Source organism: Carica papaya, chromosome 3, assembly GCF_054855325.1.
Source record: "Carica papaya isolate Zhongbai chromosome 3, ASM5485532v1, whole genome shotgun sequence".
NCBI lineage: Eukaryota > Viridiplantae > Streptophyta > Magnoliopsida > Brassicales > Caricaceae > Carica > Carica papaya.
In genome coordinates this window covers 20,139,048-20,211,136 of record NC_142311.1, presented here as the reverse complement: position 1 = coordinate 20,211,136, position 72,089 = coordinate 20,139,048, and the positions used below count along the sequence as shown (strand labels likewise).

The following is a 72,089-nucleotide window of genomic DNA, read 5'->3' as shown; positions in this document are numbered from 1 at the left end:
TAGTGCGTTTCAGTTTCCTGGAAAAAGTTCAGGGAATTTAGGGACAGCCCATAGGCGCACTGTAGAGCCAATTTCAGACCCCGAAATAAGCAAAGATCTCTCACCCTATCTCCTATCACGACATTAAAGTTTAATAAATGATTAAACAGTATTTTATGACTTTATAGATATGTATAATTGATTGAGGTTGCCAATGGAGCCCGAATCTAATATATTGTTAGTAAGTTGTTAATGATATATTTTTCAGTATTAAATGCAGTATGATATTTGATGTATTTATTTTATGGTTTCGTATGCATGAATCATAGTTTCTTTTATTATGGTTTGAATTATGGTGAACCCGATGTTGTATTGTTGTTTGCTGTTATTATTGGTTTATGTGTTTGTGTATGATTGAAAAATTGAGACCAAGGAAAATGGAAGAAAAAAAAAAGGTTATGTGAAGTGATAAATGGATAATGTGGACAGCCTAACTAGATATCCTGGGAGATGGTGAACGGATCGGATCCGTAGGGAACCCTACCAGGAAAGTGGTCTCTCATATCAGACGGGGTATGGAGACCTTATATGTTTTGGTGCCCATACCGGACGGGGTATGGGGACGGCCTTAGAATCAGCTTATTAATGTTAATGGTTCACGTGTAACGGGGACCCCCTATGGATCCCCATGCATACTAGTAGGCTGGTAAAAAATTAAATTTGTTGCCTAATTATTGAAGTGCAAAAGTATGACATGTGCTATGCTACTAAGTGTATATGATTTTATGATGGTTATAATGTTATTGTCTTCATATGTTATTTTCACAAATCTCACCGAGGTAAGTGGACAGTAAAGGTTTTTATTATTAATAAATGAGTTTGTTATAAATTATGTTCCATTAGTTGTTTTTGTTTTCTACCAACCTTTACTTTTGTGGCAGTGAGATAGTGTGATGTCTTTACTGGGCTAGTGTACCTCATTCCTTACTTAACCATTTCAGATCAGGAAGACGTGGTTCCTGAGCCCGTTCCACAGGAAGACGGCGAGTTAGACATCTAGAGACTTTATAGTTCTATTTATAGTTTTTATTTCGAGTATTTCTTTTAATCAGCTTATTCTTTCATATGCTGGATACGTTTTTGGTTATTGTTAATCAAAATTTTTATTACACTTCCGCATTTAAGATTTTTTTCATACATACATTTTCATTTAAATTTCCGGGGCTGTTACAATAGTTATGTAATGACTCCAAAAATTCAAAAGAAAATATATAATAATTTAAGTACGGAAGCGAAATAAAATGTTAAGGTTTACATCCCTTACACAATAACCTAAAAGTACTAAATAAACATCATGGAATGAATTCTTTGAAAGAAACACGATAACTGAGAAAAGTAAAGAGAAATATAAAGTATCTAGCATCTACTCGTAGTCTTCTTGCAGATCTGGCTCGGGAACCAGGTTATCTTGATATGAAATGGTTAAATAAGGAATGAGGTACACTAGCCCAGTAAGGACATCACACTATATCACCGGCACAGAAACAAAAGTTGGTAAAAAATCAGAAACAAAAGTTGGTAAAAAATCAAAACAATCAATTAAGCATTAGATTTAAATTAATACATTTATTTAAAATAAACCACTTACCCTTTTACTTACCATTGGAGAATTTATACATAAAAATTATAAAAATAATAATATCATACAAATCATAACCTCATGTACGACTAGCAACATAGAACATATAATAAATTCACATTTATCAATAATAAACTAAATCACAACCGTGTCTCGTTTCACCAGCCTACTAGTATCCATGGGGATCCATAGGGATGTACCCCTTACACATGAACCATTTCCCTCAATAGTCTTAATTATATAGCCGACTTCATACTCCATCTAGTATGAGCACCAAGACATTAAACCTCAATACCTCGTCCTGTATGAAGGTGAAGCAGGTCGTCCCCATACTCCGTTCGGTATGAGCGCCAAATTACCAAGTTTTCATACCCCATCCGGTATGAGACAACGTTCACGGTAGGGTTCCCTATGAATCCGGTCCATCCACCATCTCGTAGGATATCTAATGAGGCTGTCATCTTATCTGTTTATTTGATCACACCCCTTTCTTGTTTTCCCTTAGTCTCCGTTACGAAATCAAACATAATCACATAAACAAATGAACATGCATCCGGTAATGCGATCATATCTTAAATTCTAAAATCAAATAGTGGTCAAGTAAGGCCGTAATACATGCATTTAAACCATAAAATAGATAAACTAGATAACATCATACTTTTAGACTGTAAAATAAATCAACAGAAATTAATAGAGAACAATGTCTGGTTTGGTCTCCATTAGCAATCCGTAATTAATTATGCACATATGTTTAATTTATAGAAAAGACCGTATTATTATTTATTCAAACTTCAAATCTATTATAAGAAATAGGGTGAGGGGTCCTTACTTGATTTGACGCCGAAAAGCTAAATGGCTTACTACGCCTACGGGCGGTCCCTGAGTTTTCTGAATTTTTCTTCAGGAACTGAAACGCGCTCACGGTACCTACAAATGTCCTAAATAACCCAAAAATTAGACCCAGGGCCTACTTAGCCAATTTCAAAAATCCAGCATGGCGGTTCCGCCATGCTCCAGCGACGGCGCCGCTGCAAGGGGCGGCGATCCGCCTCAAGTTAGCTATTTTCGGTCGAATTTAGCCAAACTTGCATCGATTCCTATGAGAAAACACATTTAAGGCCCTCGGTTGGCTGAAAAAAAAGTAAAAAACCGAAACTCACCGGCAGCGGGGCTCTTTAGTGCGGCGACTCCTCTTGCTCACATTGCGGTTGGGCGTTTTGCTCCGGTCAACCTGTAGAGAAGGAAACGGTGATTACAACAGTGAAAAAATTACGCGAAACAGGAATCGAGAAGGGTCTCATCGGAGGCGGTTTGTGAAATTTCTCGCGGCAGCGCCGCCGAGCTTCAGCGGCGCTTTTCAGCCAATTGACCGGTTCTTTCACTCTGATTTGGCTATGGGTGGGTTTAAAATTGAATTTCGTACAAGAGGAAAAAATTTTACCTCATTTGGCAGTCAAAAATTGCTCTGATGCGGTAGCGAGTGGCGGCGGTCGGCTCCCCGGTGGTTGGGTTGTCTTATCTGGCGAGGGGCTTTGGCGGCTAGGGTTAGGGTTTGGGTGCGGATGGGGTTATTTATACCCATCCGCTTTTGATCTGGGTTGTCTATCACTTTTGATCTGGGCTGTCTATCACTTTTGATCTGGACCGTCCGATCGCGATTAAATAGGGAGTGAATCTGGGCCATTCATCGCGATTCAATCTGGACCATCTGTGTGCGATTCAATCTGGACCGTCCGTGCGCAATTCAATCTGGGCCGTCCGTGCGCGTTTTCAATCTGGATCGTCCGTGCGCGCGGGAACGGATCTCAACCGTTCTATCGCGCGCACGCGGATCGCCCACATGGCTCCCCCCCGCGTGGTCTCCCGTCTCAGCGCCTCTGCCACCTGGCGCGTTCTAGTTGGTCGGGGCTGTTGACGTGGCGTAACTTTTTTAAATTATGTTTTGACCTCCAGTTTTTTATTTTTCTTTCAAAAAAACTTCCAAAACTCAAATTTTTACCCATTTTTTTCAAAATTATTTTCAATTAAATCATCAACTAATTTTTTTCACCATTTTTATTATTGTTATTATTATTTTTTCATTAAATTAAATTAAAATAAAATAAACTAAATTAAATTTAATTAATAAATAATTATATATATATAAAAAATCAAAAAATTAAATGTTAGGTGTTACAAGTTATTAATAAGATGGCTTGATGTAGTATGGCTTACATTAAACTTTATATTATATATATATTATATACATTCTGTAAAATATTATACTAATAATTATCTGGTATGCTTATGAATTATACAGATATACTGAAAGAATATTGGGAAAGGTAGAGCAAAGGAGTTAGCAGCCGTTAAAGATAACGTCGTTCAAACAACCCAGAGAAAATGGCGGGACAAACGGAATAACTGGAACCAATAACTATTTTTCAAACTCTTTCTTCTCCCGTCTGTCTTCCTCTGTCAATCTCTTTGTCCCCTGTCTTAGGGTTTCCCTTTCTCTCTCCCTAAACCAGGAAAAAAAAAAAATCTTCCCATGGGATACAAGAAAAAATAACTAAAAAGAAAAACAAAAGAGAAAAAAAAACTGAATCTATTGAGAAACCCATCCCATGGGAAGCTGCGTGTCGTCACAAGTAAAATCTTTCAACATATGGAAGAAACCCCATGGCCGCAGCAGCAGCAGTTGCAGCAGCGGGAGGGCCGCCTCCTCCTGCCATTCGGAGAAACAAGGAAACGCCTGTACTGCAGTGGCGGCTGTGGGGTCAGCTCGGCGGTGCGTGAAGGTCCTCCGGGAATCCGTGGGGCACAACATTTGGGAGAAATACAAAATGGGGAAGGAGCTGGGACGAGGGGAGTTCGGGATCACGCACCAATGCGTTGAGCTGAAGACGGGGGAGATTTTCGCCTGTAAGAAGATTTCAAAGGGGAAGTTGAGGACGGAGGTGGATGTGGATGATGTGAGGAGGGAGGTAGACATCATGAGACATATCCCTAAACATCCTAACATCGTCTCCTTCAAGGAGGCTTTCGAGGACCAAGAGGCGGTTTACCTTGTGATGGAGTTGTGTGAGGGTGGCGAACTTTTCGATCGAATAGTTTCTCGTGGACATTACACCGAGCGGGCGGCTGCTAAGGTTGCCGCCACCATTCTACAGATCGTCAAGGTATATTATATATATATTTGATATATGTAGTACACCATGAGAAATGGATTAGAGTTTTAATCTATTGCTGCATGGATGTATTACTTTTCATACATTTTGTGATACATGGTGAGAAATTGTTGGGGAAATTAATTTCAAAGCCTCGTATAATCACAACAAAATAAAAGAAAGAACTAAAAAAACATAAGTCTAATGTGGTTCAGTAGTATATTTATATTTATGAATAATTTTGATAAAAAAACTTTTCCAAATGATTAAAAGATACATCAACAATAAAATTATAAACCCTTATATAAAGAAATTACAATAATTTTCTTCCCACAAAACATTTCATGACATATAAAAATATTTTTCATGACACATACAAAATATTTTTCATAATAAATATAAATTTTTAAAAAAATATATAAAATTCTTATAGAATATAGATGCTACATCCCCAGAATCAAGACATATCAACATAAATAAATAGAGTTTTAATGATATTGGTTTATAAATTAAATTTTGCAGGTGTGCCATGAGCATGGAGTTATACACAGGGATCTAAAACCGGAGAATTTCCTCTTCTCAGATAAAAGCGAAAGCGGGCAACTAAAGGCCATTGATTTTGGACTGTCGATCTTTTTCAAACCAGGTATATTGAATAATGATATAAGAAATTAAGTTAATGGGTAGAAGGAATTAATTAAAAAAAATAATAATGGGTATATAACAGGGCAGCGTTTCAGTGACATTGTTGGGAGTCCGTATTACATGGCTCCAGAGGTTCTGAGACGTAACTATGGGCCAGAGGTTGATATATGGAGTGCGGGTGTTATTCTTTACATCTTGCTTTGTGGAGTTCCTCCTTTCTGGGCTGGTAATCTTATTATCAAACAAAGAATTTTTAATTATTAGTTTGTGTTCAATTAGAAATCTTTTGTGTTAATTGGCATTAAATTTCATGCAGATACGGAAGAAGGAATTGCTCATGCAATAGTTCGAGGTAATATAGATTTCGAGAGAGATTCCTGGCCAAAGGTATCCAAAGAAGCAAAAGATCTAGTCAAAACCATGCTGGATCCAAATCCTTTTAGCCGCATAACAGTTGAGGAAGTTCTGGGTATATAAATATCCGTATATACATATACGTCTAACATACATCGCCTCTTCATTGATGTATATATATATATATATGTTAAACTAATCTTTTTCAATTGCCAATTTTCATGTGTGAAGAGCATCCATGGATCCAAAATGCGAATCAGGCTCGTAATGTAAATCTTGGCGAAAATGTGAGAGCAAGGATAAAGCAGTTCTCCTTGATGAACAAGTTCAAGAAGAAAGTACTGAGAGTAAGTATTATGTGTGTATATATATATATATATAGGCTGGATTGATGAGTTGGTGGAGTTGAAGATGGTGATGGTGAATTTGACGGTTTGATTCAGGTGGTAGCAGATAACTTGCCGAATGAGGAAATAGCAGGGATTGTACAGATGTTCCATATGATGGACACAGACAAAAATGGAGATTTGACATTCGAGGAGCTTAGAGATGGGTTGCAGAAGATAGGGCAAGCTGTTCCTGATCCTGACGTCAAGATGTTAATGGATGCGGTGAGTTGTTATGTATATATATACTGAAAGTAGTGTTAATGTATATATGTTAATTAGTAGAGGTGGTTGGTGTATATAAAGGCGGACACAGACGGGAATGGCACATTGAGTTGTGAGGAGTTTGTAACAATGTCGATTCATCTAACAAGAATAGGATGCGATGAGCACTTGTCTGTAGCCTTTGGATTCTTTGACAAGAACAAAAGCGGCTACATTGAGTTGGAAGAGTTGAAGGAAGCTTTGATTACTGATGACAACGACCATAATGCCATCAATGATATCTTCTTTGATGTTGACTTGGACAAGGTAATATATATATATACACACACACACACACACACACACAAAAGGTTTGTGTATATATACATATATTTACATTCACTACACGGGATTATAACCTTAGAAGCTTCAAACTCCTAAACGCCTTAGTTCAAAAGGTTTTCTTTCTTTCTTTTTTTTTTTCTTTGAAGCCACTTTCATAAAGGGGAAAATATACAATTTAATCTCTTAAATAGAGTCAATGTTATAAATTAAATTTAAATATTTTTTGCTTAAAAATTAATCTTTAAATTTTTAAAATTGTTTCAAAAGTATAACACTGTTAAAAGTTTGAATTGAAAAATCAAATGTGTTTCAGGACTTTTTGGAGGGAAAATTTGTTTCTTAATTACTTTGTAATCTATAATTTTTAATTAATATAAAATTATTTTTAACTAATGTTAAAATTTAACATATTAAATTAAGAATTTTTATGGTCATATTTCTTTTTTCTTCAAACAAGTATTAAGTAATAATTGATTTTTTTCCATCTAAATTTTTACAGTGTTAACATTTTTGAATTAATTTTAAAAGCTCATATGTTAATTTGTAATGAAATAATATGTAGAATTAAAATATAACTTTGACTATATTAAAAAATTAATTGAATATTTATTTTTTATAAAAAAAATATGATAAGTTAATAATTGAATACAGGATGGTCGAATAAGTTTCGACGAATTCAAAGCAATGATGAAGACAGGCATGGATTGGAAAATGGCATCGCGTCAATATTCGAGAGCTTTGTTAAATGCACTAAGCATCAAAATGTTTAAAGAGAATTCTATGGAAGTAGATGTCCCAAAATTCAGATCCATGGAATTCCCCATTACGAAGAACAAATCAAAGATGCTTGTAAACCCTAAGAACAAATTCAAATCCATGGAGCTTGGTGTCTCAAAGCGCAAATCCTCAGCACTCAGACCCTAATCATCATTACCATCTTCTTCTTCTTCTTCTTCTTCTTTAGCTCCTCATCCCAGTGCAACACTTGAAAATCTATTTGTTCAACATATACAAACTAATGCTATGACACTCTATTTCAGTGCTTCCCTAGAATTGCTTTACTTTTTCTCCTTTGTAAAACAAAATTAGGCCATGTGTATACATAGGTTAATTTTCAGGATTATTAACCAAAATAATTACCTTCTTCTTTGGAAATTGAATGTTCCCTCACCCATTTTTCATTTTAATTTTTAGAATTCATGTATAATTTCTACCTATATTTATTCATAAAAATGTGTACGGTAGAATGTTTCAGTGGAGTAGTAGAAGATAAATTAGAGAACCAACTAAAAAATCAAAATAATTATTAATTTTTTTTAAATTACTCAATTTTCTAATATTATTGTTAAAATATTATTATTTTTAAATACTTTTCTATAATATTTATACATAATATTTGTCATTCTAATAGAAGATCTTGAGTTTTACACTTTTTTTAAGGACTTATTCTCAATATTTTGATAATAATCATATTGATTAAACATAAATAACACTATCTAATATATATGTTAGAAAGTATTAAAAAATTGGAAGGCTTCTGAATGCATTAGATATATTTAGCATCTCTCTATCTAAGATTTGAGTGTTTTAATACCTAAGAATCCAAAAGTATGAAGAAGATACAAATTATTGAACTAAAACCAATTAGAATTCTCAAATTTAGAAAATGATGTTTGAGTCACATTTTACTACCATTCTAAGTGCTAACTCATAGATGGATATTAATATCTTTATTATTGCAAAAGAAAAGGATTTTGTGCGTTCCTAACAAAATACTTTTACATGGCAGTCTCTACGAACTGATCCATCTCTCTAATCCCTATGTCCAGTGGGTCTGGGCATATTAAATACAAAAAGAAATATGTGTGTGTGTGTGTAGGGGTAGTTTTCTTTTTTAGATTTGGTGTGTGTTTATGTAGAATTAAAAATCTTGAACCGAGTAAAAAAAAATTATGGAAGGAGAGGCTAGACTTGACAAGGTAGAAGAACTTCATAATTCTTTTATTTTTTTAATTAGATCTTTAGGTATCATTAGCTATTTATTATTCAAGAATATTAAAGAATTATTTTTGCAATATTTATCTATAATGAAGGAGATATGTGGATATTCTATTATAGAGATAATTCGGATATTTTTTAATTGTAGAATTCGAATTTGTGATTAACTTGGAAAAGTTTGTACTCTTAATTTCTTGATAGTTAATTTGATTCGAAATTTTAGTCCATAGTCTTTTTCTTGTAAGTTGAAGGCTTTTTTATGTAAACTATTATATTATTGAGTTTTGTTTTTTATTTATTTATTTTTTATCGTGTAACCAAATTTTTTTAATTTGATTTAATTAAATTTATATAATTATTATCATCCAAAGCACAACAAATAGTATCAGAGTTTGGCTATATATGATGTAAAATTAATTGTATTAAATTAAGATGGATAATTCGACAAGGAATGACTAAATTATATGAAATAACTTATTCTGTATGGAAATTAATGATGGAGAATTGTTTATACTAAAAAGATTTATTTAATCCTAACAAATTAGCAAAAATAAACACAGTGGAAAATATAATAATTAGTAGAAAAAATTGCATAAAGAAAATATAGAAAATATGAGGCAATGGGTTGTGTATAATATTTATTCCTATAATAGCAATGAAGTGGATACTCAGGTGTAGTGGAAAAAGTTAAAAAGTATGTATAGGAGGAAGAATGAAGTTAAAAAGCTGGTAAACTTGAAAATTGAAGATGGGTGATCTATAGTAGAACATTTAAGTGACTTTTATGATTTGGTAAATCAATAAAGCATCATGAAAATAGAACTTGATCATGAATTTTAGACTTTAGTTTTATTAAGTTCTTTACTGGACAATTAAAAAATATTGGTAGTGTCTCCTAACAACTATGCTCTTAGTAGAGTTATCACTTTACAAATAGTAAAAAAGCAACATACAAAAATATAGATCAAACACAAAGATGCTAGTATAGATTCTTCATAGGCTATTGTGTTAAAAGAATAAGGGGAGTGTAACGGCCCCGGAAATTTAGAATGAAATATGTGTATTAAAAATGTCAAATACGGAAGCGTAATAAAATTTTGATTAACATCCCTTACACAAAAAACTAAAAACGTGCTCAAAATATAAAAGAACAAACTAACTAAAAGAGATACTTGAAAATAAGAACTATAAATATAACTACGGAGTCTTTAGGCGTCCCCTTCGCCGTCTTCCTACGGAACGGGCTCGGGAATAATGTCTTCCTGATCTGAAATGGTTAAATAAGGAGTGAGCTACATCAGCCCAGTAAAGACATCACACTATCTCACCGCCACGGAGGTAAAGATGGGTAGAAAACACAAAAAGACCAATTGAGCATAATTTATAATAAACTCGTTTATTAACATAAAAACCTTTACTGTCCACTTACCTTGGTGAGATCCATAAAACAACATATGAAAGCAATAACATTATTATCATCATGAAATCATATGAACTGTATAACAAAATACTTACCACACCTTTACATTTCAATCATTAAACAACACATTTTCCTCATTTACCAGCCTACTAGTATCCATGGGGATCCATAGGGGTCCCGCTACTGTGAACCCTTAACATTTATAACCTGATTCTAGATCCGTCCTCATACCCCGTCCGGTATGGACACCAAAACCATGAACCTTAATACCCAGTCCGGTATGAAGGTGAAACGGGCCGTCCCCATACCCCGTCCGGTATGGGCGCCAAAACACAGAAGGTCTCCATACCCCGTCCGGTATGAGAGACCACGTTCCCGGTAGAGTTTCCTACAGACCCGGTCTGTCCACCATCTCCCAGGATACCTAGTCGACTGTCCACATTATCCATTTATCAATTCACATAATATTTTTGCCCTTTTTCTTGGTTTCAATTATTCAAACACACACAATATGTAAACCAGTAATGGACACCAAACAATACAACACAGTATCGGGTTAAGCATAATACCAACCATAATAAAGAAACCATGATTCATGCATACGAGACCATAATATAATTACATCAAACATCATGCTGCATTTAATACTGGAAATTAAATCAAACAATAACAGCCCAACCCAATATCAGACTCGGGCTCCATTGGCAACCTTAATCAATTATACATCTATAAAGTCACACAGTATAGTTTAATTATTTATTAAACTTTAATACCGTGATAGGAAATAGGGTGAGGGGTCCTTACTTGTTTCGGGGTCTGAATACGGCTCTATAGTACGCCTACAGGCTGTCCCTAATTTTTCCTGAATTTTTTCCGGGAAATTGAAGTGCACTACTGGTACCTGCACGTGTCCCAAAAAATTTCAAATTAGACCTAGGGCCCCCTTTCGGCCAATATCGCAATTCCGGCACGGCAGCTCTGCCGTGCTCCGGCGATGGCGCCGCCGCTTGCAGCGGCAATTCGCCTCGGGTTGGCCGTTTTCGGTCGAATTCGGCTACGCTTGCATCGGTCCCTGCGATAGAACAACCCTAAGGCCCTCGGTGGGCCGAAAAATCATGAAAAACTGAAACTTACCAGCGACGGTGCTCTCGAGTGCAGCGGCTCCTCCGGCGTGAGTCGCGTTTTGATGTTTGGCTCCGATCAACCTGTAGAGAAAAGAACGGTGATCACAGTGGTATAAAATTTGCATCAAACGAAGGCCGAGAAGGGCCTCATCAGAGGCAAAAACCGAGGAGGGGCATGGCGGCGCCGCTGGGTTTCAGCTGGGTTTTCCGGCCGTTTAGCTGGTGGTTTGGCTCCGGTTTGGCCATAGGCGGACTCAGTGTCGAAAAACGAGCAAGGGGGAGAAAATTTACCTTGATCGGCGATCGAAAACTTCCCCGGTGCGGCGACGGGTGGCGGCGGCCGGCTTCTCCGGCGTCTGGTTCTTCTTCTCTGGTGAGCACTGGCGGCTAGGGTTTCTTTAGTCAGGTGTGGATGGGGTTATTTATACCATTTGCCTTTTAATCTCAACCGTCCATCAAGATTAAATTTGGGCCGTTCGATCGCGATTTAATTGGGATTAAATCTGGGCCGTTCATCGCGATGCAATCTGGGCCGTCCGTGCCTGATTGAATCTGGGCCATCCGTGCGAGTGAATCTGGGCCGTCCGTGCGCACATTTGATCTGGGCTGTCCGTGTGCGCGGGAACGGATCTGGGTCGTTCGATCGAGCGCACGCGGATCGCCCACGTGGCCCGTTCCTTGGTCAGCGTTGCCTTGCCACGCAGCGCGTCCTGGTTGGCCGGGGCTGCTGACCGGGCCACTGACGTGGCTGCTGACGTGGTGCTGACATGGCACAACTTTTCTAAATTGTGCTTTGACCCCTGGTTTCCGATTTTCTTTTTAAAAACACCCCCAGAATCCAAATTTCCATCACTTTTTCCCAAAATCAATTTCAATTAAATCCAAATAATATTTTTACCCAATTTTATCATTATTATTATTTTTATTTTTATTAAATTAAATTAAATAAAAAATCAAATAAATAAATAAAAATAAAAATAAATAAATAAAATTTTTATTTTTATTTGGGTGTTACAAGGAGAAACAAAAATAGATTTCCTAAAGCACATGGTAAATCTAGATGAAAGCCTCAAATAAAAGAGAAGTTCAAATGTAATTACTATCATAAGGAATGTTATATTAAAAGAAACTACAAATTATTTAAGAAAGAATAGAAAGATGAAAGGATTGAAAAGATGGTAGATAATAAGACAGTTGGCATTATATTTGAAGAATGTGAATAACTGATAGGATATACCTCTGAGGAGGATCAATGTGATTCTTTCACAAATCATTATCTTGAGTATATCACTTACTTATAGGCATGCTACACCAAGGAGTAATATTTTTTTCTTAAAACAACTAAAAAAAATCAACAAATTGAAGATGTGGAATACTATTAACACAGATATAATGGTCATTGGTATAATTCATATACAGACTGATGTGGGGGTCACACAGTAAAACTAAAAGACATATATCATGTATTGGGTCTACACATGAATTTGTTATCTACTTATTCACTAAATATAAATTATTATCACAACTGCATTTGTTAGAGTTCAAAGTTGATTAAGGGTGTTATGATGATGAGTAAAGGTTAAGCTTCTAACAAGATAATGAAGACTTTAATGAAATTGCACCTGATACCTAAAAAAACAATAACTCAATTTGGTGATAAAGAGTTACAAATTTTCACAAAGAGGTCCACCATTCCATTTACTAATTGTATGACTTTGAAGTCTTGTAATACTTGTTTCCTAAACAACTATTATCTAGTTTCTTCTAGTAGTAGTTTTAAAAAATATATATATGTTTCATTTAGTTTACTTTGATATATGTTGTCCCATTGAAACTAAAAGTATAAGTGGTAATCGATTTTTTGTGAACTTTATTAATTATGCTTTAAAAAGATGATGAAAGTTTTTGTTTTGAAAAGAAAAGACTTGGTTTTAGAATATTTCAAGAAGTTTCGTATTATGATAAAACAAGAAAAAAATGTTTTTTTTTTCAAGTGTATTTGATTGATAAGAGAGGTAAATACACATTGAATGAGGTTGAAACCTACAATTTAAAATATGGCATTAGACATGAGAAGATAATTTCTGATAGACTAGAATATAGTGGTGTGGTTGAAAGGATGAACAAGACTATCACTGATAATGTCAGATGTATGCTCAAGATGACTAATCTACCTGAGCCATTTTAGTATAAAGTTGTACTTACTACATTTACCTATTAAATCAATCTCCATTATCTCCTTTGGATTATGACACCTTAAGAGAGTTTTAATAAGGAAAAAAGTCTCAAACTTTTAGTTGAAGGTGTTTGATTGTAAAACCTTCATTTACCTATTAAATCAATCTCCATTAGCTCCCTTGGATTATGACACCTTAAAAGAGTCTAGATAGGAAAAAAAGTCTCATACTTTTAGTTGAAGGTGTTTGATTGTAAAACCTTCATATATGTATCGAATGACCACATATATAAGCTTGATGACAATGTCACTTCTTCATATAAGTTATAGGATCAAGTAAAAAAAAAGATTACTCAATCTAAAGATACATTGTTTTAAGAGCATAAAACCTATATAAACAAGAGATAAGTAAGAAGACAAATATTAGCTTTAAAGTTGGTTCTTCGCCAACAACTAAGCATGCTACAGGCTAAGAATTGCATGAAGAATATGAGGTTAAATCTTACAAATAGTAGATGTGACATCCTAAATGCTAATTAAGGCATAAGGATGTCAGATAGAGAAATAGATTACAAGTGCATGATAAAAATTATATGCAGCAGAGTAAATTAATACAAATTCCTTACGAAATATATAAGTTCCAAATACACATATAACTGAAGGCAAAAGTGGCAACAAAATATAAAATATCAAAATACAAAAAGGACCACTTCTATCATTATGCTATTAGACTCATTAAAGTGTTGGAACAATCATGTACTCAAGATTTGCGGATCCACGAGATCCTCATAGACTTCAAAGGGTAGGTCAGTGGACGGTTCCTCACTATCTTTCTCATCTGGGGGAGCATGAAAAGAGTGAGTTCCATATGCTCAATATAGAAAATAGTATTTAAATAATATCGTAAGATTTAAAAGGTGAATAATTATATCATAAATACCTACCATTAGGTCATGTCAGAGTTCTATCCTACCTTACAAAAATAATTTATTTATTAAGAAAACATCATGTCATAGTTACCACAATTAAAATCAAACATCATACTTAACAATAGAAAAAATCAAATAAATTATGAAATGCTTAGATTTTTGTGTCATGCTTCGCGAAGTCGTTCCAACTTCTACCTCTAAGGGCAGATACGAATTTTCGACCACCCATGTGGAATGACTAGGTTAGATACAAATAACGATAATTTGCTCAAGCACATTTTCAGTTGACCAAACCATGATACGACTATGATCATGACCACACTGACCATAATGGTCCTATCAAATATTTTATAACCACGACAATACTTAATCAAAGGTGACCCCTAATAAATATTCATGTCACTATTCTCATTAGAGGATACGTCGTCATCCACAGAGAGCGGTCCTCTCACGTCTTTTCAGACCAAATGGAGGAGGGAGAAATAGATACCCGTCGGAGATAAAAAGCCTAAAGAGACAATTGAAACAATATGCATGTCAATACAGATACACACATATTTTGGATCAGTCAGGATTCATTTCACTTTTCTTTTCTATTCTTTTTTTAATTTTCTAGATAACCTTATCGGTTTCATGTTTATTTATTTACATGCAAATCATCAAGTGCCTATAAATAACATATGCCTATAAATCACATAGCATACTTGAAATCAAGAACAATTCACTTTATTAGTACTACTAAACATAGAACATGCAAATCACACAAAATTACATATTCATTATTTTAATTTTTTAGAAATACTCCTTAAGATGTTTAAAGAAATACTAAATTTCTTACCGAAACTTTGAAGTTTTTCCTACACTGTTCTTCGTCTCCTCCTCTCCTCCTTCTCTCTCTAAATCAATCTCTCTCTCTAAGCTCTTGAAAGGTGGAAAAATGAAAGCGATGATAAAATGGGAGAAAGGGCCCTTATTTATAGAAAATGGGGCCCGTCAGATTTGCGCTAAATGGCGAGATCTAGATAAGAGAGAGAGTGTTGAAATGGAAAGATGCTTGATTTAATGTGAAACAAAAAATAAAAAAGAAATTTCCTCCACTGACAGCGGTACAAACCAAGCAGCAACATGCCGCCTAAGGAGGGTAGTGGCACACTGCCCGAGGCAGAAGTGTAACCCAGCCAGTCGGCATGCACAGGACCTAGCCTAAATGCGTGGAGTTCTTCGACACACTAAGGCATCACGAGCAAGCCCCAAGCGTGCTGGCCTATACACGCAGGCCTACTGCGCGACAGGGCGCGCACAGTGCGCAGCATCGGGCCCTTGTTTGTGCACGATGTGACGGGCATATGGGCATGCCTGCGTGCGACAAGACGCGCGCGCAGGTCTGGTTTAGTGCCTCGCTCGAATGAGACATGCGCACTATGCAAGTCCTGTGCCTATTGTGTGCGAACGTACGCATACAACGCAAAGTGCCTGAGCGGGCAACCCTCTCCTGCGAGTGTTTTCCTACAGGATTTTCCCCTTTTTCCATTTTCTCCTGAAAAATTAATTTTTTTAAAAAATAATGATAATAATAATAATAATAATAAATAATTAAGTAAAATAAAAATAACAATAAATCAAATAAAATAATAACATATAAAAATTAAAATTAAATAAAATAACAAAGTCGGCATAAAATTGAAATTATAAATTACGATATAACGCTATGAAATAAATTTAAATGAGTACAGGTGACCTTAAGGCTCTAATAAATAGGAGTTTTTCAAATCCAATTTAGCGTGGTGGTGAGCAGAGTGTTACAAATGTAACACTCTAAATTAATTTTTTTTTTGTAACTTAGGGTTTAATTATAAATGTAAATTCTTAATTTTTCAATTTTTTAATTTTAATTTAGAGTAAAAATGAAGTAAAATTGACGGATGATTAAATTGAAAACAATTTTGGAGAAAATAGGTGAAAATTTGGGTTTTGAAGATATTTTTGAAAGAAAAATCAGAAAATAGGGGTCAAATGCAATTTAAAGAAGTTTTGCCACGTCAGACGCCCGGTCAGCAGGCCCGATGAATCAGGATGCGCTGCATGGAAGTGGACGCTGACGTGGTGCCACGCAGGCGATCCGCGTGCCCGTGATCGAATGACCCAGATCCGTTCCCGCGCGCACGGACGGCCCAGATGCGTTTCCTCTCCAAACGCGATCGGATGGCCCAGAGTGGATCACGATGGACGGTCCATATTGGATCGCGATGAACGGTCCAAAGTCACTCCCTATTTAATCGCGATCGGACAGTTCAGATCAAACGAGAGGGATGACCCAGATCAAAAGTGGATGGATATAAATAACCCCCATCCACACCAAACCCTAACCCTAACCGCCAAACCCCCTCACTGGAGAATAAGACCCGGCCACCGAAAGGACACCGCCGCCACCCGCCGCCGCACCAGAACTTTTTTCGACCGCCAAAAAAGGTAAAAATTACTCATTTTGCTCGAAATTCAATTTTAAGCACATCCATGGCAAAGTGGGCTCCGGGACTGATTTTAAGTTTGTTTAGGACATTTGTAGGTACTATTAGCATTTTTTAATTTTAAAAAAAAATTCAGAGAACTCAAGAATCATCCATAAGTACAGTCAAACATCTTAACTTTCGAGTATCAAATCGAGTAAAAATCCTTCACCCTATTTCTTATCATTGAATTGAAGTCTAAACAAATAATAATATGGTATTTTGTGTGAATTTAGAAAATGTGCATAATTACGGATTGCTAATGGAGTTAGAACCGAAAATTATCTACTATTATTTTATTAATTATTTTTACAGTTTAAATGCATGATAGTACTTTATTAGATGATTTTATGGCTTTGAATGCATGTATGGTTTATTCTATGTGTTTATTGCTGAATCGAGAAAAATGAAGATTAAACGGTAAAAATTGTGTGATGAAATGAATAGATAAAACGACAGCCTTACTGGATATCTTGGGAGATGGTGGACGGACCGGGGATATAGGGAACCCTACCATGAACGTTGTCTCATACTGGACGGGGTATGGAGACATGATAATTTGTCGCTCATACCGGACGGGGTATGGGGACGGTCCGCTTCACTCTCATACCGGATGGGGTATTGAGGTTTGGTAAATTAGCGCTCATACCGGATGAGGTATGGGGACGGTCTGTAATTGAGAATGTTAAATGAAAGAGTTCACGTGTAGAAGGGATATTCCTATGAACCCCCATAGATACCAGCAGGCTGGTAAAAAGAGTGATAGTTATTGTTTGATTTATTGATGATGGATATAGATTTATAATATGTGCTATGATTACTGATTATACATGGAGTCATGATTTGTATAATATTATTATCTGTATAGATTATTTCTATAAATCCCACGACGGTAAGTGAACGGTAAATGGTTTTATTTTTAATAAATGTATTGGTTTAAATTAAGTGCTCCATTAGTTTTTTGATTTTATACCAACATTTACTTCTGTGTCGATGATATAGTGTGATATCCTTACTGGGGTAGTGTAGCTCATCCTTTATTTAACCATTTAAGATCAAGAGGAATAGGTTCTAGAGCACGATTTGCAAGAGGATTGGGAGTAGATACTAGATTTCTTTATTTTTTATGTTTCTTTCAAAATGGTGAATTTTGTAACACCGTTTGGTACTTTCAGTTATTTGTGTAATGAATGTAAATCCTGAACTTTTATTACACTTTCGCACTTTAATTATCTTTTATTTCCTTTGGTTATTTCTGGGGTTGTTACAGTTAATATCAGAGCTGCGTTTCTCGAACCCATTCCTTACACAAAATTCCTAGGGAATACCAAAATGATGGATTATCACTCAACCATTTCTTGTGAAATGCAGGTACAGATAGATGAGGAGAGGAAGACCCCCACTAAACCGAGCAATCCGGGATGGCTCGCTTAGAGAAGATGTTGACCAGATATTTGAGATGTTGGAGAGACTCATTGCTGCCTAACAGGGCCGGGAGGAAAGGAGGGAGCTACCTGACCCTCCCCCGCTACCACAGGTTGGGCCACCCCTGCAATGAGAGGATCCCGAGCCACCCTGGTACGATCCTGCTTCTCTACAGTACCACCCGGCACCACCACAGTATGATTTGGTGCCCCAGTCACAGTATCACCCGGCACCACCACAGTATGATCTGGTGCCCCAGTCACAGTATCACCCGACACCACCATAGTACAATTCGATGCCCCCACCGTATCAGCAAGTACAACCGCAGGGCCACCTAGTCCATCCTCAGCATGGCCCAGTCCCTCTTCCACGGGACCCAGTTCCTCCCACGATGGACCCAGGCTACATAGAGAGGTATAAAAGATTAAACCCATCTACTTTTACAGGGGATCCTATTTTGAAGATGTCGAATACTGGTTAGTAGAGATAGAGAAGGCCTTCAAGACCCTCGGAGTGACTCTCGAACAGAAAGTCACCCTTGCTACCTACATGCTAGTGGGAGAAGCAGACTGCTGGTGGAACTCAAACAGACCACCCTGCCTATTCCAGTTACTTAGAAACTGTTCCTGGCAGTTTTTCGTACAGAATACCTTCCAGAGCATCTCCAACATCTGAAGGAGATGGAGTTTGTACAGTTGGTCCAAGGGAACATGACTGTGTCAGAATATGCTCACAAGTTTCTAGAGTTAGGTCGATATTCCCCTGAGACATTGTTGGATGAATGCAAGAAGGCTAGAAGGTTCGAGTGGGGTCTCCGCCCAAAGATCAGACAACAGTTGTTTGTGCTGGAGCTCAAGACTTATTCGGCTGTTCTGGCCAAGGCACAGCTAGTGGATAGGAGCTTCCGTACCTTCTCTTAAGCAGCAAAGAACCTCAAACCCTCAGCTCTACCCCACAGACTAGCACCTACTGTGCTTGTTCAACAGAACAAGAGGCCCAGGCCGATGATCTAAGCTCCCCCTTAGGCTCCAGTGGCGAGACACGGTAAGATCTGTCAGCATTATGGTAGGGATCATAGGGATCGACCCTGCTATCATCTCAACAACACTTGTCGCATATGTGGTAGTGTCTAACATTATGCGAAGCAGTGCCCGAGAAACCAAAATCAGGTCAGACCTCCTATCTAGGGCAGAGCTTATAATCTCACCCAGCAGGATACAGAAGTCAACTCGGATGTAGTGCAGGGTATGTACACTATCTGTAACCATCTTACTCATGTTTTGATTGGTACTGGTGCATCGCATTCATTTGTTTTACCTATTTTTGCATCCAAATTTAATGTATTACTTGATAAACTTGATTCTGTGTTGTTTGTATCTACTACTGGGAGTATAACACTATTAGGAGAAGTTGTATACAAAACCTGTGTCATAGATATAGCAGATAGAAAATTGAGTGTGGACCTAATAGAATTAGATATGGAGGACTTTGATGTAATTCTAAGAATAAACTGACTAGCGGCGTATCACACAACTGTAAATTATTTTAGCAAGAATGTTGTATTCAATCCTCCTAATGATGAGCCATTTACAAATTAATAAAATCGTTTAGCATTTATTCCCTCACGACAAATTTTCTTATTATCGAGTACTTTAACCCTATTATTTTCTCTAACTAGGCAAACTCAAGAAATAGATTTGTATTCAAGAGATTCTGGTGGTCTGAGACTTTCTAGATGTATTTTCGGATAAACTACCCGGACTGCCAGTAGATAGAGAAGTTGAATTCACCATAGACCTTCATCTAGGCACCCAGCCAATTTCGGTCGCTCCTTACCGCATAAGCTTTGTTGAGATGGAAAAACTAAGGAAGCAGATCACTGAATTACAGGGCAGTGGGTTAATCCGACATAGTGTGTCCCCTTGGGGTGCCGGAGTCACTTTTACCAGAAAGGGAGATGGGACGTTGAGGTTATGTATTGATTACAAAGGTTTGAATAGAGTCACAATCAAGAATAAGTATCCCCTCCCCAGGATTGATGACCTTTTTGATCAGTTGTAGGGTGCCCAGGTCTTCTCCAAAATAGACCTGCATTTAGGTTACCATCAGGTAAAAATTAAGACAGAAGACATTCCCAAAACAGCCTTTCGAACCAGGTACGGGCATTATGAATTCCTGGTCATGCCATTTGGACTAACCAACGCTTCAGCCATCTTCATGGACTTGATGAATAGGATTTTCTGATAATTCCTGGATCAATTTGTTATTGTGTTCATCGATGACATCTTGGTTTATTCAAAAAGTAGAGAAGAACACACCCACCATCTGACTCAAGTTTTATAAGTTTTTAGAGAAAAGAAACTGTATGCAAAGTCGAGTAAATGTGGGTTCTGACTTGAACATACTACCTTCCTAGGACACATCATATTAAATGATGGAGTGTCAGTGAACCCTGAAAAAGATGAAGCAGTGCTCGGTTGGGAAAAATTGACATCAATTAAGGAGATCCGTAGTTTTCTGAGAACGGTGGGTTATTACTGCAGGTTTGTGGAAGGATTTTCTAGTCTAGCTGTTCCTCTGACTCGGCTCACGAAGAAGAATGTTAAGTTTGGGTGGAACTGGGAAAGAAATTTTTCAGAACTAAAGAAGCGACTGAGTACTACACCTGTGTTGGCCTTGTCGAGCGGATTGGGTTTATATACAGTTTAAAGTTATGCCTCCTACCTAGGTTTGGCTTGTATTTTGATGTAGTATGGGAAGATCATAGCCTATGGGTATAAACAGTTGAAGAGTCATGAGAAAAACTATCCCACCCACGACTTAGAGCTTGACACAATCATACACGCCTTGAAAACTTGGCACCATTATTTATATGGGAAGACTTTTCAGATGTATACTGATCACAAGAGTTTGAAACACATATTCACTTAAAAGGATCTCAACATGCATCAGAGAAGGTGGATAGAACTTCTCAAGAACTATGATTGCGACATCTTGTATCATCACCCGAGTAAGGGCAATCTGGTAACCGACGCACTTAGCAGAAAAAGTACAGGTACATTAGCCCAATTGATAGTTTCAGAATACAGGCAGATAGGGACCATACAACAGGAACGGCTTCAGGACCTGAGGAGAGTCACATGTTTGGGTCACCTGACCGTTCAGCCTGAGTTAATACAGAGAATAAGGGAAGCTCAGTCCGCCGATTCCACCCTAGCAGCTTTTAAGAAAGATGCAGAATAGGGAGTTAACTCAGAATTTCGAGTCTCCACCGATGAGTTGCTCAGATTCCAGGACAGGGTATGTGTTTCAGGTGACAGTGGGTTAAAGAGGGACATTATGACAGATGCCCATTGCTCAAAGTTTTTCATGCATCCTAGAAGCACTAAGATGTACTAAAGTATGTGACCCCGATTTTGGTGGAACGGGATGAAAAGAGATATAACTGACTTTATTTCTAAATGTTTGGTATATCAGTAGGTCAAGGTAGAGCATCAACGCCTAGGTGGGCTACTTCAGTCATTACCAATCCCGGAGTGAAAGTGGGAACATATCACTATGGACTTCGTGACAGGATGACCTAAGGGACGCTCAAGACATGATTTTATCTGGGTAATTGCTGACCGGCTCACCAAGTCTTCCCACTTCTTGACCATCAGGATGACTGATCCCTTGGACAAATTAGCAAGAATGTATATCCGAAAAATAGTCAGATTACATAGAGTACCAGTAACAGTAGTGTCCGACAGGGACTTCAGGTTCACTTCTCAGTTTTGGTCTAGTTTTTAGCAAGCCATGGGAATGAAACTATCCCTTAGTACTGCATTCCACCCTCAGACCGATAGACAGTCAGAAAAGACAATCCGCACACTTGAGGATATTCTCTGAGCTTGTATTCTTGACTTCGAGGGCTATTGGGATAATCATCTACCCCTAATAGAGTTTGCCTACAACAACAGCTACCAAGCGAGTATTGGCATAGCTCCGTATGAGGCGTTATATGGGTACCCATGCAGATCACCGATTTATTGGGAATAAGTGGGTGATAGAAAAGTGCTCGGTCTATATTTGGTAAAGGAGACTACATCCAAAATAGTTAAGATCAGGAAGAACATCCAGACGACTCAGAGAAGACAGAAGAATTATACGGACACCCAGAGGAGGGATTTGGAATTTAAGAAAGGTGATCAGGTGTTCCTCAAAGTCACTCATTTCAAGGGAATCAGTAGGTTCGGCAAGAGGGGGAAACTGAATCCCTGATTTATTGGACCATTTGAAATCTTAGACAGAATTGGTACTATCACCTATAGACTAGCACTGCCTCCAGAACTTTCTAATGTCTATAATGTGTTTCATGTGTCCATACTACATATGTACAATCCGGACCCCTCTCACATCTTGGCCCACGAGCTTCTTTCACTCCAGGAGGATATGTCCTATGAAGAAATACCAGTCAACATTATGGACCAAAAGAGCAGATTACTCCGCAACCGGAAAATTCCTTTTGTTAAGGTCCTATGGCAGAATCACACATCGAGAGAGGCCACATGGGAGCTAGAATCAGACTTCAGAGCCAAATATCCCCAGCTGTTTGATTTAGAGTGGGAGAGACAAATTTGAGGAACCAAATTTCTTTTAAGGGGGGAGAGTTGTAACACCCTAAATTAATTTTTTTTAATTTAGGGTTTAATTATAAATGTAAATTCTTCATTTTTTAATTTTTTAATTTTAATTTAGAGTAAAAATGAAGTAAAATTGATAGAGGATTAAATTAAAAATAATTTTGGAGAAAATTGGTGAAAATTTGGATTTTAGGGGTATTTTTCAAAGAAAAATCGAAAAATATGGGTCAAAATATAATTTAAAAAAGTTTTGTCATGTCAGACGCCCAGTCAGTAGGCCCGGTGAATCAAGACGCGTTACGTGGCAGCGGACGCTGATGAAGTACCACGCGGGCGATCCGCGTGCCTGCGATCAAATGGTCCAGATCCGTTCCCCCGCGCACGGACGGCCTAGATGCGTTCCCTCCCCAAATGTGATTGGACGGTCAAATTTGAACGCGATCGGACGGCCTAGAATGGATCGTGATCGAATGGCTCAGATTGAATCGCGATGAACGGTTCAGATTCACTCTCTATTTAATCGTAATCGGACAGTCCATATCAAACGCGATTGACAGCCCAGATCAAAAGCGGACGGATATAAATAACCTCCATCCACACCAAACTTTAACCTCAACCGTCAGACCCCCTCACTGAGAAGAAAACCCGGCTGCCGGAAGGACACCGCCGTCGCATCGGAGCTTTTTCCGACCGCCAAAAATGGTAAAAATTTTCTCTTTTGATCAAAATTCAATTTTAAGCACACCCATGGCCAAATTGGAGAAAAAAGACCGGCCAACTGAAAAATATCGGTGAAGCCTGAAAACGCCACCGCGGGAAATTTCACAAAACACCTCCGATGAGGCCCTTCCTGATTCCCGTTTTGTGTAATTTTTTTATCGTTGTGATCATCGTGTCCTTCTCTACAGGTTGACTAGAGAAAAACACCCAACTGTAATGTGAGCCGGAGGAGCCGCCACACCGGAGGGCCCCGCCGTCGGTGAATTTTGATTTTTTATATTTTTTTGACCAACCGAGACCCTTTAATGTGTTTTTTCATAGGGATCGATGCAGAATAGGCCAAATTTGGCCGAAAACAGCCAACCTGAGGCTGACCACCGCCGCGGGCAATGGTGCCATTGCTGGAGCACGGCGGAGCCGCCGTGCCGAAATTCTGAAATTGGCCAAGTGAGCCTCGGGACTGATTTTGGGTTTATTTAGGAAATTTGTGGGTATTATTAACACGTTTTAATTTCCAAAGAAAAAGTCATGGAACCCAAAAAATCGCCCGTAAGCGCAGTTGAACAGTTTAGCTTCCGGACATCAAATCGAGTAAAGATCCCTCATCCTATTTTCTATCATTGAATTGAAGTCTAAACAAATGATAATACATTATTTTGTGTTAATTTAGAAAATGTGCATAATTACATATTGCTAATAGAGCCAGAACCGAAAATTATCTACTGTTATTTTGTTGATTGTTTTTACAGTTTAAATGTATGATAGTATCTTATTAGAGGATTTTATAGCTTTGAATACACGTATGGTTTATTCTATGTGTTTACTGCTGAATCGAAAAAAATGAAAGTTAAACATTAAAAATTGTGTGATGAAATGAATAGATAAAACGACAGCCTTACTGGATATCTTGGGAGATAGTGGACGGACCGCGGACATAGAAAACCATACTGTGAACGTTGTCTCATACCGAACGGGATATGGAGACTTGATAATTTGTTGCTCATACCGGACGGGGTATGAGGACAGTCCACTTCACCCTCATACCGGACGGGGTATTGAGATTTGGTAAATTGGCGCTCATACCAGATGGGGTATGGGGATAGCCTGTAATTGAGAATGTTAAATGAAAGGGTTCAGGTGTAGTGAGGACATCCTTATGAACCCCCATAGATACTAGCAGGCTGGAAAAAAGAGTGATAGTTATTATTTGATTTATTAATGATGGATATAGATTTATAATATGTGCTATGATTGCTTATTATACATGGAGTCATGATTTGTATAATATTATTGTCTGTATAGATTTTTTTTATAAATCCCACTACGGTAAATGAACGATAAATGATTTTATTTTTAATAAATGTATTGGTTTAAATTAAGTGCTCCATTAGTGTTTTTATTTTATACAAACATTTACTTCTGTGTCGGTGATATAGTGTAATATGTTTTACTGGATTAATGTAGCTCATCCCTTATTTAACCATTTCAGATCAAAAAGACTAAGTTCTAGAACCCGATCCACAAGAGGATTGCGAGTAGATACTAGATTTTTTTATTTTCTGTTTATTTCTTTATTTCTTGTGTTTCTTTCAAAAGGGTGAATTCCGTAACACCATTTGGTACTTTCAGTTATTTGTGTAAGGAATGTAAACCATGAACTTTTATTACACTTATGCACTTTAATTATCTTTTATTCAATTTGGATATTTTTGGAGTTGTTACAACATCCCTCCCCCCCCCCCCAATGTTAATAAATTTAATCACCTAAATTTTTCTCGAAATAGGCCTAGAAACTTTTCTCTCATCTCGTTTTCCAACTCCCACATCGCCTCTTCTGGAGTGTGGTGCTATCATTGCACCTTCACCATGGGGATCATCTTGTTGCATAAAACTTTGTCAGTCCAATCAACAATTTTCACGAGGAGTTCCTCGTAGGTCATATCTGTTTGTACCTACGTATCATCGTGAAAAATGATATAAGAAGAGTCAGGGTGGTATTTTTTTAGCATAAAGACGTGAAAAACATCATGTAGACCTGCAAACTCTTGAGGCAGAGTAAGGCAGTATGCTACGAGTCTAATGCGCTCTACGATCCAAAAAGGTCCCACATAATAAAGGCTTAACTTCCCTCTTTTTTCAAACCGCAAAACCTTAAAGAAGACTTGGTCTCTAACGGCGAATTCCTGGAGTCTCTTACGATTATCAGCGTAACTCTTTTAGCAGTTCTTGGCAGTAGCCAAGTTTTTACGGATGATCGCAACTTTCTCAATAGTCTCATAGATGAAATCTGCTCCCAAATGACGCTGGTTCCAACTTCGCTCCAACAAGAGGGAGAACAGTAGGGCCTACCGTACAAGACATCATACGGAATCATGCCAATGCTGGAATGATAACTGTTATTATAAATAAATTCACACAAGAAAAGATACTCATACCAGTTATCGCCAAAGTCAATGACGCAAGCATGTAACATGTCTTTTAGTGTCTAGATAGTACATTCTGACTGACCATTAGTTTAGAAATGATAAGCGGTACTGAAGTACAATCTAAACCCAAAAGCTCCTTAAAAGCTGTTATAAAAGTAGGAGGTGAATTTAAGATCTTGATTGAACACAATGGATGAGGGAACACCATGGAGTCGAATAATTTCATCGACATGAAGGTGGGCTAATTTGTTGGTGGAGTCAGTGGTCTTGATGGGCAAGAAATGGACGGTGTTGGTTAATCTGTCAACGATGACCCAAATAACATTACAACCAGAATAAGTCCTAGGTAGTCTGATGATAAAATCTATGGTTACATATTCCCACTTCTATTCCAGAATCGGGAGGCCTTGTAACAAATTGCTGGGTCTCTGGTGTTCTGCCTTAATCCTCTGACAAGTAAGGCATCAGGAGACATAGTCTATAATGTCCTTCATTTTTAGCCACCAGTATTGGCACTTCAGATTCTGGTACATCTCGGTACTTTCTGGATGGATGGATAGTTTGGAGGCATGAGCAGCCTTGAGAACATCCGTCCTGATAGTGACAGGGACCCAAATTCAATTATGAAATCTAAACAACCCATCGTCTGAGAGTCTAAGATTAGGAAGCTCGTCAGAAGGGAACTTACTTAAATTCTTAATGATTTCTTGGTCTGTGGATTGAGCTTCCTAAATTTTTATGAAAAGATCATGTAAGGCTCATATATGAGCGAGATAGGCACCATTGCCATAGTAGCCGAGGTAGAGCAACTGCATAGCATCTACTAACTTCCAACTGGAATCCATGGTCTGGGCTAGCACTGCGAACTCCTTTCGGCTCCGCCCATCAGCGACTACATTTTCTCTACTGGGATAGTAGATGATCTTGCAGTTGTAGTCCTTCAAGAGATCAATCTAATGTCTCTGTCTCATGTTCAACTTCCTCTACAAGAAAATGTACTTCAAGCTTTTATCGTTAGTGTAAATCTCAAAGGTCTGACCAAATAAGTAATGACGCTATATCTTCAAGGCAAAGATAATGGTCACCAATTCCAGATCGTGAGTAAGGTAGTTTCACTCATAAGATTTCAACTGTCGGGATTCATAAGCGACCACTCTACCATACTGCATCAAAACGTATCCCAAGGCAATATGAGATACATCACAGTAAACCTAAAATCTTTCAATATTGTCATAGAGGATCAACACCGGAGTAGAGGTAAGACAACACTTTAATTCTATAAAACTTTCACTACATTCATAATTCTAGACAAACGGTATGCCCTTCTAAGTGAGTTGAGTCACCGAAGCAGCAATCTTAGAAAATCCGTCGATGAATCGCCGATAGTAACCTTCCAAGCCAAGGAAACTACGTACCTTAGTCATATTGGTGGGTGGATTCCATTTGATTATCGTTTTAACCTTGGTCAAGTCCACATAAACTCCTTCACTCAAAATCACATGACCGAGAAAGGAAACTCGATCTAACTAGAAGGAGCATTTGCTAAGTTTAGCAAATAGTTGGTTCTGATGAAGTGTCCCTAGTACTTCAAACAGGTGGACTGCATGTTTTTCTAGACTCTTGGAGTATATTAGGATGTCATCAACGAATACGATAATGTACTGATCCAGTGCATGCCGAAAAATTTTGTTCATGAGGTCTATGAAGGTAGCAGGGCCATTACTTAAGCTGAACGACATCACCTTAAACTTGTACAGACTGTATCTACACCAAAAAGCAATCTTCGAACTATCTTCTTCTTTGACTCTCAACTGGTAGTATCCCGATCTGAGATCAATTTTGGAGCAAAATTGTGACTCCTTGCAATTGGTCGAAAAGATTGTCGATTTGAGGTAAGGGATACTTACTCTTTACCATTACTCGATTGAGTTCTTGGTAGTCCACGCACAGTTTGAGGGAGCCATCTTTCTTTTTCACAAATAATACCATAGCACCCCAAGGGGAGTGACTAGGGTGAATGAACTTCTAGCCAAGCAGCTCGAAAAGCTGATTTTCTAGTTCTGTAAGCTCAGTACGACTCATGTGATAGGCTAGTTTCAAAATTGGTTGGGTATCATGTAGTAGTTTGATAAAAAATTCTACCTCTCGTAGGGAAGGTAGACTAGGTAATTCGATGGGAAAAACTTTCAAAATGCTACAAATAATGGGAATAGAATACACAGTAGGATCAACATTCATATTCATATTTATTCAATTGTTGGGGAGAAAATAATAGAAAATAAATTTTTTTTATTTCTTTTTCGAGGATCGTAATTCTACAACTTTATTTTCACAATCAATAATTGCTCTATATTTTTTTAACCAATACATTCCTAGAATAACATTAAATCCTGAGAAATCTAAGAGTATTAAGCCTATAAATACTTTTATTTTTAAAGTTTTATCTTACAATTTTTATATACACAGTGGGCTTCTAGTAATCCCCTAAAGAAAGTCTCTACACTTAATATTTCTTTTAAAGGTTCCACCCTAATATCAAATTTATAAGCAAATGCATAGGAGATAAAAGAGTGAGTAGCATCTGTATCGATCAAAGCCTTGGCAAAAATATTATGAATAGAAAGCATATCCTGGACAAGGACACGAGTGGGAAGGGCACCGGGTTCATCTAGGTGGTACACACGACCCTGGGCTACAGATCTAGCCACGTCCTTTGACCGCTGAGGGCAATCCTTTATAAGGTGTTGAGTGCTTTTACACTGATAGTAGGCATGATTGATACACTGATAAGGCAGATCGTCGTGCAAGCGACTACAATGCTAACATAGTTAGGAAGTTCGGACAGGCTGTCTAGTAGATGGAGATTGAGCAAGGAAAAGGCAACTCAGGTTCGTTTATCGGGGTGGCTATTTACTGAGTTGAGCAATCTTTTTCTAGATTATTGGGGTTTTTGTTAGGTAAGGACTCGTGCAATGCGTTGATGACTGGCCGAAATGAGGTCTTCGACCAATTGGACATGTTCTAGCACCTCTGCATATAAGGTAGGTCTCAGCATCGTAACTCGGTCATAGATATCGGCACAAAGGCCCTTTAGAAACTTCATAACTTTATGACTTTCGGGGATGACCATTAGAGGGACAAACCTAGACAATTTGACAAATCAGGCTGCATATTGGGCAACCATCAAATTTCTTTAGCAGAAATCCTGAAATTCTTCCTTTTTCTTCTATCAAACATAGGCTAAGAAAAAGTTATCAAAAAACGCATCCATGAAAACTTCTTAGGTGGTAGGAGTAGGCAGGACTTCCTTCTTAAGTCGTCACTAGTGTTCTGTTTCACCGTTTAGCATAAAAGCTACTAGGGGGGACATTTTGTTCCTTGTTTAGGTCTAAGACAGAGAAAAACTTCTCTATCTATAAGATCCAGGCTTCAACTATTAAAAGGTCAGGGCCACCTTCAAAGTATAGTGGGTTAAGTTTCCTAAACTCCGCTATATTGTGGGAGATGGATCTCTCAGCTGTTCAGTACTCTGGGGCAGGGTGTTGATAGGGGTTGGCTTGGTTATATCCTACAGTTGCGGTCAATCCTTGGATAGCTCGAAAGAGTTCGGTAAACTCGGCCCTGGTTGGATAGTCCTGAGCCTTGGGTCTTTCGGTACGTTATACGAAAGGTCTTCTTGGCATCATTCCTATAAAAGAAAGGAATACACGAGTTGCTGGTATAATTTTGGAAAATATGACTCATCTTCCTATATATCCTAAAGGTCTTTCCACCTACAACCTTAGTTGAAAGGGATTTGGTCCGCGTAACTGCTTTGATACCATCTGTAATATCCTAAATGTTAATTAAGGCATAAAGGTGTCAGATACAGAAACATATTACGAGTGCATGATAAAAATTATATGCAATAAAACAAATTAATACAAATTCCTTACAAAATATATGAGTTTCAAATACACATATAACTGATGCCAAAAGTGGCAACAAAATACAAAATATCAAAATATAAAAAGAGCCACTTCTATCATTATGTTATTAGACTCATCAGAGTGTGGGAACAATCATGTATTCAAGGTTTGTGGATCCACGGGATCCTCATAAACTTCAAGGGGTAGGTTAACGAACGGTTCCTCACTATCTTCCTCATCTGGGGGGCATGAAAAGAGTGAGTTTCATATGGTTAATAAGGAAAACAGTATTTAAATAATATCATAAGATTTAAAAGGTCAATAATTATATCATAAATACCTATCATTAGGTCATGTCAAAGTCTTATCTTACCTTATGAAAATAATTTATTTCTTAAGAAAACATCATTTCATAGTCACCACAATCAAAATCAAACATCATACTTGACAATAGAGAAAATCAAATAAATCATGAAATACTCAGATTTTCGTGTCATGCTTCGTGAAGTCATTTCGACTTTCATCTCTAAGGGCAGATACGAATTTTTGACTATCCATGTGTAATGACCAGATCAAATACAGATAATGGCAATTTGCTCAGGCACATTTTCGACTAGCCAAACAATAGTACGACTATGACCACGATCGTACCGAACATAGTAGTCCTATTAGATATTCTATAGTCATGGTAGTACTTATCCCAATGTGACCCCTAACAGATATTCGCATCACAACTCTCATCAAAGGATATGCCGTCATCCACAAGGAACGGTCCTCTCACGTCTCTTCAGACCAGATAAATGAAGAAAAAATAGATACCCCTCAGAGATGAAAAGTTTAACGAGACAATTGATGCAATATGCATGTCAATACAGATACACACATACTTCAAACCATTCAGGTTTCGTGCCACTTTTCTCTTCTATTCCTTTTTTTTTTGTTTTCTAGATAACTTTACCAGTTTCATGTTTATTTATTTACATACAAATCATCAAGTGCCTATAAATCACATAGCATGCTTGAAATCAAGAATAATTCACTTTATTAGAACTATTAAATATAGAACATGCAAATCACACAAAATCACATATTCATTATTTTAATTTTTCTAAAAATACTCCTTAAGATGTTTAAAGAAATACAAAATTAATTACCAAAATTTTGAAGTTTTTCCTACACTGTTCTTTTTCTCCTTCTCACCTTCTCTCTAGATCATTCTCTCTCTCTAAACTCTTGGAAGGTGGAAGAATAGAAGTGATGAGAAAATAACAGGAAATGATCCTATTTATAAAAAATAGGGGCAGTCAGATTTGTATCAAGTGGCAAGATCTGGTGAAGAGAGAGTGTGTTGAAATAGAAAGATGCTCGATTTGATGCGGCACAAAAAATAAAGGAGAAATTTCCTCCACCGTCGGTGGCACACCCCAAGCAGTGGCACGCCACCCAAAAAGGGTAATGGCACACTGCCTTAGGCAGCAATGTGCCTCATGCGGCTGGCGCGCTCTGCAGGCCTAACTTGCAGGCGCCGGGCTACCCTGCCGCACACAGGGCCTGCGGCGCATTAGGGCACTGCACGTAGGCCTCAGGCGTGCAGGCCTATTTGCGCAGGCCTGCTGAACGGACAACGCACGCATAATGCGCGACACCAGGCCCCTGTTTACGTGCGATGTGACACACAGATGGGCCTTCTTGTGCACAATAAAACGCGTGCAGGTTTGCCCCTGCGCCTCGCGCAGATGGGACGTGCGCACTATGCACACGTCCTACGCCTGTCCCACGCGCACGCACGTACATAGCGTACGGTGCCCGCATGGACAACCCTCACCCGCAGTTGTTTTCCCGTGAATTTTTTTCCCTCTTCCGTTTTCTCCTGAAAATTTAATTATTTTTTTAAATAATAATAATAATAATAATAAATAAAATAAAATAATAACAGATAAAAATTAAAATTAAATAAAATCAAAATAAAATAACAAAATCGACATAAAATTAAAATTATGAATTACGATATAAGGCTACGAAATAAATTTAAATGAGTTCAGTTGGTTTTAAGGTCCGAATAAATAGAGTTTTTCCAAATACAATTTAGCACGGTTGTGAACAAGGTGCTATAGTAGGATGGATCACTCATACAAAGATGTTATTGAGTAAGGGGAGCAACCCCCTCTACCTCAGGTTGCAGGACCTCAACTTAGAAAATCTTTCGGAAAGGTAGTACCATGTATTACATATTCTAACTCTAAATATGTTACTCTCACATAATTAAAAAAAAAAAGTCGTAAAGCTTCTAAGAAGTTTAAACTCATGATAAAAAAATTTAATGGATAAGTTTCCTGCATGAAGGGATGAATTCTTTGAAGAAAATTTAGAATAATAAAAATCAAGTCAATATGTTAATAAAAGTAGTGACTCACGATAATAATGATTTCTATGCCAAGGTTGTAGGACTGAGGTCCAAATGATTGGTGATGAATAGATATTCTCTTCAAGGGTTAGAGGAAGAGATTGTTAAGTAAGTTCACCCACATTAAATAGAAAAAGATGTGTGTGTGTGTAGGAGTAAGTTCTTTTTGCAGAATTAAGAATTATAAATCGAGTACAAAAAAGAATAAAAATTATAAAAGGAAAGGCTTTGGTTGATGAGATATACAATAAAAAACATAAAACAAAAAAATAAAATGGAAGGTGGGGGTCACTGCACTTAGAAGAAAAGGATTAAAAAATTTTGGTTATTTTTGAGGCATCTGTAAATTAAAAACAAATATCATGATTCTTTTATTTGTTGATTAGATCTTTGAATATTGTCAAGAATGAGCTGAGTATTTAGTATTGAATAATATTTGAAACAATATTTTTTTATTATTTACCTACAAAGAGAGAGATTTTTAGGACATTAATTAAGGAGATAATTTATGTATTTCTTGATTATGAGTCCAAATTTATAATTAACTTGAAATTTTTTGTACCTTTTAATTCCTTGATTCATAGTTTGGTTGTAGTATTTTTTTTTTTTTTATTTTAGAAGATTTTTCATGTAATATTTTTTATTTTTATATCTTATTTTACGTTTATTTATTTTCTTGATGTAACTGACTTTTTTTTTTTTATCGGAGTTAATTAAATTTATACAACTAATATTATACCAAGTGTTAAAACAAATACAAGCATTGTAGAGCTAATGCCCATGATGAAATTCTCAAGTTATGGGCCTCCTCCATTTACTTTGCTAGTTCTCTACAATGGGAGTTTTCATTCAGAAACTAATTCCTAGGAAAGTATATAAGGTTTTGAAACCACAGTTTTAAGGTCGAATCGACGAGTTCATAAATGTCTTAAAACATAAGATTAAAAATTATTAAAATAAAAAATATTAGTTAAATCATTTCATATCAGTTTAGACTTTTATAAAAATCGTTTTATCTATTTTTTAATCAAACCTAGACTTTTATAATCTCATTTCCATTAAAAATTAACTTTACATCGTAAGACTTGGTAGACCAATGCATAATTCACACTCTACCCTAGTGGGCTTATGTGTGATGATCATGTTATAACATAAAATAATTAAATTATACTATTTTTCTATTAGTTTAAGTTGTCGAAGAATTTATTCAATATATTATTTAATAAAACCAATTATTTTGTCTCAATTGGAAATAATGCAGCCAATAATTCAACATATCTTTTGCATCATGAAGAGAAAACAATTTTAGTTATTATTAGAGTAGTTACCAGAACCCCTAAAAACCTAATGTCAACAGTTGAATTTGTAGATAAGTTGAAGAAAACAATTATGAAATAGGTATTTGGGCTATCAAAATGGAGCTAATTAATTTATTGGTAGAAGACTTTGGATCTATACAAATAGTTTAGTTACACCACCTCCTCATTTTAGTGAAGTCCTTATACATTATAAGAATGTTAAAAATATATTTTATTAATAAATTTAGTTAATAGTCCATTATTAATTGTACATCCCATCAAAATTTCTCTTTTACAACAATTTGAAATACATCCAAAACAAGCATGAGTATAAAATTCTTAAAACTTTTACAATATAAATATGCAATTTAAGAAATATACAAACTGTTTGAGATCTGTTCCACAATTCTCACAATACATCTATACTAAAAATATTTAAACAAATTTAGCAACTCTAAAATTTATATTGAAGTTTGCAAAATATATAATTATAAAAACCTAACTTGGCAATAACACTGCACAACTGAACTTTTTCACAAGCAAGTATTGGTTGGTATTTCGGAAGTTGCTCCTTCGTTATCTCTACAAGTAAGAAATAAGTTTTAATTTATTTAGTGTATATAGATTCTAAAAAGGAAATAGACATGAAAATAGACCAAAAACGTAACGCTTTTAACTAAACCCGTGCAGATACTATGATAACGACGACGAGGAAATGTGTAAGATTGACTAACCAAACCCATAAGCACATACATATATGTAATATATATACACACACACACACACACACATATATCTAGATGGTACAAATCCTACCAACGTTCCTAAAATTATCATAATCACTGATTATTGTGCAATAAAAGCCATTCAAAGAGGTCATCCAATACAAGAATCAAGTGGCGAAGATGCATAGGACTGAAGATTTGTTTTCTTCTTCTTTTTCACAAGTAAACTAATACGTCATTGCATAGTGTTATACTATGACGTTTCCACTGAAAGTCAAGAGCAAACCCAAAGTATCTGCAGCAATAGACGTGGAGAAGATAGTCGATGCGGTAGACTCGGTCAAGACATTTGATCCCATTATCCTATTTTTTATTTTATGCACTTTTACATTATCCTGATTGCTTGAAAGTATGAATTTTTCAGTTCACTTTCGTGTATTTAAAGCTGTAAGTTATGAAATAGGCAATTTTTGAATCTAAAATCTTGTAGTTTATTCTCACCCAAAGAGAATTTTTTTACCAATTTCTTTTGGCTTCTGGCTAGTGGAATCTATCAGCGAAACCCACCTTCATTCTGCTCAACCGGTCACGTACCCCTCCCAAATTGATTTTAAGGTTTTCTATTCCTTTTTTTGGTGGTCATGACTCAAATGCCAATTGATAGGTTCCAGTCAGAAATCGAAAGAAATTGATAAAAAAAATTTCTTCGAGTAAGAATAAACCATAAGATTTTAGATTAAAAAATTATTTGTTTCATACCTTGTTCATTTCAGCTTTAAATACACGAAAGTGAACTGAAAAATCTCTACTTTTAAGCAATTACGATAATGGAAAAGAGCATGAAATCGAAAATGAGATAATAGAATCAATTATCTTGACCAGGTCTACCGCAACAACTATCTTTCCCACGTTCTACTCCTACATATACTTTGGATTCACTCTTGACTTTCAGTGGAAATGTCATAGTGTAATATTACCTCCCTCTTTTTCAAGAACCTTGTCCCCAAGGTTCACATAGCTAGATTTTCTTACAACTCTGCAGTAACATCTTCTTCGCCATTTTGAATTTTTTTTTTTTAATTCGTCCAAAACCTCATTCATGGCGTGTTTAATTTTCGTGCCTTTTCCATCCATAATTTTTTGAAAATTAAAAAATATCACATCATCACTAAACTTGAGAATGCTTGTCGAAGACCATCCACCCTCAACTCTTCAAGAGTATTATTTTGGGTTCCTTGCAGCCTTTTATCGTTTTTGCAGCATATAATCTTCATATGCTTGATAATTATCCCCAACCAGATTGCTTACTTATTTAGTATTAGCAAATTTCTCAACAGTTGGAAACTCCATTGCTGTTTCTCGTTAAAGAGGCACAACCAACAGTGGATTGGAAATATCACCACATACTGTTTATATAGCTGCCTGATAGGTCCCAGTCAAAGCTTCAAAGAATTATAGGTTTGTTTTCTATTTATGGCGAGAATTACCAATAAAAGTTTGTGGGAAATTTGATATATCTTTGTTGATGAAATTGGGCATTCTTAAATACATAAAGATTCAACAATAATTCCTACTCTTACGGTACATATAAGAAGAAAAGATATAGAAAAATGAAATGCTAGTGGAGCTGTGGGAGAGCAGATCTCGATATGGCTGCATCGACCGATTCTCCAGTGCCCACATTTTTGTTGTGCTGTCATTGAGACTGGTTCTTCATCCGAATTGATTTCTTTAAACTGTATATCACGGGTTCAGGATGGATACTCATTGAGATCTTTCGAGGGTCTTATCATCACTCCCCCCATTCAGAGGAACCTCATCCTCAAGGTTCAAGTCAGGGAATCGGTCATGTAGATCTTGTGTGTTTTCTCATGTGGCATCTTCAGCGACCATGTGTCGCCATTTAATCAAAATTTCCTCAATAGACTTAGAGCCTTTCTTGATCCAACAGTGGTCTACGATTGCTGCTGGTTGGAGGCGAATATTGCCTTCTTCACTGGTGGTGGGTAGTTCTTTTGTAGTAAGGAGTGTGTCTCCCACCTGCTTCTTAAGAAGGGAGATGTGAAACATAAGATGAATGCGAGATCCTTCTAGGAGTTTCAATTAGTAGACAACTTTGTTAATTTTCTGTTCAACTTGATAAGGCCCAAAATATCGACATGCGAATTTTTACAAGGCTCGCTTGAAGAATGTGTGCTAGCGATAAGGCTGTAGTTTGAGAAATATCCAATCGCCTTCCTAGAATTCAACATTGCGATGCCCACTATTTGCTACATGCGGTTGTTGACAATGTGCAAGTTGGCCTTGAGTTGTTTAAGTATCTCATTTCTTGTTATGAGCTGTTGAACAACCTCATGTACGATTGTCATGGCGGCACTATAGTGTGGAATGGTTAACGGAGGACGTCCATAGAGGGCTTAGAAGGGGATCATGTCAATGGAGGAGTGAAAGGTGGTATTGTACACTTGGCACAAGGTAGTAGAGAATGCCATTTATGGGGCCTTTGATTGGCTAAAAGCTGGAAGTATTGTTCAACACATCGATTAATCACTTCAGATTGTCCTTCAGCTTGTGGGTGGTAGGGGAGCTCATTTTCAGTTGTGTATTTGATAGTTTAAAAAATTTATTTTAGAAGTTACTAATAAAAATAGGATCCTTGAAACTTACAATTGAACGAGACATGCCATGTAATTTGACGACTTTTTCCACAAACCTTTCTACAACTACCTTTGTTATGTAAGGATGGGCAAGGGCCAAGAAATGAGTTGTTTTGCTAAGGCAGTCGACTATTGCCAATATAGTATTTTTACCATTGGATGTAGGTAACCCCTCTATAAAGTCCATGGTCATATTGTTCCATACCTACCATGGTATAGACATGGGTTAGAGTAGTCCTGCTGGAGATAAGGTCTCAAATTTTGCACTTTTGGCAAGTCTCACAAGCTGCGACATATTCTTGCACTACCTTTTTCATGGATGGCCAATAAAACTATTGAGCTAACATCTTATATGTTCCAAGTACCCCTGAATGTCCTCCCATTTGAGAATTATGGTATGCCCGCATTAGTTGTTGGATGCAGCTTGTTTTATGAGGAACTACCATTCGGTTCTTATGGAATCAACCCGTTCTGTCAATTGTAGGGACTATTTGGTTATTCCTTTTCTAATTTCTCAATTTTTTACATATAGGGGAGGTGTGTGGCTTCTTTTCTAATTTGATCTCATAGTTCTGTCTTACAAACAAATAAAACAACTAGGGTAGGACTACTGACCTATCGAGAAAGTCCGTCAGCTGCACTATTCTCTTTTCCTGGTTTGTATGTAATCTCATAATTATACCCAAACAATTTATATACCCATTTCTGTTGTTCTGGAATTGTAATTCTGTGATCCATCAAGTATTTCAAACTACGTTGATCTATTTTAATGAAGAACTTACGTCCCATTAGGTAGGGTCTCTAAGTCTGGACTGTAACTATAATGGCCAATATTTTTTTAGCATAGGTAAACCAGGACTACTTAGTGTCCCCCAAGGCACGACTCATGTAAGCAATAGGTTTGCCTTGTTTGGTGAGGACAGCCCCAATTCCTTTTCCCAAGGCGTCTGCTTCAATAGTGAAAGGTTCAGTAAATTTTGGTAAGGCCAAGGTGGGTGTGGAGGTTGTGGCCTATTTCAAATATGTGAATGCTTCTTCTACTGTGTGTCCCCATTGGAACAACCTCTTTTTGAGGAGGCTTGTCAGGGGTTTTGCCACTAACTTATAATTTTGTACAAACTTGCGATAGTAACCTGTCAATCCTTGGAAACCATAAAGCTCAGTGATGTTAGTAGGTCTTAGCTAGTCCAACATTGCCTTAATTTTACCTTGGTCTACTTTGACTCCTTCCAGGGTAATGATATGACCTAGATATTCTAGTCTTGATGGCCAAATACACACTTCTTTAGTTTAACAAAAAAAATGATATTTCTGCAAAATCTCAAACACCTGCTTGATATGTCCCAAATGTGAATCCCAATTGGTGCTATAAATCAAAATATCATTGAAAAAGACTAATACAAACTTATGGAGATATGGCCTGAAGATGGCATTCATAACTACTTGAAATGTAGAGGGAGCATTGAAAAGGCTAAAGGGCATTACCAAGTATTCATAGTGGCCACTGTGTGTTTAGAATGTCGTCTTGTGTACATCGAAGGAATATACACAAATCTGGTGGTACCCAATTATGAGGTCTAGCTTAGTAAAATAGGTCGCCCTATGCAATTCGTCCAACATATCCTTTACACTTGGGATAGGGAAATGGTCTTTGACTGTGACCACATTGAGAGCCCTGTAGTCGGTACAAAATCACCATATCCCATCTTTCTTTCGGACCAGGAGAACGGGTGAAGAGAATGGGATGGTGTTTGGGCAAATGAGTCACGAACTAAGCATATCAGCCACCTGTTTCTCAATCTTTGTCTTTTGGAAGTATGAATAGTGATAGGGTCTGATATTTATCAGTTTGGTATCATCTTTAAAGGGAATGTAGTGGTCGACTTCCCTTACTGCTGGCAACTGATCTGGCTCCTCGAATATCATCCTAAATTCTTTTAATAGCCACTGTAGTTCTGGCTCTTTAGTGGTCATGTCAGCCACTGCCTCTGCTATAAGGCATACCGCATACAGAAAATGTTTGGTGGGCAGTGAACGAAAAATTTCCTCAAAGGAGGCTGACTGGATGGGTGGAGCATTCAAGCTGCACAGCTGATGTTGCCATTCTTGCCATTGGAAAGCCATCATCATTTGCTTCCAGTCACATTCCACTGTTTCTAACTCTTCCGACCATTGTATTCCTAGAACCAAACTGAGACCAATCAATGGTAATGAGTAAAATATAAGGAAAAAATGAATACCTCGCACAAAAATTGGCACATTTTCGAATTGCCCCTTGCACCGCATCGGGCTTCCGCTTGTGACTTTAACCGAAAATGGTTCTGTCGGAGCCTCGAGAAGTCGTAGCTTGTTGGCAACCTTCTCACTGATGAAGTTATGGGTAAACTCACTATCAATGAGGGCTATAATGTTCTGTTTATGAATGGTAGTCGGAGCTCGCATAGTGTGCGCCATGGACCACCCAATGAGGGCGTGGAGTGAGATTTTGGGGTCCTCGACTGCAGCTTCTTCGTTTTTGTCAATCCCCCCTTCAATCAACAATAGGTAGGGCTTACACCAGCAGTGGCCGATAGTGAATCATTCATCATAATTAAAACACAGGCCTTATGCTCGTTGTCACTGTATTTCCTCCCAAAAGAGGTGCCTGGAGGCGTTAGGAGCGCCTAGGATTTGCGGGTGCGAGGCGATCTGAAGATTGGGGCTTAGGCTGTTTTGAGTTCAACCTGGTCAGTTCAGCTTGTGTTGCAGGTCCATCTACTCCTTTCTCTTTTAGGCCAGGCCTATGGCATCTTTCAAGGTTTTGGGCCATAACATACAGATTTCGTCTGCAAGATCGGGCTTAAGCCCACCGACAAAGGCCCCAATTAATGCTTTTTGGGTCCACCCATGAACCCGATTACCGAGGCGCTTAAATTCTCTCTAATACTTCTGTAGCAGGTCAGACTACTTGATGCGAGTGAGGGCCTCATCAAAGTCTTCATATTCTGTCGACCCAAAACGAGCCCATAGTTCTTTAAATCTGGCCCAACTGATCGAGCAACCTTCTTCTCTGTAAGTTTTGCTCAGCCACTCCCACTAACAGTAGCCTCCCCTTCAAGATGGAATGATGTCAGGGTGACACGGTGCTGTGCAGCCGTTGCTTAGAAGTCGAAGAACTGGCTGACCCGGTTCAACCACTCAGTGAGGTCTCTGCCTAAAAAAGATGGGAACTCCAGCTTGGTTACTTTGGAGACAAAGGGTGATCTCCCATCATCACATTCAGGCCCCTCCTCACGAACCAGTCGTAGTAGACTTGGGCAGCTCATCCGGTTGCTGCTAGGTCCCTCTCGGTTTGAGGCAAGGGTTTTTGTCAACCGCTTGAGATTTTTCTCAATTAGTCGCATCTTATTGATCAACTCGATTTCCATTCAGTTGAAGCTATCTTGTAGTCCGCCAAGGCTAGCTTCTAGATTCTCGATTCGTTCTTTGTTGGAGACAATTTCAACAAGCTCTGATACCAATGATAGGTCCCAGTTATAGCTCTAAAGAATTACCGGGTTTTTTTTTTGTAGTGAGAATTACTAATAGAAATTTGTGGAAATTTTGATATGCCTTTATTGATGAAATTGTGCGTTCTTAAATACACAGAGATTCAACAATAATTTCCTACTCCTATGGTACAGATAAGAAGAGAAGATGCAGAAAAATCAAATGCTAGTGGAGTTGTAGGAGAGCACATCACAGGATGGCTGTATGGACCGATTCTCCAAGCGCCCATGTTTCTGTTGTGCTGCCATTGAGACTGGCTCTTCATCCGGGTTGATTTCTTTAGACTACATATTGCGGGGGTGGGATGGGTACCGTTAGGATCTTCTGATGGTCCTATCACTGCTTCCACTGCACCGTGTTAGAGTTTATTGTGATTTCTTGTAACTAAAGAGTTACAAATATAATTACGCATAAGTGTTGGGTCTGGTTTGTAATTAACTATAAGTTAAATCTGTGTTTAACTACATGTATAAATAGCCATCTGACTTCGGTTAATACATATGATCTTTTTCCTCAATCTAGAGTTTTCTCTCACCTCTCTGTCTCCTTCCTAAACAAGACTCTTACTGTTTACTCTTAAACTTTTTTTTAATCAGGTTTGTTTAGCCTATCACAAATTCTGATACACCCTTCGAAAACATGATAATAAGAGCAGAAGTTTTCTTTTTGTTACCCCTGATAACCGCATCTTCAACTTCCAATACGTTTTTCCTCCCTTCTCTCTCATGCTATTTGTTTTTTGTTTTTTGTTTTTTAATGTTTTTCGGTCCTCTCCCTCAGCTTCCTTCTCTCCCTTCCCACTCTTTGACAAATCGCTTGGATTTTCATATCAACAGAGTTCTTCAAAGCAGTCAATCTGGTAGAGTCTATAAATCCCAACTTTCTTGGGTCTTTGAGGTTTGTAAAATTGAGTCTTGTGCATTCTCTTCTGAGCTTATATGCTGCGCGTTCATAGGCGTAAGCAGCAACCTCTGCAGTATCATAAGTGCCAACCAAGACTCTCATTTTATTTGGTGGGAGTCTAATCTCGACTACCCATTTCCCCCAGTGCCTTTGTGTCACTCCCCTGTATAGCTTCTTCTTCATTGGGCACAAGTAGGAGCTTGCTGACACAGAGCTTTGAGGTGGGTTTATTAATGGGTTGCGAGCAAAGAATGTGTTTGCTCTACTTTCTTGGCTGAATTTTGGAGAATATCTCTCTACTAAAGGTAGACTGAGGACCCTAGGGGCTCAAAACCAGGGTTGATCGTGGTGGTAGGGTTCGTTGATGGTGAGCAATGAGAGAAGATTGACTTTAAGGTGTTTGTACCTCCTACTAAAACGATATGTGACAGAGAGGACTGAGGCTCTGAGTCGCATGGAAATTTCGCGCTACCAACCTCGTCTGTGCGGCAATAGATCTACACATCTCTCCTGCAAAAGCAAATGTTTTCGGTTTAGAGTAAAAGGGCAGTCGGGGCCAATCGTTTTTCTCTGCGTTACAGTTCGGCAACGTCTGGCCCGTTTGGCTTGGGGCATTGCTGCTGGATCCTTCTTTGTTCAACATCAAAACGTCGATGAGCCATCGGAGAGTGTCCTCAAGCTGGTGGAATCTGTCAGCGAAACCCACCTCCATTCTGTTCAACCTGTCCTATACCCCTCCCGAACTGATTTTCAGGTTTTTTATTCTTTCGTTTTAGGTGGTTATGGCTCTGATACCAATTGATAGATCCAAAGTAAAAGAAATTCTCTTCAGGTGAGAATAAACCACAAGATTTATATTCAAAAATTGTCTATTTCATAGCTTGTTCATTCCAGCTTTAAATATACTTTTAAGCAATTACGATAACGGGATCAACTGCCTTGATCGCGTTTGCCGTAACAGCTCTTTTTCCCACGTTCTATTGCTGCAGATACTTTGGGTTCATTCTTGGCTTTCAATGAAAGCGTCATAGTGCAACGTGCACACAAGCACATTCTTACCTTGATGATCTCTAACATACTGCCACCACTAAAGCATCAATATTTATCTAGTAAGTACCAAATGGTGCAGGCTCCCATTTTTCCTGCTCTACATGTACTTCATTCTAAGGCTCATTTGATTGATCATCCTGCTCCATTTCATTGAAATAACAAGTAAGATTCAATATGCCTCTAGTTGAGAGTATATTAATTTTTTGCCTACCAAGTACCCCATAATATTCACAAAATATTATGCTATATTATGACAACGATAGGATATGCTATGATGTAACCAAAAGGTGAAACAATTAGGATTGTCTCGTTAAGGGGCTTAAAAGCTACACTTTTACGTGTATAATCACACTCTTTTAACAAGTGCTATATATCCTTCTTATGCTCCATGCGCATACTAAAAATAATACCCGATCTCACTTTTACTAGCATGACATACCAAGTGATTCATATCGACCGTATCCTCACCCATGTCTTTTATTAGTAAACTGCCCAAAGGAGAATGCTATTGTATCCTTGCATATTTCTCCCAATGTCTTTTTCGTATTCGGAGCTTGTAATTTATAAATGAGGATCTCCTACCCAGTGGACTTCCAATTAATTTAAACCAGTCTCATTAGGGAGGAAGAAACTATTAATTGTTTTGCAGTGTTCCAACCAGTTGAAGTCACCAAATCAGATACAAAAATGGGGCCTGGTTGTACATGTTTTGGTGTCAATACTCTGCGTACTAGTTGGTTTGGAAATCATTTGTTTGTCAAACACCAAATTTCGTTTACCATTTACCCACCCTCCATCTTAATCCTTTCTTCAACCGAACCTCTTTTATGGTTAAGAAGACTTCTCCATCTTACAAAGTAATCTTAAATTTTATAAAATAACAATATAGATACACCCTCAGTGCAAAATTAAATATTGGTAAATTATTTTTTCTACCTGTGTCACAGCCCCAGAAATTTAAAATGAAATGTGTATTTAAAAATATCAAATGCGGAAGCGAAGTCAAAATTTCGATTAACATCCTTTACACTAAAACCAAAAATGTGCTCACAAAATATAAAAGATCAAACTAACTAAAAAAGAAACTCGAAAGTAAAAGCTATGAATATGACTATGGAGTCTCTAGGCGTCCCCTTCGTCGTCCTCCTGCGGAACGGGCTCGGGAACAATGTCTTCCTGATCTGAAATGATTAAATAAGGAATGAGCTACACTAGCCCAGTAAAGACATCACGATATCTCACCGTCACGGAGGTAAAGGTGGGTAGAAAACACAAAAAGACCAATGGAGCATAATTTACAACAAATCATTTTGCCAATAATAAATCATTTACCATCCACTTAGCTCGGTGAAATTCATAAAACAATATACGAAAACAATAACATTATCATCATCATGAAATCATATAAACTGTATAACATAATACTTATCACGCTTTTTGTAATTCAATCATTACACAACATATTTTCTTCATTTACCAGCCTACTAGTATCCATGGGGATCCATAGGGGTCCCGCTACCCGTTAACCCTTAACACTTGAAATCAGATTCCATGGCCGTCCCCATACCCCGTCCGGTATGGGCGCCAAAACTATAAACCTCATTACCCCGTCCGGTATGAGGGTGAAACGGGTTGTCTCCATACCCCGTCCGGTATGGGCGCCAAAACACATAAGGTCTCCATACCCCGTCCGGTATGAGAGACCACAATCCCGGTAGGGTTCCCTACGGACCCGGTCCGTCCACCATCTCCCAGGATACCTAGTCAGGCTGACCACATTATACAATTATCAATTTACATAATCTTTCATTCTCCTTTTCTTCAGTCAGCATCATCAATTTACATACAAACAAGCAAACAGTAATTTATGCCAAACAAGACAACATACAGCATCGGTTTCTCAGTCATTCAACCCATAATCAATAAAACAATAAAATATGCACGCGAAACAATGAAATGAAAACATCAGACCTCATACTGCATTTAAAACTGTAAAATATGTCAAATAACAGTTAACCGACAAACACACTAGACTCGGGCTCCATTAGCGACCTTAAGTAATTTCACATATTCGTTGATTCAAAAAATACCGTTTTACCATTATTGAACTTTAATACCGTGATAGGAAATAGGGTGAGGGGTCCTTACTCGTTTCGGGGTCCGAACACGGCTTCACAGTGCGCCTACAGATTGTCCCTAATTTTTCCTGAATTTTTTTCGGGGAACTGAAACGCACTACTGGTACCTGCACGTGTTCCAAAAAATTCCAAATTAAGCCCAGGGCCCCTTTTTGGCCAATATCGCAATTCCGGCACGGCGGCTCCGCCGTGCTCCGGCGACGGCGATTCGCCTCGGGTTGGCCGTTTTCGGCCATTTCCGGCCGAATTCGGCCACACTTGCATCGGTTCTTGCGATAAAACAACCCTAGGGCCCTCGGGGGGCCAAAAAATTACGGAAAACCGAAGCTTACCTGCGGCGGTGCACTCGGGTGCGGCGGCTCTCCGGTGAGGTTCGTGTTTTGGTGATTCGGCTCCGATCAACCTGTAGAGAAAAGAATGGTGATCACGGTGATATAAAAATTGCATCAAAAGGAGGCCGGGAAGGGTCTCATCGGAGGCAAAAACTGAGTAGGGGCGCGGCGGCGCCGCTGGATTTTGGCCGTGTTTTCCTGCCGTTTGGTCAGGATTTTGGTTCCGATTTGGCCACAGGGGAAATCAGCGTGGAAAAACGAGTCGGAGGTATGAAATTTACCTCAATCAGTCAGTCGGAAATCTCCCCGGTACGGTGGCGGGTGGCGGCGGCCAACTTCTCCGGCGTCTGGTTCGTCTTCTCCGGCGAGGGCAGGCGGCTAGGGTTTTTGTGGTCAGGTGTGGGGGTTCTATTTATACCCTTTTGCCTTTTGATCTCAGCCGTCCATTTTGATTTAATCTGGGCCGTCCGTTTTTTATTGAATCTGGGCTGTCCGTGCGATTGCATCTGGGCCGTCCGTGCGCACGCTTGATCTGGGCCGTCCGATCGCGCGTACGCGGATCGCCAACGTAGTCCGTCCCCGGTCGACGTGATCTTGCCACGTGGCAGGTCCTGGTTGACCAAGACTGCTGACTGGGTCTGCTAACGTAGCTGCTGACGTAGCGCGCTCTTTTTTTTTTCTTAATAAAAATATTTAATAATAAAATACAAATTTTTCAAATTTTCCGGGCATTACAAGCTGGGTATTATAGGAAATATACCATTCCATTCATTCCGTGTGATTTATTCAATTTTAGTTTGTATTAAATCCAATCAAATGTTTTATAATTTATCTTCATTTACTCATAAATTACTTTTTTTTTTTTTGTTATTTTGAAAAATAAATTATGACCATATAAGATTTATCATACATGTTAATACAATTTGATTTGGAAAATTTTAAAATTTCTACTATACTGGTATAGTGTTTTTATATGGTTTAAATAACGCAGCAGAACTTATTTATGGTGTTAAGACTTTGATTAATAGACCATATTTGAAACCCTTACTACAGTCAATTCATGTTTCAAAATATTGGACTTGTTCAAAACATTAATAATACAATTTGATGCGTGCAACGTGTTAAATTTTTATAAATTATCAGCACTAATACTTCAAGTTGAGGAGAAAGAGTGGGAAAGTTCAATAGATTTAGTTTCAGACGTGTAGGAGACAGTAATCGAATTTTCACAATTTGGTCAACCATGATAATTTATATAACCATTTATTTAATCCCTCATAGATTTATAATAGTAAATCTTATATACAAATTTTAAATGTATTGAAAAGAATTATATGATAGGAAGAGTCTAATACAATAATAATAATAATAATAATAATCATAATCATAATAATACAGCTCCAAAGTCTGGAACTGCTGTCCGGACAGAGTTAGGTGGTGTTGAAAAAAGAATTTTAACAAGATTATCCACAAAGGTGCAGGGGATGGTAAGAGAGAAAGAAGTCTTATTTGCAGGGATTCAAGGATGATAATGCAGATGCACAAAATGGTATACTAGGCAACATGTTGCAAGCATCCAATATATAAATAGATAATGATATATATATATATACACCCACATCCACACCGACATATCCTATATATATATATCTAAGACCCTAGAACAGCCTCCTGGAGAAAGGATCAGCAGAAAAAGGGAGGAAAAAAAGAAAAAAAGAAAATTGACCAAGAATCCTCCCATTTCAACACTTTTGTTTCAAGTTTGAAGATTCTGTCGTCTTTTTTTCTTCCAAGGTTCAAGCAAGTCTATGTTTCCTGGCACACCTTGGAACTACTCAGAAAAAAAGACTAATTGTCATCTATACTTCTGCTGGAACCACCGATTTTAGAATTTCCCCGCGACCTTCCACCACCCCTCCCCTTGCTAACACCTATGTTTTTTGATGCTGTCGTCTTGCTACAGGCCGCATGGGAGTCCACATCAGCCAGGCCGTTTTCTAAAGCTCTCACCAGATTCTCGAAGTAAGTTTTCGTCACACTGTCACAAGCAAAATATATAAACAAATCAAATGAAATAGCTGTCCATTTTATAACATGATACTCTTATTACTAGTCATATATATTTATCCACCCAAGGATGCTAGCACACATCAGTGTGTTCATGACATTTCTGTCCACTGGAAATTTTCGAAACCTAAGAAGAATGATGTTATCAACATACTTTCTTATTACATTTGGAATAACTTAATTTTATTGGAATAACTTAATTTTATATGTTGATGAAGTGATAGGCGCTTAGTTTAAATATAACCATTTCGATAGAATTTAAAGTAGATTCCACTTGGATTCTAAAGATCAATTTTCATAATCTTAATAGATTTTCCACCATCTCCATATTGAACTTGTGGATTTCAAAATAAATTCCATAGAAGTAGTTTATTAATTTTCAAATAAACCCTTTAAAAAGCCATAAAAATCTCGATATTGCTGCAACTAAAGCCGTAAGATAATGATGTAAACACTGCCAGCAAGGCCTTCATCTAAGAAAGACCCCACTATCTGCTGGCTCTAAGTCTATGACTCTTTTACATTGATTCCCTAACATAAGCAAAGTCCACTGACTAACAGATATAGGTTCCTACAGTCACAATATGAAGAGTTGATTTTAGATGCAGAGGAAGAAAGTCAATCCAAGAATAGATTTGTTAATTACTGTTTTAGTGGTTATTTTGCCTTTAGTACCTCGTAAGTCCAGCTAACTTTGTGCGGAAGTTATTGAACTCCTTTGATGGACCCTCAGCGTTAAGGAAATGTTGCAATTCCTTCTCAGCACATTGATGAAGTCTTTCCAAACCAGATTCTGCTTCGCCTGACCAAAAATGTAAACATGGTAACTTCCTAAAAAATGATAAAAAAAAGTATCATACACATAAAACCCCTCTACACAGACACACAGATAGGTATATACCTTGCAAATATTCAAAAAACTGTCTCTTTGCATGCTCATGCTCAGGTAGGTAATATCCATATGCATAGGTCCACTTTAGAACTCGTCTACATTCCACTATCTGCAAAGTAGAGTTATGGATTAATGATATATTCTCATTCAAGAAAACACTACCAGCACTATCAACAGTCTCACCTGAAGCCAAGCATCTGTTATGAACTTGAGCTGAGATTCTGGGGTGCACTGTACATCACTAAGCTTCTCAAGCTGCAAAATGCAAGAAACTTATTGAGCAACCTTCAATACCACTGAAACACCCTTGGTGAGAATAAAGCTAACTCCATTAAGCACTATACTATGAAGTGAATACATTCAGCTATCTGACAATTCTTAAAGCACCTCTACGCATAATATTGCATTTTATTGTTCTTTCGCCAGTTCCAAAATACATATATCATTCCAACATATTTTCTTGAGGAAATGCATAATCTGAACAAAACTGAATGTAATATAGCAAAGAATGATAGAAAAACAATTTAAGATCCATTCTGAAGTCTGCCACTAGGAATGCACAAAAAAAAAATATTACACAATATGCATTCAACATTTCCACGGAAGTTAGAAACAAAAATAACATCATTGACAAATACAACTCAAAAAACTAGTCACCACATTCAACTACAAAAAGTTATCACGTAGAGCAAACTTACATGTATAGTTTGCATTTGATGTAAATCTGCAAGAGCTTTTTGCCTTGACTGCCAAACAAGAACAGGAAGAATCCAGATCATTGGAATATAACTCACATATATGGATAATGTTCAAAATAAAATGATAAAAATAACTGACAGACATTACAACAAAAATTAATTGCTACTGACAACAATATAAGAAATTCATGCCGACAGTCATCTTTTGATTGTACTTTCACCAATATCCTCTGAAATTAAAGATGTTAAATGCTACTGACAAAAATATTAGAAATTTTTTTGATTTTATCTCTCACCAAAATCCCCAGTAACTAAAGATGTTACGATAGTTCCCTGTGGTTCTGCTTTTTTATATGCTTCTTTTCTCAAAACGTTACCCTGCTTATGAAACTAAAAAAATTTGCTCCAATGGGAGCAAATAAAAGCATTGATGGATTTTAATTATTTTCCAATTATACACATACTTCTATAATAATTAAAGCAAAAAATATAAACATGACACCTCAATCCCACTAACAAGAAAGATATTCTCTTATTTAGCTCCATAGAAAGGCTTGTCGCGGACTACTAACTACTTGAATTTGCATTTTGGAGATCCAAAAATGTCTACAAGTCTTTGCGTTAAAGGGTAATTCAACCACGACATGGTGATAAGGACGTGCCAGCCCAGTTAATGATGATGATATCAAGAATTTGAATAGTGAAACACTCCTCAAGAGAATTTCAATGGTAGAAATAGTGACGGCCCAATCTTACAGATTGTGATTCCTAAGTTCCATAGACTCATGACCACTTCCAACAATAATTTAAGCTTTATCTTTTAAGGGTCCATCATTTGAGTCTAAAAGTTATTTGGTCAATTGTGCTTCAATCAATGGCATTGCTAAATTTGAATTAAAAAAACAAAAAGGAAATTCCTTAAATAAAATAACGCGATCTTAAGAGCGATTCTATGGTAACTCACCCATTTGGAGTTTTTGGTACCTCACTAGATTTAATTATATTCCACTACCATTTGGTTTTATCTCATACTATTTTTGCCATAGTTTGTTACCATCTTATCGGTCATTTGTTATAATCAATTTCCCATACCATGCAGATAGACATGACAACAACTTATACCTAAGATTCTAATAGACAAGCCAAAATTGTAACAAAACATAGCATAAGTAAACTATAAATAACCAAAAATTATTAGGTATCAGTACCTCCAATCTTATAAATAGACCAAATCTTGTCTATAGTATTGGGTATTGGTACCTCACCAATACCATCTTAGCAATCATTTTCAATCAATTACCCATAACATACCGATAGACATGATAACAATTTATACCTAAGATTCTAATAGACAAACCAAAAATGTGAAAAGGGGGTGCAATCCATGTAGAAAAATTTACAAGTTAGTCATTGCAGCAAAAAAGTTTCTAAATCCCCTTTATCAATGGAGGGTGACCCAACAACAAAAAATCAAGGGTCCTAAACCATCTATTCTTAAGAACATCAAAACCATTAACATCATCAATCCCCTCAAAAGCCCTATTATTCCTTTCCTTCCGCACAATCCACATAATGGTAAGTGGGATATACAGCAAACATACATCTATCCCTCACAGATACTCCCAAGCCCCCAACTCTGCTCTGACCGACCTAGCCACCACCCAATTAATCCCCAGCATGCCATACACTGCGGTCTACAGCTCATACACCTTCGGACGCCACAGCAGCACATGGTTACAGCTTTCCTCAGCCCTTTTGCACAAAAAGCAGCCATTCACCGGGACCATCCCTCTTCTCCTCAGTTTATCAATAGCTAGGATACTTTCCCTACTAGCCTACTAGCCTTCAATTGTAACAAAACAGATCATAAATAAACTATAAATAACCAAAAATTATTGGTGATGCCCCAAACTTACAGAATGTGATTCTTAAGTTCCGTAGACTCATGAACACTTCAAACAATAATTTAAGCTTGATCTTTTAAGGGTCTGTCATTTGTGTCTAAAAGTTATTTAGTCAATTGTGCTTGAATCAATTGCTTTGCAATAAATATATATTTGAAATTATTAAAAAACAAAAAAGTTCCTTAAAATAAAATAATTTTAAAAGTAATATGGTACCTCACCCATTTGGAGGTATCTTCCACTACCATTTGGTTTTATCTCATACTATTTTTGCCATAGTTTGTTACTATCTTAGCGATCATTTGCTATAATCAAATTCCCATACCATGCTGATAGACATGATAACAGCTTATATCTAAGATTCTAATAGACAAACCAAAACTGTAACAAAACATAGCATAAAGAAGCTGAAAATAACCAAAAATTATTGGTATTGGTACCTCCAAATAGGTGGAGACACTGTGGAAAACCCCACCAATTTAATTATTCTCATGATAGATTTGAATCCACTCTTATTAAACACAATATAACACACAGCACCTTCAATAATATTTTATGGTAGATTATTTACTGAGCGTTTTACTTGCTTTTGATAACATCAGGCTTTTAATCACGGCAATTAAACAATCTTTTTTTAAACACAATATAAACTTCTTACCTCAGCACTGGCAAACAGAATCTATATCTAAAACTGCAAAATTGAGATGCTTGGCGGATTTAGAAATTCTTAAACAGCTAATAAGCTCAAAATTTTCAGTTGGATTCATACAAGTTCACCATTATGACTTGTGTAATACGGTTAGAACTATCTCAACCAATAGACCATCCCGAGATATGCAATTATTTCAAGTACATTAGCAGTAAAATTATTATTTTCTCCCAGCTGAGTTCCTTTCTAGCACTCTCTGCCGGTTATGCCCCATTATTTTCCAAATTGTTTTATGAATGTAATGAAAAGTTAATAACTGAGACCACTGTAGGTCAATGGGACCATGTAAGTCAACGAGACCACTGGTGGAGAAAGTCTGAAGCGCTTTAAGCAGATTATGTTAAGAAAATGATCTTCAACTGGAGAAACTTGGGAAGGATTCTGTTTAGAAAATGATCTTCAATCAGCTCATTTAATCTTTCTATAACCTTAATTTCATTTGATTACTAAGTATATATACATATGTTATTTTTCTGTTTCTCTCTAAAAAGAAATGAAAGGATTTCTGCTGCATTGACTGGATTAGGTCAAGTAAGGAGGTGGATTTGAGCATTCACATTCATTTATAGTGAAGAATTAATATTGATAAGATGAAGCAATGGAAAATACAACTTACAGGAGGATAAGCTATCCTCCAGAAAGAAAACATACAAAAAAAAACAAAGAAAATCAAAGAACAAAAGTGCTAATACAAGTTGCAACCCAATCCATATGTACCGTACAATGAGGAACCGATCTAAAGAAACCATGTGCTTTAGCCCAAAGACATGCTGAGTGTGCAATGACTACCCCAAATATCATAACAGAATAAAAAAGGAAATTAAAATTTCCTTAATCCTCTCAACCAAAGAAGCCTAAGACAAGCACAGATAGCCCGTCTCTGAAGTGTTGAGTGCTCCTTACTCCTCCCAAAACCACAAATAGTAGAAACAAAAATCTCCAAAGCAAAACCAGGCTAAGACAAATGAAGAGAAGAAAAATCTACCCCAAACCTTCCAGGCCATGTCCCAATGCAAAATAAGCCACCGTTATATTTCAAATTAGGAAAGCACATGAAGTACACATCAAAGAAAGAGAAACATGTGTCTGCATACCTGAAGCAAATAATTGGTATTGATTCTACAAAGGACAGCAGAGCAACTCTAACACTAGGGAACTTTTAATTCCCAAAAGGAGGATGAAAGATTAATGTTATTGTAAGCACAGCTATGCGTAAGGAGACATTAGATTATTACAATGGAAAAGCAACAACACAAAAGAAAAAAAAAAATCTTGGAACCAGGGAATAACAAAAAGCTAAAAATATATGCAACAACCAAAAGAAAAATTCTGCAACAAGGATGGAGAGAGAAGAGAATCAAAATATAAATGTAGGAGAAGACTCTGCATACCGATTGATTGCTAGCCCAACGTTCATAATAGTGAGTATATCTCTCCAAAGAATTCTTTGCCATCTCTCGCCTTCTCTCAGCCTCATCATACTAGAGGCAACCAAAAGATGATCATCCGTAAACCAAGAAGTTTTGTAAAATTACCAAACAAGTATAGTCCCTTACCGCTCCCTCCTGCTTAGCTGCTTCATACCGATTACAAGCATAAAAACCACCAGTTCTTTCACCATGATCTGACCATGCACCAAGGCAAAGCCTGCATTCATACATCTTATAAGTCACACTACTGCAAATTAACGAGTAAAATAAACAACTCATTACATGTGCTAAAGCTTACCAGCAAAACTCAAATTTACAAGGTGGAGTGCACGTCATGTGCATGCACCCTTGGTTTTTCTCAATTGGCCGCTTACACTTGGGACAAGGCTTTGAATTAGCTAGGATCCTAAGTTCCAACAGATATAAAATTGACAGGATTTAGCAAGACAGTTTACATATCAGCAAGTGTACTTAATGCTCTTAAACTTAAATTCTTAAAGCAGCACAGAGGACATATCAGAGCATTCATGAAGCAGCAATCGAAGGCTATAAAGTTGTTAAGTTCTGCCAATATTCATCTGGAACCTTATACGCTATAACTTGGAAGAAGAAAAATTAATCCAAGAACAAAAGCATACGTTAGATACATAAAATATAAACCATACCAATTCATGTTTTCAGATTCAGCACTGTTCTTCAGAATCCACTTAGCAACAGTGCTACAATCAACTGGACGATGAGCTTCCTCAGTGCACTGCGGTTTATGTTCAACGTTGCTTATCATCCATCAGACAGTAAAAAATTTAGATTAAAATCTAAAACCATAATATTTTGGACAACCAAGACCTTACATTCCAACAAAAGCTATACGAGCAAAGACAAGAAACATCAAAGTTCCCACTACCAGCAGCAAAATCAATTGCAAACTCACACCCTGGAGCCGGACACCACTTGGTCTAGCAGCAAGAAGGAAAAAGATTAGAAAAAGAATGTGAAAAGCACAAGATAAACAGGAAAAGAAAAACAAGAAATAGAAGATCATTCACCCATTCAAAGTTTCAGTACAAAAAACCAAAGGAGGCTATTAACAAAATTAGTCAATGCAAAAGCGAATAAATATCACAAGAAACCTAGTGTATAAGAGCACACTTCTTCAACATAAGTAGAATTAAAGAGAAAGTACATGCATAACACTCCTCACGAACTACTCTTCGTCCTTTTTACTTATTTAATGTAATATAATTCATTTAAACCCCTTCTCAAAAAATTAATGACTCTATTTGTATATATCAAAGGAGAGAGTAATATGGGAAGAGACATGAATTTTTATTACAATGGGATTGATGGAGCAAAACCCCACCTTAATTAGAAACAGAGAGAGAGAGAGAGAGCATCAAACCACTAAGATATCGTACTTTTTTTCTACACCACCAGCAGCAGCTCAAACAAATATATCTTCTATGGCACATGTAGATTAGTGGCCAAAATATGGGTCACAAACTCCAGATTTGGCAGAGGTAGCAAAAGAGGAATTTTCTCCTCAAACAATAAGCAACTCTTCAGCTGATAGAATTCGAATCATAAACTCATATAAATAATGTGAAAATAAATAAGCTGACATAGACAGGGTGCTGACAAGTTGGTTTTCATCCACTCAAATATTCGTCTCCAACCAAAATAGTTCCATAGCTAGACCCTATAGAAAATGGGATGTGGATCCGGATAATACAAACTTTGTGGGTTTTATCAATTGGAAGATATGAGATGGAATTCATTGGTTGAGAAGCATATGGTCTGTTATGTTTAATTTTTTCTCTCTGCATTCCATGGTTTAAATTTTAACTTCATCGTTTAAGAGTCAAAATTTTGAACTTATTTAGATAGTTATCTTTTAAGTAGTTTAACACCTTTGTGTGCTCTTCGTTTTAATTTGGTTATATCTAATATAATATCTAATATTTGACTATTAAGTATATAAGAAAAAGAAATACATATATATATATATAAACCTTCCTAAACCAACATTTGTCTAAGTTTTTATTTAAAAACATCAACCCTAATATCAAACCAAATAAATGGTTCAACCAAACTTGAAATAAAAATATCATATCAATTATTAGCCTAACCCCCTTCCAATCTTGTGTACCAATACCCCCCACCATTAACCGAACAACCGATACTCCCAAGTAACAATGGGAGAGAATGAAGGATTCTCTGGTGTCGGACAAAGTCAAGTTTCCACCTTGCAATGGGAGATCAATGAGATTCAAATCTTCCATGATAGCAATTAGTTCCTTTATGCAAGTGCCAGAGACTCTGCCCACTATCCTTCTCCTGATTCCACTCCTCCAAACTTCTGAATAAATCAAACTGTAGTTCTTCCATTCCCTCATAAGACAACCCCAGCAATTTAATGACTTCTCAAATATCTTTTTGCATCCGCCCAATATTTGGAAAAGTAAACGGAAGGCTTCACTTTTCTAATACTTCTAAGCATCCATTCAGAAACCTTTTTTTGGCAGAATAAGCCAACTAGCTGGGATTAGCATAGAACACCAATCCGAGAAAAGAGAGAGAAGAAGAAGAAGAAGAATTTGCCAGTCAAACCTTTGTTTCTTCACTAGGATAAAACTTATGACATGAAAGCCTCCTAGGATAGTTACATGCAATACATGCATAGCTACACCAAAAAAATGGGAAAAAAGAAAAGAAAAAACAACTTTTGATCTCACAATTTTCAGCACCAATTGGATAAAAAAATTCTGCCTTGATTGATAACTTAAGTGTGAACAAAGAAATGCCATAAGACTATATATTTTAATAAGTGCAAAAGGTAATGAACAAGTCGAGAGTTTTCAATCCCCAATATACCTTTCGATTGTCTTCAACATAAGACCTAAGAAAATAACGCGAATACTTCTCTTTGTCTTCATCTGATGCCATTCTGTTTATCATATCTTGACCAACAGCAGCACAACAAGATGGATCAGGACATCTCAGCGACAAACATCCCGGGCCATCATTAATGGTTGCACTTATGTAACCTATCATATAGCACAAAGAGTATGGCCAATAGTATTTTTAGAAAATTCCTAAAATTTTATGAGGCATTGAAAAGGCTAACATTCCAACATATAAAGCAAAAAAAAAACAACAGCATCACTTAATATCAAAATTCCAAAGCCTAAAAGTTTTTTCTGAAATAAAAATCATAAACAGTATATTAAATCTATAGCACCAAAGGGGTGCAACCCATATACAAAAGATATTTACAGTTCAGTAAGACTATCTATGACATGATCCTCACACCGTATACATGTCATGCCCCAAAAATAAAGAGTCAAAACAATTTAGTCATCTATTCCTAATATTCGACATATAACTCTTCACCCCATCAAAAATGCTTCTATTTCTCTTCTTCCACTCCATCCAAAAATAGTCAAAGGAATTAACGTTACACATTTTTCCTTTTAACAAACTCCCCCCCAAGCGCACCAAAGCCTGAAAGTTATTTACAAGAAGGAGAAAGAAAGAAAAAAGAAAACTTATGAAATAAAATCAAATTAGTTCTAGTGCAACTTCTTTTTCCAGTAAGAAACATTAGTTCTTTTTTTTTTTTTTGAGATATAAGAAACATTAGTTCTTAGTTATATTAGATGTAAACATCGCAAAGAGGAAGAAGGAAGGTATGCCCTGGATTCTGGCTTCTTGACCTATGAAGATGGTGAGACAGTTTTTGAGAAAGCAGCAAGGTCAGTAGAACAGGAAGAGAGGGATGATTTATGTCATTGCGGCTTCTAGGAAGTCTGGATAAGAAAGAAGGAATTATTTGCCACTGCCAAGTTATCAGGAGAACTGTCCAGATGCATCGACACCTTTACCTATAGTAAGATATGGAGAAGAAAGGAAGACGAAGAAAAGGAAAGAAGAGGAAAATGGGAGGGAGAGCTGGCTGTGATGGAAGTGGAGAAAGACGAAGAAGGTAGAAGTGAAGTTTCAAAATGAGTCTTATTATGATTTGTAAAATCAATCATGGAATGTAAGAGAAGGCAATTAGTAGAACTCCGAAGTCACTAATAATAAAAGACAAGGGGTGGGAAGGAAGAGGAAATTAAGAAGACTACATAACTTGATAAATTATGAAAAGATCAACATGGGAGGGAGTGCAGACAAAGGTGGAGTGATCATTGAATTATTATGATTCATAAAATAATATTGGTGGAATGTATAAGGATTGGATGAGGCTAAAAGAACGAGCAAGAGTTAAGGGGTGCTTATCGAGATGGAAACTTGATGTACTTTATCTCCAAAAACAAATGGAGACTTTGCCCATCAAGCTAGCTTATGTCTATGGAAATGTAGAGAAGTGAATTGGAGGGAATAACCAGCAAACAGAGTGGTAGGTGTATATTGGTAATATGGAATGAAAGCATATTGCAGATAGGAAATACTTTCAGAGGCGAATATGCTATTTCATGTGTTTCTGAAATTAAATCAAATGGAGGCCAATGGATGTTCACGTGCATTTATAGTAAAGGGAAGGAAGAGGAGAGAGATTTGCTATAGAGAGATTTTGAAGAATGAAAGAATAGGTTGGATTTCCTGTGGGTGATAACAGGAAACTTCATGTAGTGCTCAAGTCCCATGAAAGGTTGGGGGAAAAATTCTCGAGGGTTTATACGGAAGAGTTTAGAGCCATTATGTATAGATTTGATTGATGGATTTGTCATTATCATGAAGAAGATGAACTTTGTCAAATTCTCGGGAGAGTCCAAGTTTCTCTAGGATTCACCAATTCCTAGTATCAACCCTTGTCACATACTCATGCCAAGCATGGTTCAAAAGCTACTTCAATGGTCACTTCATATTATTTCCCTCTATCCTTGGAGTAAAATGTATTGCTCGGAGATGGTGCCCTTTCGGATTTCAGAACAAATTTTCATCACATGGGAGACTATCTACAGCCTGGGATGAGCAGTCATAGAATATTAGTCCACAAAGAGTCTTTTCCATAAAGTCATACTACACCAATTTGAGAAGGGATGAGAGGACTATCTAAGATTTCTCATGCAACCTGATTTGGAAGATTAAGGCATCACCAAGAGCAGTGGCATTTTTTCTTCGGAAGCGACAATAGGTTGTATTCTAATTCTAGACAATCTCATTAAAAAGGAGAAGGTCATTGTGAATGGATGATTTTGTGTGCAAGGGAGCAGCAGATACTGTCAAGCACCTCCTTTGTTGTCCTGTGCCCCATCAACTTAGGTGCTTGGCTTGAAACCTATTGCGCGTGAATTGGGTTTTAGCTGGACAGGTCAAAGAAGATAATTGGGCATGGAGAGGCAACCAAGGGGATAAGCGGTATACGAAGCATCTAGATCTTATCTCTTTGCTAACTAATAGGTTATATTAAAAGAGAGAAACATTAGAGTTTTTAAGAGTATAGAATTATCTTTTAATAGAATTAAGGACACGACTACACACCCCAGGTTTTTTGCTAAAGGATCATTCTCTTTAGACTTGTGACCACTAAAGAAATCTAATTTGACATTTTTCATACTTGTAAAAAATTTTGTATACAGGTTACACCTCGTTAGTGCTCATTAACACTATACTTTTTATTTCAAAAAACAAATTACATGTAAAACATGAGCTATATTCAACAAAAATTCCAAAAAGGGGCTTAAAACACAATGTTGCATCAGTACGAATAAATCGTGGTTTATGCACATATTTATAGAGGGTGGAAAAAGGAAAGACATGATATCAAGATTGAATAAGGAAATAGAAAAAAGATGAGAAGGAAAACGAACCTCTCCAACATGAACCGCAGAAAGGATGACCACAAGCAGCTGAAGTAATTTTATCACGAGTATAGGATTCAAAGCAGATCCCACAAGTCAGCTAAACACGAGAATTAAACGTTAGGATGTTGCAGAATATAGAGGAACTAAAAATTCTACATCAATTAGGAGTTGCAAGTCTAGCTAGCCTATAATATCCTGTAATAATTTTTGAGTATTATAATATCTTGTAATAACATAGATAAGACTAAATCTTTGGTAGCTTTAGGATTTTATTTATAATACAAGTTCTAATTTTATATTAGAATTCCTTATTAGTTAGATAAAGATTTCACATTTAAGTATTGTAAATACTTTTTTAATCTCGCTTTGAAACCACGCCATGAATCAATAAATTATTCCAAGAACTTTTTCAATATCTTGGTTCTACAATGTTTAGAAACTCCTTAAATATGATGCTTGAGAAACCCCTTCTTAACCTAATGACATGGGAACAAGCCCCTTCTTAACCTAATGACATGGGAACAAGTTAACCTTGACCAAATTTGTTTGTCTTATTTTTTACCAGTTTGCTCAAATTTGAATTTTTCAGTTCACCCAAAACCAGTTTAGCCTTTTCTAGATCCACTCTTCACAGGTTTAGACCAGTTCTCAAGTACTTTTGGTGTCCTCGCACTTTTGCAGTCTATTTCACTAAATTAGCACTCTAACGTACACCTTTGCAGGAATTTTATATATGGTGAATAGTGAGGACAAGCATAAGCCATCATTTATAGAGTAAACTTTATACCTCTCTTGGTCGTAGTTAAGCACACAAAGAGAAACATGAATGGAAGCATTTTCTAAACACTCAAAGCCTGATTCATTGTGAATATCAAATAAAAGCTTATCATTTATGAAGATTCTTCTCCTCAACCACCACCAACTCACTCTTCCAATCATAAGTGTTGTTCTTTCCCATATTCCTTTTGCACCATGATAATCTAGATTCAAAATATGTTTACAATCAGGTCCCATATAGAGGCATCTTTGATCGTGGCCCTAATGCGCAATCCCAAGTACTTCAATGGTAGATTAGCTAGTTTACACCCTAAAACTCCGTCCAAGGTGACTAAATCCACCTTTCTTATCAGAACTGTTCCAACTTTGTCAAATTAATCTTGTGAATGAAAAGTGTAACCATAAGAGAATCTAATGTTCAATAAAAATAGGGGTTCAGGCTTACAGAAAAGCAATGTACCATCAAGAAGGAACAAATCATCACCTACTCAGTGTCTCCACTTTTCCCTACCACCATTCATATTGTCTTGTCATCCTCCACCATCCGTTAGCCTTCACTCCCTCAAGGATACAAATCCTCCTCCATCTCTCCTTTGATCTTTCTATGGTGGCTAGACATCTAACTCCAAGCTTGACATGTAATGCCACTCATGAAGTGTGGTTCTTTCCCACCAATTATAACCCATGAATCTTTACCATTCCCCCAAAAGAATCCAAAAGGGTTCTGATCAACCACTCAACCTCCCCTTCCGAGAAAACTATCATCATCTGAAACCCCCTCCGATTTTCACTTAAACTGACACAGTTGATTTTTCTCCAATTAGCATTATATCATGAGACTTCCGTTCAATGATCAAGAATCTCCTAAAAGGAGATACCAACATGATAGAAAGATAAGAGTTTACTTCGACCAGCAGATGCTGACTGGAGCAGTGGATTGACCATTGTGCCCAAGATATAAAAGTGCCTATAAGTTCGGGTCAGCCAGTCAAACTTCCCTCTCATCAAAGTTATCAATAATCTCCTAGAAGGAGAGACTGACAAAAAGAAAGGAAAATAGTTTGCTTCAAACAACTGCAGTTGGCATAGAGCCAATGGATTGACCTCCATAAATGAGGGAGAAAGAGAGAGTTTTCTGACCCTAATAACAAGGACTTTAACTTAAAAAACAATAAATGATTCTGAGAATTCTCTTATTATTTTGGTTGTGTGATGCAATAATGTCTTAATTTTAATAGTTAAGAAACCCCTTCTTAGGGGGAATGTCTAAGAAATGTAGGCCCCATATGTAGGTTTATCCCAAATTTTTTTAGGTGGACAAATTAACCCAAATTTGTCCAATTCATCTTGCATCATAGTAGAAGTAAACAACGAATAATAACCAAAGATTATTAGGATAAGGTACAAAACTAGCCCTTGATTCACTGTAGAAGTATACAGCAAATCATAACCAAAGATTACTTTAATAAGGTACAAAAATAGCCCTTCAGTCTCCAATCACAAACATGAAGAGCTTACTTCTCTAGCATTTGAAGGTGGAACAATCAGTTTCTCCAGCAAGCCAACAGTTCTTCGAACACTCTCTTCGTCAGCAAACCATTCATCATGAACTTTACTAACGCTCCTGCAATGTTAAATTTCTTCAGAACATGAATGTATCACAGAAAACTATTTCTATTTAGGACACATAGATACAAAATGCAAAAGTTTCCAAAAAATGTATCCCTTCCAAGAGATTCACAACATATATTATCCTTTGGCAAAAAATGATCAAATCAAAACAGTCAACATGAAAGGACCACAGTTACCACAAAATTGATGTTTGCAGTGAGTCCTAACGATACCAGGGCGCTATCTGATAAACAGAATTATGTATATGTATAATCATAACAGAAAATTACCAATTTATTTATTAAAAATTCTGAAAACTGGTGAAGTCAATAACAGAGATATGGATGACATAAATCCTAAAAAACGTTATGAGCTACTATCATCTTTTCTTATCCATGTAATTTTTATCTCTCTACCTTTTTTATGCCAACAATCCGCCCTTGCCCTACTAACTAACAGAATTTAGATTCCCCAATCCAAGGATCCAAAATGCAAATGAGCCTTGAATTGGAATACAGCACTAGATCCTCTAATAAATTACCTAAAATAGTATCGTCCAGACAAAAACAGCCAACAAAAATAAGTATAAAAGAATAGATGATATATTAATCAGCCTGGATAATATACTACTCAACCTACACATCAACATTACGTGACAAGTACAAAAAAAAAGGCCTTACCAATGATAATGGCAAAGTAAAATACTTGCCGCTACTCTTGATATTGAAAGGACAGTAGACACCCTCGTGATATCATCTTCTTGATGCCGTCTTATATCAGCTTCCTTTAAAACAGAATAACTTTGCTGGAATAGAAAACCACATATGTAAAAATCACTAAGAAAACACGATAAATAAACCAAACAAGCCCTGGGGAACATCAAAGAATCTTAATGGAAAGAAAGCATTCATATGAATGGTGAATCAAGACATGAGAGATATAAAAATGAAACACATGCATAGCACATGTAGCATTAAGACTTCAAAAGTGTCAAGTCAAGGAAATCAAGGTTTGTCGACGTGCCCGAATTTTTTAGTTCAATTATAGGCACAATCATGCAAATTTAATATCCAATACAGCAACCTGAAACAGAAAATTAGCAATGAAAACATTCTTCAAAACTCAAGCCCTAGAAAATTTCAAGAATTTCCAGAAAAAACAAGTCAGGAAAGGAGTGCTACTAGCCTAACCAGTGTGAAATCCTATTTAAAAAATTCAAATTACTATTGCCCAGATTCCAGATTAACATCAAGCCAAGTAAACTGACGGCAATATTGTAGTATGATCATTACACAATATCTCAAATGAAATTGACAGCCAAAGGAGACTAAAACGATGTCACCGAACCCTCTATCTCTATAAAATGACTGATGGTGTTGGTACGCCACCAGACTCACCTAACTGGCATAAACAATTCTTTTCCTGAAATTTCTCAGAAACTGTGAACGAGGCGAGGCAGTCTGAATTAATCAGCAACTTCAGTCAGAGAGGCTGAATAATGATAGATTAAGCCAACCTCATCGCTGATTGCATAAACTTTCAAACAATACACATGAACCCAGTTTCCAACAACTCAACCAGTAACCAAACAAACCCGAATGCCCTATTAAAACAGAATTCCGTCCTATGATAAGCAAACGAATCTAAAACTTTCTTTCATTTTACCCAAACCTTGCCGCCTCATCAGTGATCGTTGATCATGAAAAGTAAAGCAAAGAGATTAGCACGCAAGAGAAAGTGAAGATAGAAAATTCACCTGAGAGCGACTAGACGCAATCGCATAGGCATCATCAGCCTCCTCGATGAACTCGTAGTCAGGGTCGGCTTCTTCACTGTCGTAATAACCAGCATACTCAGTCTCACCGCTGTAGAAATCATCGTCGACGGACTCGAGGTCGTTGGCGTCGAGCATGTCGTCCTCAGAATCCATGGGGCCAGAAGAAGGTAAAGTCGAAGAATCAGAAAAGAGTTTTATCCAATTTAGGGTTTGGATTGGAAGAAAGCAAGGGAAATTGTAGAAGAAAAAGAATTTGGAGAGTCGGAGAGAAGCAGTTTGGTTTTCTGGTTGTTTCCGGGTCGGGTTTTCTTTCTGGGAAAGGAATAGGAAACTATATAATAATGTCCGCCGTTGAGGCGCAAAAAGGAAAGTATCATGCGAGAGTAATAACAAAATCACGGCAGTACTCTGTTGCCGTTTGCTCGCTGTCTTATGTTTTCTGTAAGGAGTTTTCTATTGGTTGAAAACCTGACTATAAACTCGGACCGACTGGTCGGACCGGACTGAATGAGGTCCGAGTCCGGATCTATGGTGGTCAACTTCGGTCAATTATCAGTCCAAATTTTTCAAGAGAAAATAAAATATGCATTATATATATAAGCTTAGCTTGACAAGCTAGCCTTCTGTGTGCAAATTATCAGTCCAAATTTTATTAATTGATTTTGATTTCAAAAAAAAGTGCCTGATCAGAACCCTATTGATGTGAACTCTAATCCTATAAATCCACACCTGTATAGAGTAGGTCGTTCAACACATTTATTGTAGACAATCGAACGCTCCCTTCATAATTACCAGATCGACTTTGCAATAATAATTTCACAAACACCTAGCGGGAAGGACACGACAAATAAATAAAGTAGCTTCATATTCGAACCTGATGATACCATACCATAATTGAAAAGGCACAACAGCCGGAGCAACTAAAACTTAACATAAATGTAATCACTTGTGTCATTTTAAAAATTAAAAAATAAATAAATAAATTTGCACTATTTGGTAAAATCAATTTCAAACCATCTTCTGAAGGTTGTAATAATCTGAATGATCTCAGTACATCAAGACCCTTTTGATATTGCACAAAAATCGCTATTTTACATTCAACTAGTATTAAAAATGCTAATCATAAATATTTTTTTGTATTCAAATTCTTTAAAAAAAAAAATCAAGAGTATATTACATTTTTATTCAATAACACAAATATAAGTAACTAAAATATATTTTGTTAATTTTTACTGTAAGTTTTTTTATATAATTTATTTTAGAAATTCAAAAACAAAATAAAATTTACGCAAATATAAGTGAAATGACAGAATCCGTAAAAATTATTCAACAGACTCTGGAATGAATTCCAAGAGGCTCCAATGAGAATTTAGAAATCCAATGTTTTGATAGAAAAAAAGAATCCATAGTGGAATGATTTTGACTATCGATTCATTAGTGAAAAACCTTCTCCTACTTTTGAATTGCCAAAACAAGAACTGTATGTTGAGAGTCGAAGCTCCAAAGGGAGAATCGGGAATTTTTCTAATAAGGGATCAAAGTAGTTTTCTTTGGAGATGGAAAATTTGCTCACCGGGTTTTATTAATTTGCAAATTCTTCCTCAGCTAGTTAAAAGAATGAAATTGGCTAATATTATGACGATACTTGGTAGTATAGATATCATTATGGGAGAAGTTGATCGTTAAAATGATAATTGATACAATAGAAGTACAAGATATCAATTTTTTTTCATATTGAAATCTTTAAAAGAGTTTTATGGAATCATATGGATGTTTGTCCCTATTTTGGCTCTTGTATTGGAGATCACAACAGCTGTACTAGTAATTGTATGATTAGAAAGAGAAATATCTGCAGGGATACAACTGTAACGGCCCCAGAAATTTAAAATGAAATATGTGTATTAAAAATGTCAAATGCGGAAGCGAAATCAAAATTTCGATTAACATCCCTTACACTAAAACCAAAAACGTGCTCAAAATATAAAAGATTAAACTAACTAAAGGAGAAACTCGAAAGTAAAAGCTGTGAATATGACTATGGAGTCTTTAGGCGTCCCCTTCGTCATCTTCCTGCGGAACGGGCTCGGGAACAATGTCTTCCTAATCTGAAATGATTAAATAAGGAATGAGCTACACTAGCCCAGTAAAGACATCACGATATCTCACCGTCACGGAGGTAAATGTGGGTAAAAAACACAAAAAGACCAATGGAGCATAATTTACAACAAATCCTTTTATCAATAATAAAACCTTTACCATTCACTTACCTCGGTGAAAATCATAAAACCGTATATGAAAGCAGTAACATTATCATCATCATGAAATCATATAAACTGTATAACATAATATCTATCACGCCTTTTGTAATTCAATAATTACACAACATATTTTTCCTCTTTTACTAGCCTATTAGTATCCATGGGGATCCATAGGGGTCCCGCTACCCGTGGACCTTTAACACTTGTAATCAGATTCCAGGGCCGTCCCCATACCCCGTTCGGTATGGGCGCCAAAACCATAAACCTCAATACCCCGTCCGGTATGGGCGCCAAAACACATAGGGTCTCCATACCCCGTCCGGTATGAGAGACCACAATCCCGGTAGGGTTCCCTACGGACCCGGTCCGTCCACCATCTCCCATGATATCTAGTCAGGCTGATCGCATTATACAATTAACAATTTACATGACCTTTCATTCCCCTTTTCCTCAGTCAGCATCATCAATTCACACACAAACAAACAAAATAGTAATTTATGCCAAACAAGATAACATACAGCATCGGTTTCTCAGTCATTCAACCCATAATCAATAAAACAGTAAAATATGCACACGAAACAATGAAATGAAAACATCAGACCTCATACTGCATTTAAAACTGTAAAATATGCCGAATAACAGTTAACCGACCAACACACTAGACTCGGGCTCCATTGGCGACCTTAAGCAATTTCACACATTCGTTGATTCAAGAATTTCCGTTTTATCATTATTGAACTTTAATACCGTGATAGGAAATAGGGTGAGGGGTCCTTACTCGTTTCGGGGTCCGAACACGGCTTCACAGTGAGCCTACAGGCTGTCCTTAATTTTCCCTGAATTTTTTTCCCGGGGAACTGAAACGCACTACTGGTACCTGCACGTGTTCCAAAAAAATCACAAATTAGGCTCAAGGCCCCTTTCGGCCAATATCGTAATTCCAGCATGGCGGCTCTGCCGTGCTCCGGCGACGGCGATTCACCTCGGGTTGGCCGTTTTCAGTCGTTTCCAGCCGAATTCAGCCACACTTGCATCGGTCCATGCGATAAAACAACCCTAGGGCCCTCTGGGGGCCAAAAAAATACGAAAAACCGAAGCTTACCGGCGGCGGTGCTCTCGGGTGCGGCGGCTCTCCGGTGAAGTTCGTGTTTTGGTGATTCAGCTCCGATCAACCTGTAGAGAAAATAATGATGATCACGGTGATATAAAAATTGCATCAAACGGAGGCCGGGAAGGGCCTCATCAGAGGTAAAAACCGAGGAGGGGCGCGGCGGCGGCGCTGGGTTTCGGCCGTTTGGTCAGGATTTTGGCTCCGATTTGGCCACAGGGGAAATCAGTGTGGAAAAACGAGTCGGGGGTATGAAATTTACCTCGATCAGCGGTCAGAAATCTCCCCGGTGCGGCGGCGGGTGGCGGCAGCCGGCTTCTCCGGCGTCTGGTTCGTCTTCTCCGGCGAGGGCAGGCGGCTAGGGTTTTTGTGGTCAGGTGTGGGGGTTCTATTTATACCCTTTTGCCTTTTGATCTCAGCCGTCCATTTTGATTTAATCTGGGCCGTCCGTGCGACTGCATCTGGGCCGTCCGTGCGCACGCTTGATCTGTGCCGTCTGATCGCGCGTACGCGGATCGCCAACGTGGCCCGTCCCCTGGTCGACGTGGTCTTGCCACGTGGCAGGTCCTGGTTGGCCAGGACTGCTGACTGGGCCTGCTGACGTGGTGCTTTTTTTTTAATAAATTTAATAAAAATAATTAATAGAAAAATTACAAAAATACCCATGTTTGGGCGTTACAACAACAATGTATTAAACCTGAATATGTCAATCCTTTGAGAATTCTTCAAGCTCTAGTAGATGGGATAAAACTATTTTTCAAAGAGAATCTTTTTTCATCTAGAGAAAATACTCATTTATTCAGTATTGGACCGTCTATAGCAGTTATATCAATTTTACTAAATTATTCAGTAATTCCTCTTAGTAATCACCTTATTTTAGCGGATCTCAATATCGGTATTTTTTTATAGATTGACATCTTAAGTATTGCTCCTATTGGACTTCTGTCAAGGATATGGATCAAATAATAAATATTCTTTTTTAGACAGTTAATTATATAATTATATTAATTATATATTTCAAAAACTGAAAGGACACAGGGGCAATGTGTGTTGAAAAACTAGCATAGTTAATAGAGCATTTATTGAATAAAACAAAATTAACAAAAAGTTAAATATCCTAATGAAAAAATAATCTAATACAAAAAAAAAAGAAAAAAAATAATGGTAATGCTATAATTCTTGTCAAATTTTTTAATAGATTTTTGTATTATTTTCATTAAAATTTTTGTTTTCATATAAAGTATATATGAATTTAAATAAAGCTCAAGAAAGTATTTTATTTGCTTTTGTTAGAAAATTACGATTGACTTTAATGTGGAAGCAATAGGACAAGATATTTGTTTCTCTACCCACAGAGAATGATCCTTAATTGTTGATACTCTTAACTACTTCTGTTTTTTTCCAGATGCTACTAGAGTTATAAATAATCTTCACACTCCAAAACCCAAGTTTGTTTATAGTTTTACTCAACATAAGAGAGAGAATGATAATATATTATTTTCTATGTATTATTTTTTCTTGTTCAACAGAAATAATTTTTTCTCCCTTATATGCTCACCAAGAATCACGTCTTTTTACAAACGATTTTTCCCTTATAAGCTCATAAAAAGTTGTGCTTTTTTATAAAATGGTATTGTGGGTATTCTAATTTTATATAACATCTCCCACTTGGTCACACAAGTCATACTAACCATAATATACTACCACATCAACATATCTCTCACGCTTCACACAGGAAATAGGGCATGTGACCAAAAAGTAACAAGTAATATTATATTAAGTCATTATCTAACTAATACAATACTTCCATATTTATAATATCTTAGATCATTTAAACATCATCGTTAGCATACACTGTCCTTTTATGCTATAATTATATTACTTGGTTATATATAAAATATAACTGTCCGACTTTATGTGATAATTTAAGAAAAATTCTTCCTTAAACACTCATGACAATCCATCTCAACTTGATTGCTTTCTTCACATGCTCCGTTGGACCATATAAGTATGGCCTTTGGAAACATATTAAAGTAGCAACACAAAATCTTGGCTTCATGTGATAGTTGCAAGTCGAAGGGTATCATACAAGGATATAAGAGCCCATAGGTTTCACATAGTGATAAAGTAAAGAATTATTTTGTCACTCCCTATATCAGTCGTCATATAGCATATACAGTATTATATATATGTCATAACATAGCTCCCACTAATTTGGGCATGTCACTCTTCTATGTCGTGTGAATCATAAGTTCAAATACTAGTTAAGTATCTAACTCGAGTCACTTGATCAACATACTCAATATGTAACCCGACACTCGATATTCGGCTCTAAAGCTTTTGTATGAAATCAGATATATTTCATACTCGACTCTTTCGAGTCTCATATTAGATATATTAATGTGATTATAAAATTTTAATATTTTATCATTAATACAACATAAGTATAAAAACAGTTCATATTGCACATACTTAACATCAATATGATTTAGTCTTATCTTACTCGCTACTCAAGCATTAGGGAGATCACCCGTGTGATAAGGTCGATCATAAAGCTTGATGACATTATTACATGCCTAATCATGTAATTATGTTTATGAACATTTTATAAGAAAATAACAACTTATATTTCATAAATGATCAATAGAAAAAGATACATATCCATTACATATCAAATCTCACTCGAAAACTAAAGCCTACACAGACTTAAACTCTTCACATGACCCCGAAAAACATCTCTATATATGGGTTTAATCAAAGGATTAACAACCATTTTGCTAGTGGTTATATATTTAATATCAATCTCCCATTTTTTGATGGCGCCTCAAATAAAGTGATAATGCCTCTTAATATGCTTGGTTTTTCCTAAAAAATTTCAAATCCCGAACATATTGGATAACAACAGTATTATCACAATGTGTTTCTACAGGTTCATCAACTTTATGGTGATGTTGAGATCCTACAGAAAGTTTCTCAACTAAATTGCCTCTTGTACAGTAAGACAACTAGCAACATACTCCGTTTCCATTATAGATAAGGCAATGCAATCTTATTTTTTACTACATCAAGATATGGCACCTCCACGATGGATAAAAATAAATCATGAGGTCGACTTAGACTCATCCCAGTCACCATCCTAGTCTGCATATGAATATCCTTTCAACCTTAAGTCTCTCATTGATAATAGAGGACTAGGTCACTTGTACCACTAAGGTAGTGCAAGATTTCTTAACAGTATCCCAATGAATAGGTCCAGGGTTGTTTTGATAACAACTTACTAAAGTAACTACAAAATAAATGTCTGGCCATGTACACAACATGACATACATCAAACTGCCTATTGCACTAGTATAAGGAATATTGCTCTTTTTTTTTTCTTCTTCATCTGTCTTTAGGCATTGGTCAAGACTTAAGGTTCGACCCTTTTTAACAGGAGTGTCAATAAGTCTAGAGTAATACACGTGAAATCGTTCCAAGAATTTCTTAATATATGTTTCCTGACACAGTCCTAGAAGTTTCTTAGGATGGTCTCTCATTATTTTCACACCAAGGATAAATTTGGCTTCACCCACGTCCTTCATCTCAAAAATAAAGGATAACCACTACTTAGTGGCTTTGATCATCTTCATGTTGTTTCTAGCCAATAATATGTCATCAATGTATAAGCAGAGAAATATAATCCCTCCCGTTATTTTCTAGACATACACACAATAGTTTTCATCTATCATGTACAAGCTAAACGAAGTAATGGCTTCATGAAATTTGAAATATCATTGTTTAAAAGACTACTTGGGACCATATATGGATATTTTAATACGACAAATTTTATTTTCTTGACCTTTTGAGACAAACCCAATAGGTTGATCCATATATATCTCTTCCTCAAGTGTACCACTGAGGAAAACAGTTTTAACATCTATTTGAAACAACTCCAAGTCTAAGTAGGTAACTAAGGCTAGAAGGAGGCAAATAGAGTTAAATCTCACCTAGGAGAAAAAGTCTCTTCACAGTCTATACCCTCAATTTGGGTAAAATCTTTCACCACTAGTCGGGCCTTAAACTTTTCAATTGATCCATCTGTTCCACGTTTTATCTTGAAAACCCACTTGTTTCTAATTGATTTATGTCGAGGTGGGAGATCAACTAGCTCCCAGACCTTATTTCTCATCATCGAGTCCATCTCACCCCTCATGGCATCAATTCATTCTTTACTATTTAGTGAATTTATAGCCTCTTTAAAGGAGGTGGGTTCCTCAATTTCTAAAGGAATACAAAGAAAAATTTCTCATTCGATTTGAAAATACAGTCAAAATTTTTTTTCACGTTCACTCATTCAAATTATGGGACCTTCATCACATGTCTGACAAGATGATAAATCTCTCCCACTATCCCTTATTGGTGCAGAATTTAGAACTTGAGGACTAACCTCATGTTCCAAACTCGGATCTTGAGGATTAACCCTATTTTTCGGTAGATTATCATTTGTAGGCAAGTTTCTATTATCTAGAATAGTAGGATCACTCCCACTATCTCTTTAATTTGGTGAAATATCACTATTCTTAGTGACTTGATATGTCCTCAATACCCCCCTCTCACCAATAAATAATTCCATGTCCTTTTATAACTTATACAGTTCGAGATTCCCTTTTATTTTACCAATATTTAGGAACTCATCCTAAAAACAATCAACATTGCGGGTGTTAATTTCGATCATGCCACCATTTGGGTGTTCCAGAAACATTACATATAATTTTGAATGTTCAAGATATCTTATGAACACTATTTTAGTTACTCTTTGATGTAGTTTTTCGTGCTTGTTGGGTTATGCACATAGTCTGCCGACCCCCAAAGATGTAAATGATCCAAAATGGGATTCTTGCCATTCCATAACTCATATGGAGTGACGAATACACTTTTACTTAGTACACGGTTAAAGATGTAGGTTGTCATAAGCAATGCATCTCCTAAAAAATTATTAGAGAGATTGACATATGCCCTCATCGATCTAACCATGTCTAGTAATGTATGATTTCTTCGCTCTATAACACCATTTTGTTGCGGAGTATGAGAAATTGTAAGTTGTCTATGTATATCATTATTTCTTATAATATTCTTTGAACATATCATAAAGACATTCACGACCACAATCAGTTCGAAGAGTCTTTACTCTTCGATCCATTTGATTTTTCACTTTCGTTATAAAACGTTTGAACATATCTAATACTTTATAGGAATGAGATATAAATACACATACCCATATCGTTAATTGTCATCTATAAAAGTGAGAAAATATACGGTACCATGACATTCTTTGATATTTAAATGTCCACAAATATCATAATGGATTAATCCTAATGAACTTGATGCCATTGAAGTCTTACCAAAAGACTTTTTACTCGCTTTACCGACTAAGCATAACTCACATTTAGATAATTTAACCTTAGTAAGTCGATCCAAAATACCTTCTTTAACTAGTTTACTCATTCAATCTTGGCTAATATGGCCAAGTCTAACATGCCATTTAACAAATTCAGAATCACAATCAAAGTAAGAAACATAAGCAAACATAGAATTATTATATATATTATCATTGAATTCAAGAACAAAGAAATTATTTCTTAAAGATCCACGACCAAATACATCATCATGATATAAAATATCTAAAGTATCAGGTTTAAAGTTAAAAGAAAAACTCAATCTCGACAAGAAAACAACTGAAAATAAATAATAACGCACCCTGGGTACATAAAAAATATCATGTTGGAGTAAAGTATTTCCTCCACATAGCTTGAGTTGGTATGTTTCGATTCCAAAGGCATCATTTTCGTTGTCATTGCCTAATACAACAATTTGTGAATCCACCAGAATACGATGACAATCCACGAATCTAGCTTAATCTTAAACTACATATTTGCTTACTCCTATGTCCACAATCTAATTTGGAAAAGAATTAGTAACTACTGCATGATAATAAACAAATAAATCAAGAGACAAAATAGTGAAAAGTACCTTCTTCGGCTCAAAACAATCACGAGCAAAGTGACCCTTGTTGCCGCAGTT

General features: G+C 36.9%; 2 protein-coding genes, 2 long non-coding RNA genes and 1 pseudogene across 5 annotated transcripts; 2 read left to right on the top strand and 3 right to left on the bottom strand.

Annotated features, from left to right (window-relative positions):
- The first annotated feature begins 4,091 nt into the window (after positions 1-4,091).
- CPK24 (calcium-dependent protein kinase 24) lies at positions 4,092-7,746 on the top strand. Its single transcript, XM_022055772.2, has 8 exons — positions 4,092-4,779; positions 5,290-5,413; positions 5,495-5,638; positions 5,729-5,881; positions 5,998-6,113; positions 6,210-6,377; positions 6,459-6,683; positions 7,353-7,746. The coding sequence occupies exons 1-8, from the start codon at positions 4,225-4,227 to the stop codon at positions 7,623-7,625; spliced, it is 1,758 nt and encodes a 585-aa protein (XP_021911464.1). The 5' UTR covers positions 4,092-4,224; the 3' UTR covers positions 7,626-7,746.
- Positions 7,747-33,966: 26,220 nt separating this feature from the next.
- Positions 33,967-40,080, bottom strand: LOC110812942 (uncharacterized). Its single transcript, XR_015817920.1, has 2 exons — positions 39,281-40,080; positions 33,967-34,240 (listed from the first exon to the last, which is right to left on the bottom strand). It is a non-coding gene; the product is annotated as an uncharacterized LOC110812942 (long non-coding RNA).
- Positions 40,081-40,112: 32 nt separating this feature from the next.
- LOC148266817 (uncharacterized) lies at positions 40,113-41,085 on the top strand. Of its 2 annotated transcripts, none has more exons than XR_015817919.1 (2): positions 40,113-40,376; positions 40,703-41,085. It is a non-coding gene; the product is annotated as an uncharacterized LOC148266817 (long non-coding RNA). The 2 variants fall into 2 exon arrangements; XR_015817918.1 differs by having other exon boundaries at positions 40,213-40,546.
- A 236-nt stretch (positions 41,086-41,321) lies between these two features.
- On the bottom strand, positions 41,322-42,500 carry LOC148266816 (ethylene-responsive transcription factor ERF061-like; annotated as a pseudogene).
- Positions 42,501-46,555: 4,055 nt separating this feature from the next.
- On the bottom strand, positions 46,556-63,105 carry LOC110812930 (putative E3 ubiquitin-protein ligase ARI7). The gene is made up of 15 exons (XM_022039855.2): positions 62,643-63,105; positions 61,567-61,691; positions 60,794-60,899; positions 58,505-58,595; positions 55,563-55,735; positions 53,543-53,647; positions 53,357-53,445; positions 52,990-53,097; positions 52,818-52,908; positions 52,653-52,742; positions 48,649-48,696; positions 48,134-48,205; positions 47,960-48,059; positions 47,734-47,860; positions 46,556-47,029 (listed from the first exon to the last, which is right to left on the bottom strand). The coding sequence occupies exons 1-15, from the start codon at positions 62,814-62,816 to the stop codon at positions 46,840-46,842; spliced, it is 1,689 nt and encodes a 562-aa protein (XP_021895547.1). The 5' UTR covers positions 62,817-63,105; the 3' UTR covers positions 46,556-46,839.
- Between the last annotated feature and the right edge of the window lie 8,984 nt (positions 63,106-72,089).

Coding starts and splice junctions, on each gene's coding strand:
- CPK24 (XM_022055772.2), top strand. CDS start 4,225: ATGGGAAGCTGCGTGTCGTCACAAGTAAAATCTTTCAACATATGGAAG. Junction 6,114..6,209: donor TCAAGAAGAAAGTACTGAGA/GTAAGTATTATG, acceptor GGTTTGATTCAG/GTGGTAGCAGATAACTTGCC. Junction 6,684..7,352: donor TTGATGTTGACTTGGACAAG/GTAATATATATA, acceptor AATTGAATACAG/GATGGTCGAATAAGTTTCGA.
- LOC110812930 (XM_022039855.2), bottom strand. CDS start 62,816: ATGGATTCTGAGGACGACATGCTCGACGCCAACGACCTCGAGTCCGTC. Junction 52,743..52,817: donor CAGCTAAGCAGGAGGGAGCG/GTAAGGGACTAT, acceptor GGTTGCCTCTAG/TATGATGAGGCTGAGAGAAG. Junction 48,697..52,652: donor GTTGGGCTAGCAATCAATCG/GTATGCAGAGTC, acceptor CTTGTTTGGCAG/TCAAGGCAAAAAGCTCTTGC.